Source organism: Struthio camelus, chromosome 28 (genome assembly GCF_040807025.1).
Source record: "Struthio camelus isolate bStrCam1 chromosome 28, bStrCam1.hap1, whole genome shotgun sequence".
In the NCBI taxonomy this organism is placed as follows: domain Eukaryota; kingdom Metazoa; phylum Chordata; class Aves; order Struthioniformes; family Struthionidae; genus Struthio; species Struthio camelus.
The window spans coordinates 5,040,796-5,108,490 of NC_090969.1; the positions used below are offsets into that span (position 1 = coordinate 5,040,796).

A 67,695-nucleotide genomic window follows, 5' to 3' on the forward strand; every position below is an offset into this window, starting at 1 on the left:
ATGTTCTCACCCATTAAGGTATATAAGAGAGGATGGACTATAAAATATACAATCTTGCTTCACTACACACAAGGTTCGTGTCTTCAATCCCCACATCAGAGCATAAAACAACGGTACGTAAGCCTTTCTGCAGCAACCGAGCAAAACTAGTTGGTGAGCCAGTGGATCCTTGTGCAAGTCGCGTCCAGGTCGGTTGTTGTCCTTTCCAGGGAAATGCAAACAAAAGTTGACTCTCTTCTCCTGCAGGTATACTAAAGAAAGTGGAACTTAAATCTATTACTGTAAACCCCTTAGCCCATACAGGAATTGGAGTTAAAACTGACAACATAGTGATTAATAGCACGTACAGCCTGTACAAATCGATACTCAGGATCTCCCTCACTGTCCAGGCGATGTTTACGTGTACTGGTAAAATGGGTGTATTAAAAGGAGAAATGCAGGGCTTCAAAATCCCCTGTTCTAAATAGGTATCCCTCTGTTTTGGAATATTTTACTCTACCTCATGCAGGACAGCATATTGTTTTACAGCTGGAGGGGGACCTTTTATCTGTATAATTCAAAAGAGACAAAGTAGCCCCTGCAGCCACTAGAAAGGTTACTTGCTTTCCAGCAACTTTCCTGGTTATGCAGCCCTGACTAGCCAAAGGGATTGCATCCAAAAACATACATGCACATTTAATACAATTGTACTCCTCCTCAACGAGTCATTGATCAGTTCGGCCGACATCTTGATTTTCTCCCGAAGGAGGATTCACCCCCGACTGTGGCTGAATTCGTGCACAGCTTGGGCACTCACGCTGCAGATGTCCTCACTTCCCACAATAATAACACTCCCAAGAACCTAACCCGGGTGCAGAAGTTAATGGAATTCCCCTTCCTCCCTTCATGACTCCTCATCCTGCTGCCATCCCACCCATCCACCATCCAGAAAAAGAGCCACAACCTTGTTCAATCACAACTTCATGGGCAGAGAGGAACCTCCTGAGGTTCAACAAAGGCAAGTGCGGGGTCCTGCACCTAGGGAGGAAGAACTCTAATGGGCCAGGACAGGCTGCGGGTTGACCTGCTGGAAAGAGAGTACAAGAGAGACATGGCCCTACTGGAGAGAGTCCGGCGGAGGGCTACAAAGAGGTTGAGGGGCCACCCGGAACATCTCTCCTGTGAAGAAAGGCTGAGAGAGCTGGGCCTGTAGAGCCTGGAGAAGAGAAGACTGAGAAGGGATCTCATCAACGTGTACAAGTGTGTGAAGGGAGGGTGTCAAGAGGATGAGACCAGACTCTCCTCTGGGATGCCAGCAGCTTCTGAGGAAGGCTTGGCCCAGCCTGGGCCATCTCTGGCCCGCTGGAGCCCCCAGCATTTGCGCCCCTTCTCCTGGCAGCCCCTCCCGCAGCAGTGGCCCTTCCTCAGTGCCATCCCCGTGGTGAGGGCTGTGCCTGGCTGGAGGGCGCTCACAGCCCCTCAGGACCCCTCCACAGAGACAGTCGAGTGTCTCCAGGTGACGTCTCCCGAGGGGAGCGTTGGCTCCCAGCCCCCACCGCAGCCCCCCCATGCACTCGCCTCTGCCCCACGGACACCCCCCGGCAGTGGGGCAGTGTCAGAGGCCACCTGCATGTTGGCAGGTGCTGTGGAGCAGCTGGGACAGGGCCGGATGGGGCCAGCAGAGGTGCTGCTGGTGCTGTGCGTGGGCAGAGAGTGCGGGAAGGCACTTCCTGAGCTTCCTCGCTGACCTGCTGGTCTCTGCATGGCCTTGGGAGTCTCTGGCTCTTGCCCAGGCTTGGCAGCTCCTTTTCCCTTGCCCCCAGCCCAACAGCAGGGAGCTGAAAGCGGAGACTCAGGGAAGCTCCTTGCCTTTGGTGTTGTCCCTGCCTTGAGCATCCTCCTGAGAAGCCCCCGGGGAAGCGTTCTGGGGGTGAGCGGGAGCTGTGAGCAGCCCTGCCCCACGCAGCCCCTCTCTCCCTGGGGGAATGACCCTGCCCTGCCGGGGCCGCTCCTTCTCCCAGAGCTTCCCCAGCCAGTGTTCAACCAGTTATGCCTGGATGTGGCCTGGAGAAGGCTGCGTTGTGCTTTGTGCCTGCTGGGAGAGCGATGCTGGCGAGGTGTGACTGAAGGACCAGAATGAAAAGTGTCTCTGGCTGAAAGCTGAACTGGAGGGCACAGGCATTTCTTGCCGCCTTGAGTTTTACCTTCTGAAAGGTACAGGCCACTTGGGAGGAATACAGGGACGTTGTCAGAGCGTGCAGGGATGCGACAAGGAAGGCTAAGGCCCAGTTGGAATTAAATCTGGCAAGGGATGTCAAGGACAACAAGAAGGCCTTCTTCAAATACATCAATAGCAAAAGGAAGACTAGGGAAAACGTGGGCCCGCTGCTGAATGGGGCAGGTGCCCTGGTGACGAAGGATACAGAGAAGGCAGAGTTATTGAATGCCTTCTTTGCTTCCGTCTTCACTGCTAAGGCCAGTCCTGAGGAATTCCAGACCTTGGAGACAAGAGAGAAAGGCTGGAGAAAGGAAGACTCTCCCTTGGTGGAGGAGGATCAGGTTAGAGGTCTTTTGTCCAAACTTGACACCCATAAATCCATGGGCCCCGATGGGATGCACCCACGAGTGCTGAGGGAGCTGGCGGATGTTATCGCTAGGCCACTCTCCATCATCTTGCAAAGGTCCTGGAGATCAGGAGAGGTGCCTGAGGACTGGAAGAAAGCCAAGGTCACCGCAGTCTCCAAAAAGGGCAAGAAGGAGGAGGCAGGAAACTCCAGGCCTGTCAGCCTCACCTCCGTCCCTGGAAAGCTGATGGAACAGCTCCTCCTGAAGGTCATCACTAAGCATCTGGAGGACAAGAAGGTGATCAGGAGTAGTCAGCATGGATTCACCCAAGGGAAATCATGCTTGACCAATCTGATAGCCTTCTATGACGGAATGACTGGCTGGGTAGATGAGGGCAGAGCAGTGGATGTTGTCTCCCTGGACTTCAGCAAGGCTTTTGACACTGTCTCCCATCACATCCTCCTAGGTAAGCTCAGGAAGTGTGGGCTAGATGAGTGGACGGTGAGGTGGCTTGAGAACTGGCTGGATGGCCGAGCTCAGAGGGTTGTGGTGAATGGCGCAGAGTCAAGTTGGAGGCCTGTGGCTAGTGGTGTCCCCCAGGGCTCAGTCCTGGGTCCAGTCTTGTTCAATATATTCATCAACGACCTGGAGGAAGGGACAGAGTGCACCCTCAGCAAGTTTGCTGATGATTCTAAACTGGGGGGAGAGGCTAACACACCAGAAGACTGTGCTGCCATTCAGAGGGACCTGGCCAGGCTGGAGAGGTGGGCGGAGAGGAACCTCCTGAAGTTCAACAAAGGCAAGTGCAAGGTCCTGCACCTAGGCAGGAAGAATCCCATGCACCAGGACAGGCTGGGGGTTGACCTGCTGGAAAGTAGCTCTGCCGAGAAGGACCTGGGAGTGCTGGGGGACAACAAGTTAAACATGAGGCAGCAGTGTGCCCTTGTGGCCAAGAAGGCCAATGGTCTCCTGGGGTGCATTAGGCAGAGTGTTGCCAGCAGGTGGAGGGAGGTGATCCTGCCCCTCTCCTCAGCCCTGGGGAGGCCTCACCTGGAGTACTGTGTCCAGTCCTGGGCTCCCCACTACAAGAGAGACATGGCACTCCTGGAGAGAGTCCAGCGGAGGGCTACCAAGATGATTAGAGGGCTGGAGCATCTCTCCTAGGAAGAAAGACTGCAAGAGCTGGGCCTGTTCAGCCTGGAGAAGAGAAGATTGAGAGGGGATCTCATCAATGTGTACAAGTATCTGAAGGGGGAGTGTCAAGAGGATGAGGCCAGCCTCTTCTCCGTGGTGCCCAGCAACAGGACAAGAGGCAATGGGCAGAAACTGAACCACAGGAAGTTCCATCTGAACCTGAGAAAAAACTTCTTGACTGTGAGGGTGACAGAGCATTGGAACAGGTTGCCCAGAGAGGTGGTGGAGTCTCCTTCCCTGGAGATATTCAAAAGCCGTCTGGATGTGATCCTGGGCAAGATGCTCTAGGTGAGCCTGCTTGAACAGGGAGGTTGGACGAGATGATCTCCAGAGGTCCCTTCCAACCTAAACGATTCTGTGATTCTGTGAAATCCCAGCAGGTGCTGACTGAGAATGTATTTGTGTAGGAATGGATTGGCATGGAAAGTCAAAGCCACCCTCCCCTGTTTTTCTGCTCAGGTCGTCCTGTAGTGATGGTGGTGCCGGCTGGGATTGGGAGCATAACAGTGGAACAGAAATGATGTTGTTGAGGAAAGAGCAAAGTATCCTTGCAGTGTCTGCTGTTCTTTTTGGAAGGCAAGAGAAAGGAAAGCTTAGAAATTGCTTTCCTTCTCTGTTCCTGAAGTGGAAGTTTTCACAAGACTTCCTCTTTGTCTGAGCTGATCTGATGCTTTGACTCGTGCCTTCTGCTCTAGTGGGGAAGTGTGCAGCCGAGACTTTGTGAAAGACCTGGTTCCTGAGCACTGCTTTAACAGTAGGTAATTAAAGTGTGTGTAGGAGTTGTTTTTCCATCTTCCTCACTTGCTTAGACATTTCTACCACAGCTTGTGGTGTGTTGAAGGCAGAGATGTGTGGAGCACCTTTGGGTGTCTCTTGTTACTTAGAGATGGGTCTTCCGGCTTCTCTTGGAGATCTTCAGAAGTCGTGTTTAACCTGATGCCGTGTGCCTGCAGCTGCTCCCTCCCTCTGCGAGGGTCAGCCACAAATGTGGCTTCAGGGTCCGGGCGCTCCTTCAGTCCTGCTGGGGTGATTGTTTGTGGGAGTGGTGTGATGAGGCCGATGAGTGGTGCAGGCGTGAGAGCAGTCCAGCCAGAGCAGTCTGTGATAGCCCTGTGTTTAGCGCGCTGGTCCCTGCGCTGCCTCTTGCCCTGTTCAGTTCCCTTCCATCCCAGGCATGGAGGTGCTGCAGGCACTAGGTCTCAAGCACGTCTCCAGGTTAACAGCGCTGAACAGTGCTTCCCTGCAACTTTTCGGAACAAGCTGACGGGCCAGGGGAGGGACCGTTTGTTCAAGTGCCAAGAAGGAGCTGTTGCTCCCTGCCAAGTAATTGCTGGACATTTCCCTGCAGTCAGTTGTCAGCGCTTCCTTGCCCCGGTGGCAGCAGCCACCTCCACTGTGTCCTGGTGGGGCGAGCATGGGGCAGTGCCCACTGCCCTCCCTCCCAGCCAGGTTTCCTGTGTGCGAGCCATGGCTGGGGTGAGCGCAGCCGCAGTGCCCAGCCCGGCCAGGACCCCCGTCTGGGTTATCCCTGCCCCTGGGTGGGGGCAGGGGCAGCCCTGCAACCACCCTGTGCAGCCCCTGCCTGCTGCAGGGCCAGCCCTGGCCCCCCAGGGGCCCTGGCGCCAGGGGGGAGGCGGGTGTACCCCCTCTGTGACACGAGCAGTGGTCACAGGGGACATCCTGGGTCACAGTGACAGCTCCCCTCTCCCGTGCCACCCTGGCCTCTCCCCACACGTCCCGGTGAGCCCGAGGGAGCCCAGATGCTGGGACTGCTCTCGGCACCACTCTGCTGCCAGGAGCCACGGAGCCTCAGTGGCGGGGAGGCCAAGGCAGCGTGGGGCTGTGGTGAAGTGTGGAGGAGGAGGAGGAGGAGAGGAGCTGTTTCCTCGTCACCTCCTACTGTGGGGTTGACCCAGGGCGAGGAGGACCAAGATGGAGCTCTGGGAGGCTGGCCACGGGACACGGCGTGGGCAGAGGGTGCCAACACTCCCCGCCCAGGGTAAAGACTTCAGGAGCTCGTTCCCAGGAGCTGTCGCAGAGATCCTTAACTCTGAACATGGCTGTGGAAACCCGGGGGCCGGGGGGAGGCTGGATGGTCTGATGGTCTGACTGATGGTGCCTTTTGGCTCAGATGCCAGTGTGGCCACCAGGACTCCTGGCTCCTGGCCCTGATGCTGCCCCTGCTGTCCTGGGGCACCCCAGGCAGAAGTCCCTGCCCCGAGGGTCGCTGCTGGCCTCACAGTGGGGATCACCCACCTGAGATCCTGGTGTGGGAAGGAGGTGGAGCTGCTTGGGTGGCCACGCAGAGCCTGCGTGTGCAGGGATGCCGTGTGGGGAAGCTGGCCCCACAGGGGAGCCTCCAGGGGATGCCCTGAGCCCCCGGACTCCCACGGGCACAGCAGCATCCTCTCGCTGGGGTGGAAATCCATTGCCAATATCCCTAGGGAGGGGCTCACCGTGTGAGAGCTGCATTTGTCAGGAAAGGAGAGCTGTGTGAAGAAGGCTGAGGGGTCCTGCAGCTCCTGCTGGGCTCTGGAGAGGCTGCAGGAAACTGCTGTGCTAGAAATGAACCCTTGCACTTTTCCTCAGCTCAGTGGGGCTTTCTGTCCAGGAGCCCAGCCACTGCCTCGAGTCCTTCCCACTGGCTCTCCTTGTACCTCCAGCCTGGCAGAGCAGGCTTTGATCTAGGAGACACACTGTGGATGTCCGGTAGCATGATCTCCATGCCTAATGGCTCTGTTTCAGGTCCCGACCTCGGCTGGGGTCAGTTGACAGGTTCTAGCCTGACGGCCCCTGTGAGGAATGGGGTTAGTTTGGGGAGGGGGTGCTGTTTGATGATGCCTGCCCTCCGCCTCTCCTTGGTTAGGCACGTGCTGAATGGTTGTGAGCCGGCTCACCCAGAGCATGGCGTGTCTTTCCCTTCTTTTCCAGAGACCCTTGCTGTCTGGGAAGGTGTGTGTGACTACATTGTACGGCAGCTGATGCTGAACCAGGTGGGTCTGCCCTCCTGGGCCTCGCCAGGAAGCCCTTCTTCTGGCTCTTATGTATCAAAGGGACGGCTTCTCTGCTTTTACTTGTATTTTTGAGAGGGTGAAGAGGAGAGGGGTGAAAACCTCGGGAAAGGTCTTCACAAGACCTTCTGCAAGGCTTCTCCAAAGCTTTCCAGGAGTAGGGAAAGGCACCGAGCACCATCCCCATGCCCTGACAAGTCACCAGCCTGTCCACCGAAGAGCCTCCTCATTCTTCTCTTCCTTCTTGTTTTCAGGGAGTCCGAATTATTCGCCTTGGGACCTTCGATGTTGTTACGGAACAGATTGTTGGTGGTGGGAAGCGTGGTCTTCTGACTGTGCGCAGACCCCTGTTCCGCCTGTCAAAGAATATCGCGGAGGTCCAGGGCCTCTCCGATGATAACGCCTATGCTCCTGGTAAGAAGACAGGCTGAAACTTTGGCTTCCCCTTGGGGCATCTTTGGGGTGTGCATAAGTGCTGTTCAGCAGTGACTGTTAGAAATCTGGAATTCCTTCACCAGGCCCTGAGAACAGCTTCAGATTGTTTTTTGACTACTCCGGACATCCTAATGCACAGTACAATTACACTCGCTCTCTGCATGACTTGCTTTCACAGCTGGCTACATGCCACATGTATTGGGGCTGCTGCTTCTCATCAGATTTAGTTAACACCGTTGGTTCGTGTTTGTGCCACGCTGGAGCTTGTAAAGGCAAATGCTGGCATCCATTCTCCTGCTCCTTAGAATTAGGTCACAGGCAGCTGTAGAGAGCCCTGAAGCAGAGATGGGAACAGTAGTGTGTATGCAAAGCCATGAGAGGGCAGCTGTTCTGTGATTGCTGGTCAGTGGTAGCAGCACTGCCGCTGTAGTGCACATTGGGGATGCCTGTGGGGCAGCAGGAGCCCTCTGACCCCAAAAGCAGGGATGTTTGCTGTGCACTGCTGAGGGTGCTGCGGGTGACTGGAAGGATCTAAAGAGGAGCGAGGCAGTGCTTGGGTTTTCCTTCTTCCTTGAATCCCTGTGACATGGCACAGCCAAATCTCTCCCAACCTGGAAGGCACTGAGTGCGGGCACAAGTGCCGTGGTGGCACCCACTCCCCCATCATGGGAAGTGGCCTCCTTTCTCCTCTCCTTCTTCTGCCATCGTGTCTCTTGTTCATAGGAGATGGCTAGGGCCCTTTCTTTCTCCCTGTGTAGGGAAGGAAGCATTGCTGTGCTCTTGGCACATCCAGTTGCAGAGTGCTTTGACCTTCTCCTCGGGAGGCATGGCATCAGCTTCCCACGTGAGCTTTACCAGCAGGGTTAAAGACGACAGCTCTGTAGCAGTGTCTTGCGGGAAGACCTCAAAGCTGCCAATGCTCCGTTGTAGCCTGCTGAACTGCTTTGTTAGGCACTGTGTTCTTGCTGTGTTGCTTCCTAGGTCATAAGCAAGCCGAGCCCCTGAAGTATGCTCGCATAGCCTCGCACATCTCTGTTCCTCGGAAAACAGTGGAGTCTTGCATAGAAGAGAGCACGTGTCTTTTCTCTCGCTGCCTCAAGAGCGGGAAGAATGTTGCCTTTGTGTGGAAGGACATTGGCCTGCTTGTCATTCAAGGAAAAGACGTGAAAATGAGGTTTTACAGAGACTTTCTGCAAAGGCTAAATGGGACTGGGCAGCTGACAGCAGCTCTTCTCCGGGTAAGGTTTCCCTTTCTCCACTGCTGCTTCTAATCTTTTGGGAATCCTAGCAAAGGGCGAGTGAGTGGATTTCGGTTGGCCTGCCATGACCTTTCTGGGCGCGTGGTTAGTCGTGGCCTCGAGTAATGCCAGCTCCCTGCACTGCTCTTCTCTGGCATTCAGAGGACTTGGTGACATAGAAGACCTTGGGGATTTCTGTCCTGGGTCAAAGCAAAGCTCCCTCCTGCCCAGGATCCCATTCCAGTGTGGTGAGGGACAAATTCAAAGAAAAGGGCAGGTCTGCGGTCTGTTTTCCCCTTAGATTTGTCTCCTCCCAGAAAGCCATGGTTTCGTGCTGCAGCCGAGCCGTGCCCTGCTTCCCAGCTCTGTCTCTTCCTTCTGTCTTAGTCCGTGGTGTCTTTTGAGGCTGTTCTCTGGGCCAAGGCTGTTCTCCAGCCTTTGTTCCAGTGGGTCCCAGAGCAGGGCCCTCAGCTGCTCCTTGAACACCCACCAGAGGCTTGGCCCTCACAGTTGTCACCCGCTGTGCAAAGGGGAAGGAAGGGCTGAGTGCCTCTATTCCTCCAGGGTGCAGAGGCAGCCATTTGAATGCTAGGAGAGACTGTGGGGTTAAGGGCACGTGTGACGCCTTTGTTCTCAGCTCAGGAGGCGTCAGCTGAAGCCAGCAGGGAAACCACAGCAGCCAGGAAGCCTGGCTAGTGAAATGCCTTCCGCTGTGCTTGCCTCCGTGGCCTTCGGCATGAGGCAAGACCTGGTCCCTGGGCTGAGTCTCTGGATTGTCAGCCTTGCAAAAAGCCTGACAGTGTGCTTGCCCTTTCTCGTTTATTTCCCTCCAGTTGCTTTGCTGTAGCACTGAGGGGCTGCTGTAAGGAAGCGAGTGCTTTGTTTCAGCATTTCTGAGAGGCAGGTTCTTCTCTGAGCCATGGGAAAGTGTGCTGCCCTTGTGAGCACGGACCTCGTTTTCTTGGCATCATCTCCCCTGTGTCTCTCACCTTGCAGATGCCAGAGATGAGGGATTCAGTCCTGTCGGGCACCAAAACTGCTGCTTCTCTCACCCTTTGTGGCCGTGTCATAGTCTTTCCAGAGTGAGTATGTTTGCCTGTGAGCCCCTGGCTGCCACAGGAGATGGCAGATGGTCTGCCATGGCAGCACAGGGGAGGGAGGTGAAAATGAGCTTTCTGCCAGGGAGGATGGGGAAGCTGATGCCCCTGCAGGCACTGGAGGACTTCCTGATGTTACTCAGCTTGCTAATGGAGTCCTCCAGGATGTGGCATATTCTGCATCTTCTGCTTTGGAAAAGGGTGGACTTCACAGTAGCTCCGCAGTGCCACTGCGTCCCCATTCTTTGCCCAAGGTGCAAAGGAAGCGGGCTGCCCTCCCTTCACACTGCTGTGTTTTGCCTGTGTCCAGGTACAAGCTTGAGAGGGTAGTTAGAAAACCCCGCGTGAAGCCCGCGGCACCTGTGAAGCCCACATGGGAAGAGGAGAGGAGAAAAGCTGACTCCAGGGGCAAGCAAGGTAGTGGAAGAGCTGATTCGTGGCAGGGCTTTGTGCCTTCTCCTCCTCCTGTGCTCCTTGGTAGGGCATAGGAGCCCAGGTGGCAGTGCCCAGGTGGCCTCAGGTAGCATGAGGCACTAGGCTTCCGCAATATGGGCAATCTCCGGAGGGAACAAGACCTTGGGGCAGCCCAGCACCCCTACCTGCAGTGGCTACCTCCGAGTTAAACTTGCCCCCATTTCCATGGGGGTCCTGAGAACAGCTGGCCCATCTCAGGGAACCAATGTGTTTTCATCTGATGGGAAAAGTCACCCCGAGTAGATGGTAACAAGTCTAGGAGCCTGTGCCAAGGCTTCCTTTCATTTTCAAAGCAAGGAGTAACCTTTCTTTCTTCATTTCTCATCATCATCCCCAAAACAACGCCTTTGGGTTGACTCTGTCAACAGAGGACTTGTAGGCAATATGAGACGAGTGGGCAGATGCAAAGTTCTGTTCCCTCGTGTGCAATGATTACCTCTCAAGGGACTCTGGTCACTGGCACATCCCAGCAAGTCCCCTTTTGCATCATGTGACTGGGACAGAGCATGAGAAAATGAATAGCCCAAGAAATGCTGTGGCACAGTACAAGCGGAAAGTTGGACAGGCGGCAGTGCCCAGAAGGGCCTAAGACCCCCCCAGAAAACAAAGCTTCAAAGGAATCAGCTTGAGGCCTCACAGTTTTACCACAGGCTTGCTTGAGCAGATTTGCATCTCATTCCTGCTCAGAAGGAGTCCACAGTGCTGTCCTGAAGTGTTTTCTTGTCTCCTGCTTGCAGGAAATCTCCCTGCCAACCACCTGCTCTTCAGAGAGCAGCCTCCTCCACCCAGAATGCCTGCTCTCCACGTGGACAAAGGAAAGGGAGACACAGGCAAGGGCAAAGCTCCTCCTGGCAGGTGAGGCACTTGGAGAAAGGGCTGAGGGTGACCCTGTACTCTTGTTGTTTGAGTGAGACAGTGTCTCCTTTGGAGACAGTGTTGATGGTAACTCTGAAGGCCTTTGACCACACGCCACAATGACCTCTGCTCCCTTGCTGGATGGCCAGCACACAGCAAGTTCTTGGGAGACCCCCGGGTTCGCTTCATGGTTCTCCTGACTCTGCCTCCAGAGTACAGGCTTTTTGGCAAGTCAGTGCAAACGTAGCTTCTGGGAGACCAGGACCCTTTTCTCATGCCCTCTAGAGGTAAGTAAGCAGCAGCCTTTCTTTCTTGGTGACAAGAAGGTTGGGGATGCACAGCCATTTTCCAAGGATGACGGAAAGACTGAATGCTCTTGGAATGGCTTTCAGACAGAGGAGGTGTTTGTCTGAGCTCTGTGCCACTCTCTGGGCTCTTTGCAATGGCCACTGAGTACTAAGTCAGAAAGGATTAAACAGGGAGGAGCTCTTTCTTTGAATGGAAAGGACATTGCTTTGCAAGGCAAAGTGAAGTTGCAGTTCTCCTGCCAGCCAGGATACAGAGCAGGAGGGTCTGCTAATGATTTGGTTCCCTTTAAGCCTTTTCATTCATCTGAAGAGCTGTCTTGTGCCTGGCACGAGAGAGTGCCAGGGATGGGTAAATGGCAGGCGTGCTTTCCTCCCCTGATCACTTGCTCCATTCTTGACACTGAGTCCCCAGTGAAAAAACATTTCCCATCCCCAACCACAGAGTATTTTGGACCACCGAGCAGTGATAAACGTAACTGCCAGGAAGGGGCCTGGATGTGGGCGTCCGGAGCATTTCTGTGGGCATGTTGTGCAGCCCGGGGTGTTTCAGCCAGGGGTGATCTCTGTCTCTGTGGCACAGAGAACACATGTATTGGAACGCACGTCATTCCCCTGCACAACTGTCTTGTGCTGCAGAGGCAGGTGGCCAGCTCGTGAGTGCGGGCTGGGGAGCAAACTGCCCCTGTGCTCACACCACCTCCCCGTGATGTGTGTTTTCAGCGTGCTGCCAGCCATCCGAGGGAGCTCCTCAAGGAAGGTGGAGAAAGGCAGGAGGAAGCCAAGTGCTGAAGCCAGACTCCCAGAATCATCGGGAAAGCAAAAGGAAAAGAAAGCAAAGGCGGCACTGAAGGCAGAGAGAGAAATGGAAGAGCCAGAGAGAAGCCAGGTACCGGAAGCCTTTGTAAACCTTCAGGCAGAAAAAGCCTTTCCTCTACTCCAGGGAAGCTGAACCCGGAAGATAGCTCAGGAACCTGTCACAGGTGCCTGCTGATGCATCTGTAAGAGGCCAAGGAGCCCCAGGAATGGGCTCCGTGGTCCAAGAGAAGTGCCAGTGGTATGAAAGGCCCATTGCTGGGCTGTTGGGTGTTGGGGAAGCAGCAGGCGAGGCCATGAGCACTGATGCTGATGGTGCAACCAGGGGTCACTCTTGATGTGCTGAACGCCACAGCAGGGCTGCATTCATAGTTCCTGCTCAGCCTACAGCAGTTTCCTCCCCTCCTTAGCTGGGCCATGAGAGATGTGTGACTGAGCTAGAAAGCTTGTCTGGCATCACTGTGGAGCCTTGGTGAGGCTGGGCCGTGCCCTGAGGGCTGTGTGGAGTTGGTTGTCCAGCTTCTGGCTGTCCAGCTACGGCTGGAGCGTCCCTGCCTGAGCAAGGGCTTTCTCCTGCCTTGGGGTACCTGCGGCCCCACCAGGGGGGCTCCTGCAGGTGCCGGCTGCTCTAGTGTGGCATGTTCAGAGCATCCAAGTGAGGGGAGACCCAGCATACAAAGCCTGCTCTGATGCCAATGCAGGTTCGGCGGATGTCGCAAACACTGACAAACCTGCGGCCTGACCTCCGCCTACCCGAGAGGGCTGGTGATCGTCCTGCAGAGAGAAAGCCCACCATTAAGGAAGTGTACATCTACCACCTGGGGCCAGAAGAAGAGATGACAGTGTTCCTCTACTTCTCCCACATAGATGAGGAGGAGAAGAAAAAGCAGCAGCCATCGGAAGAGATGGGATATGACGTGAGTGTGTGTGATTCTGAGGGTGAAGGCTGAGCTCAGTAGGGCTTGTGAGGACTGTGGGCTGTGAGCCGCTGAGCCCGGAAGGAGGGTTTCATTTTGGAGTTGTGCTCTGGCAGTGGCAATGTTCTCTGCTTGTTGCTGAGGTGAGGAGTGCGACCCTGGTGGGATAGTGGGGGCCAATGGGGAAATTGCAGTGATGCCCTGGTCATGCTCTAGCATGCCCCTGAGAGCGTGTGGAGGTCACTTCATGGGCTGTAGCGCTGCTGCGGAGCACTCCTAGGGGAAGTTGCCTGTGGATCTGTGGGCTGGGCAGCAGCACTGCACAGTCTCAAGGTTGTATGAGAGTCTCTGCGCATGTGCAGGATTCCTTCACTTGCTGGATGATGGAGGAGTGGGAGGAGTATAAAGGCGAGTCATCTCCAGAGGACAAGGCCAGCGGCAGCTCCCTGCAAAGGTACGTGTGCCCCAGCTGCAGCAAGGCCTTGTGGCATTTGGATGGCAGTGACCCCCCTGCAGGGTGAGGAAGCCACATTGCTGGGTGGTGGAGCTGAAGTGCCCCAGGAGCCTCGGATTTCTCTGGGCAGATGAGAAATGCCTGGGGTAGAGCCTGCTGGCAAGTGCCTCTCAGCATCCTCAACCAAGTAGCAACAACTTGTCCGGCGCTGGGGGCTCTCAGTCCAATTGGGAGTGTGTGTGTACAGGGCCTTTGAGAGACAGGAGGGCTCCGCTCCTTCCAGAGCGTGAGAGAGACTCTGTCCCTGCTCTCGCAGGATGGTTTCCAAACAAAGGCTGCAGGCGCTTCGAGCAGCAGCGAGCAGTCTCGACAAGGAGGCAGAGAAGAGTCAGGTGGAAGAGATGGGAGCAAGGAACGCTGCTGAAGAAGGGGAGTGCCTCAGGTGAATATCTCCAAAAACAAGTGTTGCTTCCCCTTGGGCAGTGCCCTTCCTTCTGCCCCCAGCAGCATGAGGGAAAGAGGGTCTTTTCCGGAGAGCTGTCACGGGACAGAGAGCAGCAGGCTTGCACGTCTGTGCCCTTGGATCGGCTCAGATAGCCCTTCCACCCACCAGGCAGTTTTTGGACACTCACAGGAGGCTTTCCATGTGGGACAGGAGTGATGGAGGACTGCAGAGACAAAGGGAGAGAGCAGGGTGCGTTGCTAGTGTTTTAGGTTGACTCAGTTCCTGGGAAAGCTCTTCTTTTGTATTACAGCCTGCTTTTATGCCTGGCATGAGAGAGTGGCAGGGATGGGTAAATGGCAAGTGTGCTTTCCTCCCCTGATCACTTGCTCCATTCTTGACACTGAGTCCCCAGTGAAAAAACATTTCCCATCCCCAACCACAGAGTATTTTGGACCACTGAGCAGTGATAAACGTAACTGCCAGGAAGGGGTGTACTGGTGTCTCTCGGAGCCTGTCCTTGCACATGACGTGGCGCCACAAGTCCTGGCTGCATCAAGAGAGAGCCTGGATGTGGGGGCATCCGGAGCATTTCTGTGGGCATGTTGTGCAGCCCGGGGTGTTTCAGCCAGGGGTGATCTCTGTCTCTGTGGCACAGAGAACACATGTATTGGAACGCACGTCATTCCCCTGCACAACTGTCTTGTGCTGCAGAGGCAGGTGGCCAGCTCGTGAGTGCGGGCTGGGGAGCAAACTGCCCCTGTGCTCACACCACCTCCCCGTGATGTGTGTTTTCAGCGTGCTGCCAGCCATCCGAGGGAGCTCCTCAAGGAAGGTGGAGAAAGGCAGGAGGAAGCCAAGTGCTGAAGCCAGACTCCCCGCTGTGAGCCCTCTCAGTAAAAGCGGGGAGAGGGCAGGACAGGTAGGTGATAGTGACTGAGGTCCTCCTTGTGCCACATGGGCTTGTAGAAAAGTGCAGTTCTATGGGCCGCGGGTATGGAAGCCTCCTTCCTAAGTGTTCATTAGACCTTGGATTGGCCTCTTCAGGGGCTTGCTTTAAAAGGCGCAGGCTAGGCTCTATTTTCTCTAGGCGTTGGTCACTACTGCCTTCTCCGGAATCACATCAAAAGCCCCTCTTTGGCCCTGTTCCTCGTGGAAGTGTACCTGCTGGGCCTTTCAGGGATGGAAGGAGGGCACCTTCTGTTTCTCTGAGTGGTTATTTAGCTCCCTGGTCAGAAGAAAGCAGGGATTTTCTGTCTGGCCAGAACTAGCTTTAGGGCCTAAGAGCGCCCAGAGAAAGGCTCAAGACAAAGGGCTGCAGAGAGAGAGAAATTACCTTCTGGCCCTGGAAAGAAACAGATGCCAGTAGTGCTCCTTGCTGTGTCTTTTCTGTGGCCCTGCAGCACGCAGCCTTTCTGTCTGTTGTGCAGGGGCAAAGAGATCTTTGGGACTCCTCAGCTAAGCCAAAAGAGAAGAAAGAAAGGGCAGGCCTGAAAGGCAAGGGAGAAAAGGAAGAGCCAGAAAGGAGCCAGGTACTTTGTAAACCTTCCGACAGAAAAAGCCTTTCCTCTGCTCCAGGGCAGCGGAGCCTTGCAGGTTCCTCAGGGAGCCAGGTTGGAGGTGCCTTGTTGCTGCCAAAGAGCGAGGCAGGGGAGTCCTGTCTTTCCTAAAATCTGAACGCCCAGGAAGATTTTCCTTTCCTGTGGGTTTGGCTGAAAAGGCAAGCAAGGCAACTGAAGACAGAGGAGCATGTTTGAAGAAGACCCCCGTATTCCCTCTGGAGCTCTTTTGCAGAAGCATCCATAAGAGGCCAAGGACGCCCAGGAATGGGCTCCGTGGTCCAAGAGAAGTGCCAGTGGTATGAAAGGCCCATTGCTGGGCTGTTGGGGGTTAGGGAAGCAGCAGGCGAGGCCATGAGCACTGATGCTGATGGTGCAACCTGAGGTCAGCAGGGGCGCTCAGGGTTGTTTGGTGTGACGTGCTGAACGCCACAGCAGGGCTGCCTTCCCAGCTCCTGCTCAGCCAACAGCAATTCCTTCCCCTCCTTTGTGACGACTGTGTGCTCTGAGCCACTGAGCCCGGTGGGAGGATTTCATTTTGGAGTTCTGCTCTAGCACTGGCAATGCCTTCCACTCATCCATGATGTGAGGAGTGAGCTCCTGGTGGGAGAGGGGGGGCCAATGGGGAATTGCAGTGATGCCCTGGTGATGCATCAGTTTCCCCTTGAGAGCATGTTGAGGTTGCTTTCTAGGTAGAAAAGAGCCCCTGTGCAAAGTTGTGGGCTGTGTTTGCTTAAGGGAGTTGAGGCTTAGTATTGCAAATATTAGCTTAAGATTGCTGACTGGATGGCTCAAGTCAAGCGGCAGAGGAGACAGTTGTGAGACAATTGTGCCCTGTAGGAAGAACGAGCCCTGCTAAACCCCATCCCCACTCTTTGCCTGCGATGAAGGCAGGGCAGGTGTCCTGCTCTGCAAGTCACAATTCCCTTCCCTCGTTTGTGTTGCCTCGGGAGATCCCAGCTTGAGAGAGAAGTGCCCGTGGGAAGCAGCAGTGACACCTGGTCAGGCTGTGACATAGCTAGGGTATGTTGCAGTGACCCTGCCAGTTCTGTAGCTACAGTGGCAACGTGCCTTCAGGGGTGCCTGAGGCCAGGCCAGAGCAAGGGGTCTGGTGACAGCAGAGATCCTGCAGGCACTGGCTGCTCTCTTGGTGCCTGTAGAGAGCCTCTGAGCGTGCTCGGAAGTGGGGCTAAAACCTTCCTTGACTTGTCTTGCAGGTTCAGCAGAGAAGTGAAACCCAGTCAAGGGTCCAGTCGAGCTCATCCCTAGCCCCAGCTGGGAAAGAGGAGGAGAGTGCTGGGAAGCTGCGTGAAGAAAAGCCGCCTTCTCAGGATGTCCTCCAGTACCGCCTGGCACCAGATGAGGATGTGACCATCAATGTTTTATTCTCCCGCATAGACGAGGAGCAGAAAAGAGCAGCCGAGAGGCTGGGGGCACAGCAGACGGAGTAAGTGTGTGCCAGCTCCAGGCAAAGCCTGGGAGCGTGCAGGGGTAGTGACCCACCGAGGTGTCAGAATCCCAATCCCAGAGCCACTGGTTTGAATAGGAGTTGTTGTGACTTGGGATTGACCTGGCTTAGACCTTGATCCCATGCCCCTCTCTGCAGCCCCAAGCAAATGCCCAGCACTGCCTTGGAGGTGGATGCCTCAGACATGCCTTCCCTCCAAGGGGCAGCTGTTGGGCACTCCAAATAGGATTACAGTGTGGGACATGGAAGTCTTGAGCAACTGAACACAAAGGCATGTTTGTCTGCCCCTTTTCAAACCTCCTCCGGAATGCTGAATGCTGAATGCTGAATGCTGAATGCTCAAGCCAAGGAATGGGTTTCCCGCCCAGTCTTGGCCCCACCAGGCTCAGCCTCAGCCTGACCAACTGCTCCAAGGACTTTGGGTAGAGCCAGGGGCCTGTATCACAGCCCAGTGAGTATGGAAATGCCATCAGACGCACACCCACAAATATATGGCCTGCAATCGCCTGCAGTGTTTCTCTGCCTTTCTGCCTGTGCATCCCACTGAGCCTCTTCCTTTCTTGCTCCTTAGCTCTGGAGAGAAGAGCCGCCTGCCGAGCCAACAGCAGAGGTACCAGTGAGTGCCAGCCATCCCGGCCCTCACAGAATTGTCTTCCTGTGCATTAAACCAGAGCTCCAAGGGGCTGTGGCTATTTCCTTGGCCTGGTGTGAACTCTGCCTTTTGCAGCATGTGAATGTCCAGAGGGGCCCCAAAACAAGAGCTCAGCAGTCAGGGGTTGAGTGTCAGTGCCTGCTGCCAGGGCAGCTCTCTCCCAAGGTCATGCCATAACTATTTGTCGGCAGCTGTGGTCCCGATGGCTCAGGGACCTCCTACTCTTTGCAGGAGCCAGTCAGAGGAGTGGAGTCAGCCCCTGCCTGGCAGCACATCCCCTGGTGACAAGGGGACACTCCAGGGAGGTGGGAAGAGCTGGTGTAGCCCTCCTGAGGCAGAAGCGGGTGGAGCCAGGGCCTCCCTCTCCTGCTGCCAGGCCTGGCTGCAAGAAGGGACCTCAACTCTCGTGTGCAGGTTTGTTGCACTGAGTACTTGGCTTTTGGGAGTGTGAAGGGAATACTGTGGATCGCAAGGACTAGCAATGGAAGCTGAAGACCAGTAGGGAGTGGCCATGACAGTGCGTGGCTGCCTTGGTTGTAGCCCCCATGAAATAATGGAGTTCAAGAGCCGGAGGGGAGCAAGGAAGGAGAGCAGCAGAGTGCAGAGCGTGGGCTTGATGCGAGCAGACTTCACCCTTGTCAGGGAACTGATTGGGGTGTCCCATAGAAGCAGGCCTGAGGGGCAAAGGAGCTTAAGAAACCTGGCAGGTGTGTAAGGGCGGCACCCTCCAAGCACAAGAAGGCTGCACCTTGATAGGCAGGCAAACAAACAGAGGTATCAGGCGACTGACTTGGCTGAGCCGGGAACTCATGATGGAACTGCAGTGCAAAAAAGGGAGCAGAGAGGAGGTGGAAGCAAGGAGCAGAGGAATACAGAAACAAGCCCCGGGTGTGTAGGGATGGTGTCAAGAAGGCCAAAGCTCAGCTGGAGTTGAGGCTTGCGAGGGACGTCGACGACAAGAGCTTCCTCTGCTAAATGTGCAGGCTGAACTGGAAAATACTGGTACCTTGCTGAATAGAGTGGCTGAATTAAGGAGAGCAAAGCAATGAGGCGGAGCTACTGTGTGCCACCTTTGCCTCAGTCTTCCCCAAAAGGTCTCTGGGCCTCTGTGCTTAGGGAAAGGGTTCAAGGAGGAGAAGAACCGGCAGCAGTGATGGAGGATGGGGTCAGGGCTCTTTGATCCAACCAGGCCAGCTCTCGGATGCCTTGGGTGACCTCCCAACAGCTGCCCTGCTGCCTGCCCGCTGCTGCCTTATCACATGGCTGAGACAGGAGTGACCTCACCGTCAAGGCACCAGCCATGTCCTCTCTCCTGTCCTCCCTCTCCTCTGCCCCAAATCTGTCACCTTGGCTGGGGCAATGTTCTGATGCCCTTGAGGACATCACAATGCCTGCCCAGCTGCCTGGTTGCTGATGACCTATGGAGTTGCTGTGATCCAGATGACCGCAGAGTTTGTCAGGGCCCTGAGGGCACTAACAGGCCTTTATGTCCCTGGCCAGCCCCACCTGGGGCCTCCTCTAGTAGCGTCCCCTAAAGCTTGCAGCCCAGCACCCCACCCAGACGGCTTTTGAATCTCTCCAAGGGGGGAGACTCCACAGCCTCTCTGGGCAACCTCTGCCAGTGCTCGGTCACCCTCACAGTCCAGAACTTTTGCCTTCTCTTCAGATGGAACTTCCTGTGTCTCAGTGTGTGCTGAACATCATGCTGAAGACTGCAAACAGACTTTGCTTTTGTGTTCCCTAGTCCCTCGGTACCAGCTCACAGCACAAATGTCTCAGTCCTCCCCACTTCCCTTACCAAACCTACTCGCTCACCAGACTGTCCCGGCCAGCCCAGCTGCAGCACCTTGCAGCCCTCCGCCCCTGCACAGAAGGGGAAGGCCTGCTCCTGCAACCCCACGAGTGGTTTCGGGCCTCTTGCCCCTCTTGCCAGCTCTTGCTGCTGCCGAACCCTGCTCTCCCGTCAGCAGCTCAGCTGCGACTGTGACCCAGGACATCCCACTCTGTCTCTAGTCTCAGCCTGTCTCCAGCCAACAAGTCAGGCCAAGGCTCGAGCACAGCCTGGACTGAGAGCACTGTCCTCTCCCCCGAGGTTGCGCTCAGGGTGGATGAAGGACTGACCTTACCATGGCGGGGGGGTCTCTGGCAGAGCTGTCTGAGCATCAGGCAGATGTCTGAATAGCTCTCATGTCGCCACCCAGGTGCTGGAGCAGGGGGCTCAGCCAGCCTCTTTCACTGCCCCATGCCACTGCACCCTCCCTTCTCCCCGTTCAGTAACGAGATGTACGGACACGCCCACCCAGCGCTGACACACACTCTTCCCTCTTCTGTCCTTCCCATCAGGGAAGGAGATGGCACAACTCAGCTCAGCTCAGTGGCAACAGGACACGCGCGCATCCCCCATGCTGGTCTCCAGCTTCTGTCGCCATCCCACATGCTCCAGAAAGGACATCCCACAGCGACATGCATGTCCCAGCCACCAGCAGATCTGCTGTGCCAGAGCTCACTCCCCAGAGATGTGCCTCCAGGGAAGTTGGGCTTTTGTTGTGACTGACTCGGAGAGGAAGCTGCTGCCAGCTTTGAGAAGGAGCTTGAAAAGGCTTGCCTGTAGGGACAGGAACTGCAGGACTCTCACTGCCCCAACACACTCCTTCCAGGTGGGTCTTGAGCCAGAAACAGGAGTGTCTTTGAGGAGGATGGGGTTGGAGGCGGAATAGATTAGCACTGAATCCTCTTGGCCACCTCACCACCATCTTGCTGTTGTCAGTTTGTAGTTTCAACTTTTGACAAAACAAATTGAGCTACGGCACGTTCCTCTTGACTTTTGGTTTTGTTTTGGAACATCAGGGCTGACCAGCAGGGAGAAGCCTGAACGACATGTCCTGTGCTCTTGTAGGTCGTGCTGAGCATTCCTGAAGAGCCTATATCCCATTATTGCAGGGTTCCGGTGCTGTGAGCTATCCCATCACATGCCATTTTTCAAGACAAGCAGCCAGCCTCCACAATTTTATACACAGTCCCAAGGAGAGCGCAAAGCACACAATGATCACACAGAACAGAATCCCTACAGCATGCAGCAAACAATCATACAAGCCAGAAGTGGTGGGAGACCACCCAAACAAAGTTTCCCACCATTTATGCTCCGCGTCTCTTTTTGGTTCTTTCAAGTATCGCTTGACTCTGTTGTGTATCATGCTCTGCAGTCATCAGGGTACTTTTCCCTGTTTCTTTGACCTTTTGGAGTAATGTCCGCAACGGCTCATGGTGTAATCATTCTTTCACTGACCTGAGATGCATTCCAGTAGGTACTGGTGATAATTCTTGAATCCATGAATAATCTCCCTGGAGTAACTGGTGAGTTGTTACGGGGCTTGTAAAATTGTAGCCACATCCCTTCATCATTGTACAGTTACACATGCACAAATTTAAACTATTATTGTGACACAACATTGCACCATCAAGTATAACAGTGCTGCCCTGACTGCGCAAACATAGACAACCCTTTCCAGGAGAGACCAAAGTTGCCTTCTCATTTGCACTTTGGGTCTGCACCCCAACATGACAAACACTGTGTTCCGTGGCTAAACAAATGTCTTGAGTTTGTAGGCCATTACCTTCACGTACAAATCCTAATTGATCCCAACCCATCCAGGTGGCTAAATCTATAGTGTTCCATTTATCACGAATGTGCTGTGCCCATCCCCTGTGTTCCAAAGGACGTAATGTAACATCCCCATGGACCCGGCCTAGAGGCACATTAGGAGAGATTGTAGAGACCTGTGCTTCTTGAATAGTGAGAACGAGAGCAGTTATCACTTTTTGCTCCTTATTGAATGGGAAAATTAAGCATTTGCCACCAAGCTGGATATTTCCCTTCAAATACAGTACTCTTTTCCCATATCAAGTTTCAGATTTCTGCAGGAAGCATACCATTCTCTCCTTCCCTTGTGAGGGATGCAGCTACTGTTTGTAGCCAAAGTTGGGCTTGAATGCAACTAAGGGCATGTATTCCTTCACATACCCCTAAAGGGTCTACTATTAATCGGTGGTCTTGCTCATTCATCTCCTCCCACCGAGGAAACACGTCTGATATTAGCCATTGTCTTTTCCCTAATGCCGTCACAGAGGACCGCAATGGATGTTGCAACTTATACAAATCTGCTGTGGATGCACCCAATTTATCTGCTATAGTCCCAGAACTATGGTTCGGCATTTCCCAACAATGATTCCTGCAGCAGCCACCGCACGCATACATCCAGGAGTCCCCAGAAGGACAGCATCCAACTGTACTGAAGAATACGTGACTGGTCTGGGTTGAGGACCTAGCATTTGAGCCAGCACTCCACTGGCAAGCCCTTGTTGTTCATGAATGTACAGCTGGGAAGGTTTTTTATAATGGGGGAGCCCTAAAGCCAGGGATTCACCGAATGCCTCCTTAATTTTGTTAAATGCCAAATCTCTCTGGCTGTCCACTTTATAGCTTCTACTGCTTCCTCTTCAGCTGCTTCCACTAATGGGTTAACTAAGTCCCCAGCCCAGCAATCCATGGCCTACAGAAGCCTACTGCCCCTAAAAAACCCCTAATCTGCTTTTTCATCAGAGGTCGAGGTAAATCTTCAATTGCTTTCATGTGTTCAGGATCAATAGATCTTTTTCCTTCCGTTAGAATGAATCCTAAATATTTTCCTCTTTCTTGACAGAACTGGCACGTAGGTGGGGATGCACGATGTCCCTTTTCAGCTAAGGCTGTACACAAAATTATTGCATGTGAGGTACAAGCAGTTTTTGTTCTCCTAGCAAGCAATAAATCGTCTACATCCTGTATTAGCATGGAATCCGAGTGTCGGGGGCGATGTGTACCAGAAGACGACTGGGAGCAGCAGCAAAGTATTTTCTCAGTGCCACAAGCCCTGGGAAAGTGCACCGAAGACTTGAGGCAGTGCCAAGACGGACGGGGGCACCTGAGCTGGGCAAGGACGGCAGAGAGAGAAGAGACTCTCGATGCAGAGCGCCGCTTGTAGCAATGCAGCAAAATAACAAGTAACTTTAATCTGGAAACACAACGGTATTCTCACATGATAAGGTGTATGTTCTCACCCATTAAGGTATATAAGAGAGGATGGACTATAAAATATACAATCTTGCTTCACTACACACAAGGTTCGTGTCTTCAATCCCCACATCAGAGCATAAAACAACGGTACGTAAGCCTTTCTGCAGCAACCGAGCAAAACTAGTTGGTGAGCCAGTGGATCCTTGTGCAAGTCGCGTCCAGGTCGGTTGTTGTCCTTTCCAGGGAAATGCAAACAAAAGTTGACTCTCTTCTCCTGCAGGTATACTAAAGAAAGCGGAACTTAAATCTATTACTGTAAACCCCTTAGCCCATACAGGAATTGGAGTTAAAACTGACAACATAGTGATTAATAGCACGTACAGCCTGTACAAATCGATACTCAGGATCTCCCTCACTGTCCAGGCGATGTTTACGTGTACTGGTAAAATGGGTGTATTAAAAGGAGAAATGCAGGGCTTCAAAATCCCCTGTTCTAAATAGGTATCCCTCTGTTTTGGAATATTTTACTCTACCTCATGCAGGACAGCATATTGTTTTACAGCTGGAGGGGGACCTTTTATCTGTATAATTCAAAAGAGACAAAGTAGCCCCTGCAGCCACTAGAAAGGTTACTTGCTTTCCAGCAACTTTCCTGGTTATGCAGCCCTGACTAGCCAAAGGGATTGCATCCAAAAACATACATACACATTTAATACAATTATACTCCTCCTCAACGAGTCATTGATCAGTTCGGCCGACATCTTGATTTTCTCCCGAAGGAGGATTCACCCCCGACTGTGGCTGCATTCGTGCACAGCTTGGGCACTCACGCTGCAGATGTCCTCACTTCCCACAATAATAACACTCCCAAGAACCTAACCCAGGTGCAGAAGTTAACGGAATTCCCCTTCCTCCCTTCATGACTCCTCATCCTGCTGCCATCCCACCCATCCACCATCCAGAAAAAGAGCCACAACCTTGTTCAATCACAACTTCATGGGCAGAGAGGAACCTCCTGAGGTTCAACAAAGGCAAGTGCAGGGTCCTGCACCTAGGGAGGAAGAACTCCATGCACCAGGACAGGCTGCGGGTTGACCTGCTGGAAAGAGAGTACAAGAGAGACATGGCCCTACTGGAGAGAGTCCAGCGGAGGGCTACAAAGAGGTTGAGGGGCCACCTGGAGCATCTCTCCTGTGAAGAAAGGCTGAGAGAGCTGGGCCTGTAGAGCCTGGAGAAGAGAAGACTGAGAGGGGATCTCATCAGTGTGTACAAGTCTCTGAAGGGAGGGTGTCGAGGGGATGGGGCCAGACTCTTCTTAGTGGTGCCCAGCGACAGGACAAGAGGCAACGGGCACAAACTGAACCACAGGAAGTTCCATGTGCACAGGAGGAAAAACTTCTGGACTGAGCACTGGCACAGCTTGCCCAGAGAGGCAGTGGAGTCTCCTTCCCTGGAGATTTTCAAAAGCCATCTGGACGCGATCCTGGGCAATGGGCTCTAGAGGACCCTGCTTGAGCAGGGGGGTTGGACTAGATGATCTCCAGAGGTCCATTCCAACCTCAACCGTCCTGTCATTCTGTGGGTCTCCAGGACTTTGACAGGGTTTTCAAAGGAATTCGTGCAGCTACTGACACAAACCCCTCATCTAGGGGACTTCCTCTTGTAGTAATGGCCCCACCCGAGGTTTCCGAGGGGCAGAGTCTCACGTACATAAAGCAGCAAAATTAATTATTTCTTTGAATGGCAGTACAGCAAAACAACAGCTCCAGCTGGCTGCCTCCACAGAGAGACCCTGGACAAAGACATTCTGGGGTAATTTGACCCTTTACAGTCTTATTTCCCTGCCTGCCACTGAAGGTCTCCTCCAGTTGTCTTTACTGAGTCGGTGGTCACTCCCCTTCTGATTGGTGGCTCTCTCCTCCTGACAGCTCCTGGCCTACATCCCACGCTGGTTGCCGTGTCCTTCTCTTGCATAGTCCCTTATTGCCTCCAAGGTCAACCACAACGCACGTGCATCCCTTCTTGTCTCCTGCATCCTATTTTATATCCTCATTAGCTGGGTTTGCAGCCTTAGTAGCTGGGCTTAACTGGTTTTGCAGTGACATTGCCAGCAATGTTTCTCGAGTTCATAGAGGTCGGCCTTGAGGCCCGCAGCCTTCATCTACTTTAGGCACTGAGACTAAGCTGAAGCTCAGTCAGATACAATGTCCTTCTCTAACACTTCCCAATGAGCCAAGAAGGTTGCCTGTCCTTATTTAGCCAACTTCAGACTTCCCACCAATGCAATCCCCACTTAGAAGTACTCGAAGAGAGAAGAGTCACTCTTGCATTGCTGTTCTTTCTCTCATCCATGCCATCTTTCTCCTCCCCCATTGCATTGAGCTCGACACGGTAGGTGGAAAGGCCACTGGACTCCATGGGAAGAACTCCACCTTTGCAGTTCTTTGGTCTTACAAATGTCATCCATTATCAGATTGCATTTCTGTGGGAAAGGGCAAAGGAGCAAGCCACCGCTTCAAACCAGCAGTGCTTGCTGCACCAGCTGCAGCTCACCTGCGCAGCACATTCCCTCTACTGCTCATCGTTTCTGCTCCTGGAAGGATGGATTTCCAGCCTTCAGCGGTTTGCAGGAGTCCAGAGGATGCCTTAAAACAAAGGCCAGCCTGTGGCTCCCTTTGTGCTGAGATTCATCCAGCTTTCTTGGCAACACCTGTGGTCAGTCACAGCCAGGCTTCTGCCCTCCACCTTCTTCCATTGTGGGGATGTATTGCTTGGCCACAACGCAATAAGCAGAGAGAGTTCCACTTCTTGGGATAGGTGCTAGCATGCCACACTAGAAAGCACATCGGTGCCTTTGTCAACATCAACACCTACAGGTGTGAAAAGAGCCTGCTAGGCTGAAATAGACTCACATATGAAGGTCAAAGAACACAGACTCAAGGGTTTGGAAAAGAAAGAGTGCTTTTTCTCCTAAAAAAGAAAAAAACCCTCAGTTTTCATGCAGTCATCCCAGAGAAATTGCTCCTTGAGTTCACACGAGGTTAGCTGTCTGGCTTTCGTGAAACACAGGGAAAAGGTTTTAGGTTTTACAACAAGTTCTTTTAGGCAACGGGCAGGCATCATTCTCCAGCTCCAACCGTGCCAGCTGAACGGGCCAACATCCTCCTACTTGTAGGAGTGGAGGGCGTAATTTCTACGCTGTATGACGTGCTCCAGCCTGAACCAGTGCAGGCTGCTCACCAGCTCTTTGACCGACGTCCCTGTGGTTTTCCGCCCACTTGGGAGCCCTGCCATGGCCCCGGGTGCCAGCAGAACTGGCAAGGCCAATAATCTGTGCCGTGCAGAGAAGGGGCCAGGTGCCGGGCGGGATGACGCTGCGCGGAGGCGGTGGGGCTGCGGGCAGAGCGAGCGGCTCTCTGCAGCCTCCTTTTCTCCACAGAGCCGAGCTGCAGCTTCTGCTTGGCGCCAGCAGCTGCCGCGGGCGGCCGGCTGGAGAGCCCGCCCCCTGCCCGGCCAATCGGGGAGCGAGGGGAGGCAGCGAGCGAATGGGTGCCCGGGAGGGGCGGGGTGAGCCCTGAGCGACACGCAGGCCGCCCAATGGCCGCCCGGCGGGCTGTCCCTGCGCCACGGCCGCGCCCCAGCAGCCTGCTGCGCTGCCTGTCCCGCCGCGGGGGGCCCGGCTGGCGCCCCGTCCCTGCCATGGCCCCGCCCCTCCGCCCCCGGCCCCGGCCCAGGAGTTTGGTGCTGCCCTGGCCCAAAATGGCGAGGCAGGAAATTCCCCCTGAGCGCAGGAAATGGTCCTGCTGGCCTTCCCTGTCCCCTCTCGCACCCCCCACGTCTCTCTTCCCCGTCTGTCAGCAAGAGGCGCAGAAGCTGAAGTTTCTAGCGTCCATCGGCAGCCTCTGCGGAGGCAGCAGCGCCAAGACCTTGTCCTGGGCCTGGAGGTGTTCTGCTGCCGACACGAGCTGGCCGAGCAAATCGAGGTGAGGGGAGAGGCAGCAGGTGTGAGGACAGGGGCGAGGCCAGCTGGGCCCTGGGTCTGCTGGTGCTGGGTGGTGGCAGTTGCCGCGCTGAATGCGGGTTGTGCTCTGCAGGTGCTGCTGGAAGAGGAGCCCTTGGAGCGCCTGGGCACAGCCGTGCGTCAGCAAGCCAGGCTTGCTATCACGGCAATGAGGTACCTAGCAGAGCCCCTGGTTTGGCCAGGACCTGCGCACAGCATGTGCCTGATGGCACCGTCCCTGGCCGGGAGGTGTGCACCATGGTGGGAGGAGGCTGGCGGTGCCGTCTGCTGCACTTCTGCTCTCCCCTGGCCCAGGCTTGTCAGCAGGGCAGAGGGCCCCAGGTAATCCAGGCACCGCTCCCAGCACCAGTGTCCAAGAGGCATTGCTGTCTCTCTCTCTTTCTCTTTGCAGTGCAGTGGAGCCGGTTGGGGAGGGCAAAAAGAGCAGCCTCCTCCATGCCTGCTTCAAGAGTGTCTTCTTGCTTCCTCCAAGAGAAGACATGGAGACCGTGGACATGTCCCTCTACTCCAAGGTAGGCGCTGGGTGAGCTACAGGGAGCCCGCCAGCCCCTCTGGGCTTGCCCCTGGCTCCGCTGTGCTGAGAGGCGACTGCCAGATAGATCCAAGGCTGGGCAGGATCTCAGACTTGTTTTCCCACCCTCCTGCCTTCATGCCCTTCCGCGGGGCTGGGCCATGGGCAGTGCCCAGGGGCTGGTCCGTGCACAGCAGGTCTCCTGCCCTGAGGCCTCTGCTTGGCCCGTGCAGGGCAGCGGGTGTCCTCCCTGGGCAGCAGGGGTCCAACTGAGTCTGCTGTGGGTCAGAGGCAGTGGGGAAGGAATGCCACAACCCCCTGTCCTCCTTGCCATGGACCCTCGATGCCATGGATAGCATGTTGGAGGTGCTGGTGCTCAAGTCGGCCACTTCCAGCCTCCTGGAGCTGCAGAAGATCTTGCAGGTGTGGCATTTGCAAAGAGTGGGCTGCATTGGGCCTGTTCCTCAGCAGAGGGAAGTGACACCCTCGAGTGGACATTCCCCACCCGAGTGCCATGTACAGGCAGCACGCTGCAGGCTCTTTCCTCCATGAACACTCCTGGGCCACCTCTGCCCCCAAAGCTCTCCTTGCACCAGAGCAGTGCGAGGACTGTCACCCTTCTTCTCTAGGCACCGCACAGATGGCAGCTGGTGCTGCTGCCCCCCTGCCTCCCCGTGCCTTGTGCTTTCCTTGCCAGATCGGAATGGGGCAGAGACCCACTGGGAGCTGCGTGTCCTGCAAGGGGAGTCGAGCCTGGAAGCTTGGTTCTTCTGCCATGCCAAGAGGTCGGAGGCCAGGCAGCCCACTGCAGACCCCTAGGGAAGGTGTGGCCTGAAAGCCCTGCCATCCTGAAGAGGGCACCCGGGGCCATGTGCAGGCACAGGAGCAGAGGCTGGGAGGGGGTTTAGGTGTGGCTGGCTGCCTGAGGGCAAGGTGGGCCTTGCAGGCTGGGGCCTGTAGGGGCAGGAAGGCCATTCCAGGCTTGGCTGTAGCTCCGAGGAAGCCTTGGTGCACTGTATCACTGCAGGCAGGCGCTTAGCAGAGCTGCTTCTGCTGGAGTGGACGTCAGCTCCCCGGGCAGAGCAGTAGCCTTTCTCCTTGCAGATGCTGCTGCCCTTCAGCAAGACGGAGAGAGCAGCTGTGCGTGAGAGGGCCGTGGGGAGGATTGGGAGGCTGAGCAAGTTGCTGGCCAACTCTTCCTCGCTGGAGGTAAGGAGCCAAGCACCGTGCAGCCCCCGCTTTGGCCCTTTGCAGCAGCCCAGAGCACCGTGCAGCTCAGGGGTCCCTCGGAGGGAAGCGTGGGCACAGGTTAAGGCAGTGAGCAAGGCTCTGCCCTGAAGCAAAGCTCTTTGGCGCTCTCTCCATGGGCTTTTCTCTGCAGTCCCTTTGTCGCAGGAGCCAGCTGTGCCCCCAGCCCTGTGCAGGGGAGCAGTGCGCGCGGAGCATGATGTGAGCCGCAGCCTGGCAGTGCTGCCTGTGCTGGGCTGCTGCTTTGGCAGGCAAGGCCTGCAGGGCCGTCGAGAGCTTTGGCTCCCCTGGGATCCATGCCTGGGCAGAGTCTTGGCTTCAGGGCTTTGGTGGTGACTGCCTCCCGTCAGCCCTTCTACCTGTCCCACCCGCCTTCCGCCGATGTGGCACCCCTTTGGAGGAGTGGATGAGAGCCCTGCCTGCTATGGGAAGGCACTGCTGTCCCATGCCAATGCTGGGACAGCTGGTGGGCTGCCTCATCCTTTGCTGTGCGTACGAGGACGCGGAGACCAAGTGTGGGGCCTTGGATGCTCTCCATTGCCTCTTCAGATTCATTGTGCAGCGAAGACGTAAGAGAAGCAGTGCTGGGCTGTGTGCTTCTGCACGCGGCCATGCTGGCAAGGCCGGGGAAGGCATCGCACTGCCTTGGCCCCTCTGCTCAGTGAGGCAAAGGAGCAGGAGGCACGGCTGATGTAGGAGCAGGGGAGCAGGCTGTTAGTACCTGTCCTGGATACCACTGGCCTGGAAAATGCTCAGCAGCCCCTGCTCAGGGGCTACGGCTTGTGTCGGGCTTCCCACTGGAAAGTCCAATCAAATCCGTGGGGCTTTTAGTACCCTTTGAAGCAACTGCCCTTCTCTGCCCTGGAATAGGCCCCGACCCTCCCTGGGAATCTTGCTCCCCATACATTCCTGGCATGCCCTTTGTCTCTGCCAGGCTGGTTGCTCTCTGACGCCATGAGTCTGCCACCTGCAGCTCTCCATGACTCCTCCTGACCACTGTGTCTTTCTGCTGCTGTTCAGGCCGGGCGATGTTGCAGGATGATCCAGAGTATGTGGAGCCCCAGAAGGAGAGGGAAGCCGACAATGAGCTCTGCCTTTTGTGGACGAGCAACATCAGCGTGATCGTGAGGGTGAGGAGCACTTCCCTTGCTGGGACTGTTGGCCATGGGGTCCTGAGGAGACGTGGATGAGCAAAGGGATGCCTAATGAGTGGGGCTGAGGGGGCCTTGGGGTTGGTACGGAGGTGGTGATGGAGAGGGAAGCAGCTCTGAGTGGCACCTAGAGTACTGGTTGCTGCCTGGTAGCAGCCCCGCTCTCACTGCTGTGTCTCCCACTGTCGCTGAGCGGGGACTAGCCAGAGGCTTGGCTCCAAGAGTCCCAGCAGCAGCTGCAGCCTGCTGGCCACCAGCAAGCTAGGGTTGCCTGCAGAGCCAGTGCACTGTGAGCCTGCTCCCAAGCATCCTGCCTTGCCCTGGTGGCCCTCTGGCCACATGCCCCATGATGCTGCTACCCAGCACAGCACCTGCTCCTGGCTCTCCTGGGCCATGGTGCAAGGGGCTTCAGCTTGGTCACGTCGTGCCTGCCTGGGCAGGACCCTCTTGGGGCTCTCAGCGAGGAGGGGGTGGGCAGGGGCAGGGCTGGCACACAGCTGGGGACCTCCAGGGCTGGCCCAGGCTACGGTGCTGCGGCCAAGGAGGCACCACTGACAGAGCGCTCTTGGCCTGCAGCACTGCCGTGAGCATGTGGAAGGTGCTGATGGATAAGCCGATGCTTGCGCTGGACATGCTGCGGGAGCTGCTGAGCTTGCTGGAGGAGTGGCCACTGCACAAGCAGTCCAGCTCCAACAGGGACAACAACTGCATCCTTCCGCTGGCCATGAGTCAGGGGACGAGGCCTCCCGTGCCCCCAGGCTGGTGCCTGCCTCTCTAGGCCCCCTCTCGCCCTCTCCCCTGCCGGAGTGTCCCCAAGCAGGGACCTCTCCTGGGCCCATGGATACAACATGCCCAGTGCCAGGCCTCTGACTGCGCCAGCGCACAGGGCTGCCAAGTGCTGCCTGGCCTCTCTGCACACAAACAGCCAGGCTGGCCATGCCCAGGAAATGTCCATCCTGCATACCCTGTCCCTGCATCCGCCGACCTTGCTCAGCAGGCTGGAAAGCCAGGGTAAGGTTCGGGGCAAGGTGAGGGGCAGGAGTAGGGCTCCTGCAAAACCTGGGCAGGCAGCACGGCCTGGGACAGGGAGCCTGGCAGAGCGTGCACGCTACACGAAGCCTGCCGAGGTGATGGTCATGCTGAGGCAGGAAGGCTCACTGTGTACAACCAGGAGCTGAGGCCAAAGAGCCTGCGGGTGCTGGCCCTGGTCAGGCAGCCAGGCTGAGGCCTCCATCTGCATTTCCCATGCTCCAAGGCTGTGCCCGAGCCTCCCACCTCGAGGGCTGTGGAAGCATGCCAGGGGCTGCTCGGGAGTGCGAGGTGTGTCTGGGTGTTTTCTGCAGGCAACGAGGGCACTGTGTGAGATCGTCCGGGAGCCCGTCTGCCCAGAGGCGGTGAAGGCGTTTTTCCCCCAGCTCTTCCTGGCGCTGCTCTTGCAGATGGTCTTCACAGCAGAGTTCAGCCACCAGGAAGCAAATATGTTTTTGAGGGAATGCCAAGGGGATGAGTCCCGTCCCACCAGCCACGTCAGGTGCTCGATCCCGGTGGCCCTGTCTCTGCGCTGCACCTGGAGGCAGGGCCAGGCTGCCAGTATGACCTGGGCTTTGCTGTGCATGCAGGTGCGCCGTGCAGGCCATGAAAAGTCTGCTGCGCTGTGCTCACTATGAGACCATAGCCGTGGCTGTTGAGAGGAAGGGTGGCTGGGACCTATTTCTGCATGCGGACACCTCCCAGAAGGGAGTGGTGGTGCTGGCCAGGTTGAGCCCTTTCCGGCCTGCTGTGGCCCAGCACCTCTTCCCTGGATGTGGGGTGTGCCACCCCTTGTGCTTCTTGTTGGGGGAGGGGGAGCGCCAGTTCTCCAAGAAAGGGGCTGCAGCCTCAGCCCTTGTGGCAAGGGCTCGCCCAGCAGAAGGGCCCTGGGAGCTGCCATGCTGCCCAGCTTGGAGAGCTGCTGGGGGAGCAGGTGGTGTTAGGAGCTGTGGGAGAGGGTCGCGTGCAGGAGTGGTCCCCTCCCAAAGGCCTGGAGTGCCGTCCTGTGGGGCCTGGGCTCACATGACCGAGAGCACTGGGGACGGTGTGCCTGCAGTGCCCCCGAGGGCAGAGCCCCAGGAAAGGTGCAAGAGGCACAGGAGAACATGGGGAGGGCCCAGGGGCACAGGAATCCAAAGCGGGCAGGAGCGGGGATGTGTGGGCAGGCCATGCCGCCTGGGCAGGAAGGCTGTTTCTCCGGTCTCCCACCAAAAGGAACGTAATGATGACTGACGCTGGCTTTCTAATGGCAAGGTGTGGTAGGGCAAGAGCAGTGCTCCATGAGCAAATGCCGCTGGCTGCAGGAGCTGCGTGCCAAGCACTGCCTTGGCCTGCCTTGCCCTGTGCTGGAGGGACATGGCTCGAGAGGGCAGAGAGATGCCAGAGGAGGTTTGCCTGCTCACCTGAGGCCCAGCACTGCCTTCTTGCCTCTGACAGAGCGATGAGGGGGGCTCCCAGTCACCTGCGTTGCTGGATCTTCCACCAGCTGGCAAGGCTTCTGAGGAGGGAGGACCAGTTTCATCAGCTGCCTGTCATGGCTTTCTTTGTCGAGGTGGGCCTCATGGCAAGCGGTGCCTCTCTGGAGGGGCCTCTAAATGCTGTAGCTCGCTTGTGCACATGCGTGTGGGGTGATGCTGGTGAATGGAGCCGGGGCAATGCATACGCTCCTGTTAGTAGCCCCGGCCTTGGCTCGTTTCTGCTGGGCGACCACTCGTAAGCACTTGTATTTTGTGCCTCCTTTGTGGCAGTTCTCTGTGTGTTCAATTGCTCCTCCAAGGGATGAGAACAAGAGGCTGCAGAGGGTTCAGGGGACGGGAGGAGGAGGCGAGCGGTGTGTGCAGCGTGCCATGAGGTGCAGGGCTGGGAGCAGGGCCCAGGGGTGTCTGCACAATGCCTGCTGTGTTTGGGCTGAGCTTTGTGAGGGCCTGGTGCCCTTGCCCTGGATGGTGGGTGGGATGGAGAGCTGCACGCTGCAGGCAGTCCTGCCGGCTCTGCCAGTCTTTCAGTGCTGAGTGCATTTCAGCTGCTGGAATGCCCTGACCTTGCTGACATGGATGAGGAGGTCCTGCCACTCGTCCAGAGTTATGTGCAGAGTGAGAGCCTGGAGATGTGCAGACTGGCGTTCAGAGGCCTCGTGACTCTGTTGAAGAGACCCAAGATGGTGAGGAGGGGGGCAGGCGGGTGAAGCCGTGCTGGCAGCCTGGGGCTTGACAGGAGACACTGGGTCAGAGAGTGGCTTGGACTTTGCTGGCAATCCGGAGGTGCGGTAGCTGCTCCCAAGTCTCCGCTGCCCCATTCATCTGCCCCAAGTGTCATGCCAGGCCCTTGGCCGTGCTGCACAAGGAGAAAGGCACCAATGCCCACTGGGAAGATCTGGGAGAGGGACAATGAGCTGGAGCACAGGGCCGGGCAAATGCAGCCAGGTGCTCCTGGGCCTTGAGGCAGCAGCTTTTGTCCTTACAGAGGCCAGTGCCTGCTGAGGGCCCCCTTGGAGATCTGTGCCCTGCACTGCAGCCTCTGTGCCCAAGGCCTGTGTGTGTGCAGAGCCCTGGCCCTGGCCACTGAGCCCTGATGGGAAAAGAGCACACAGAGCACTTTTGGGTGGGGGGGGGGTCTGTCCTTGCTTCCCACAAAGAAAGTTGTGTGTTTCCCACAGAAAAGGAAAATGCAGAGCCTGCTCCCAGACAGCATGGAGTGGCTGCAGCATGCTTGCAGGGAAGTGTGTGTGGGAAGCCTGATGCTGCTGAGAAACATCCTCAGCTACCTGGAACAGAAGGGCTCCAACCCGATTGTTCTGCAGCTGGCCAAGAAGCTTCTGCCTCGCTTTGATGACGTAAGGCTGGTGGGAGAGCCGGGGCTCTGCTGGTGTGTCCGGGGGTCCGTATGCGTGGTCTGGGTGCTGTGTGCCCCTCTGCATATGTGCCTGTTGGCGCGTCCCCGCACAGGCCCTGCTGTGTGTCAGGAAACCTTTTGCCCTGTGGTTCTCAGCCCATGGCCTGTGCTGGCCTTGGTGTCCTGGGCTGTGGGAGTAGAGCAAACCAGCCCCCTGTCTGCTCTCGGCCGTGGCCTGGGGCAGTGATGAGCAGAGAAGCAGGAGCAGGCTAGAGAGTGAGGGAGAGGCTGTGCCCCGGGGCTGTCCCTTTCTGTCCTTTTCTGTGCGGGGGCCCTGATGGAGCCCTCGGGAAATCCAAGAAGCTCCCTCCAGAGGGAGAGGGAGACAGAGCCCAGGGAAGCTTGTCGTGCTGCTGCCGCCGACAACCCTCATTGTCCAGGCTGCCTCAGCAGAGGCTTGTCCTCAGCTCCGACCTCTGGCCGGGCTGGGGGACAGTTGTGCCCAGAGAGGACGAGGCCTTACAACAGCAAACGCTCTTGTCGGGCCCCGTTCCTGGAGTCGTTGCTGAGGCCTCCCCTCCTCTCCTCCCTGCCCGCAGGAAGACAGCAGAGTGCGAGAGCTCTCCATCCTCCTCTTCAAAGACCTGCTGGAGATTGTGGTGGGGAAGAACAAACGGAACCTGAAGCAGCATGCACAGAGGAGCCTGGTGCCGCTCTTCCTCCACGTGAGTGACAAGGTGCAGAGAGTGGCCCAGGTAGGGAGCAGTGTTTTGGGGAAGCAATGCTGACATGCCGTGGGTGGAGGTGAGCAGCAAGGCAAGGGCTGCTGCCAAGTGTGCCTTGGAACGCATGGCAGCATGAGGTGCAGCTTCCTGTGTGCTGTGGCTGCGGTGGCATCTCTTGGTCTCTGTTACTCTGCAGGCCTCTCAGGAAGCCCTGGTCAGTGCTGCACAGTTCCTGAAGTGGGAGGAGCTCAAGCAGCTGGCCAGAAGAGCGGAGACGTGGAAGATCGGGGAGTACGTGGTAAGGACGTGGCCAAAGCCCCCGGGGCCCCGGCGGGACGAGGCCTGCCACCATGGCCAGTGTGCAGGGTGCACAACTGTGCCCCTCACGCACTGCTGCAGCCCAGAGCCCCCGCTGTGCTGGGCTGTGCTGCAGGGCCCTCTGCTCTAAGTGCCCGCTGGGGTGCTGAAGGGGCCCCTGGCCTGGCTGGGCCTTGGCAGAAGCATGGCGGGGATCTCAGCACCCACAGGCCCCGCTCTGCCCTCTGCTCCCTCTGAACCTGGCTACCAGCCAGCTTCTAGCTGGGAGGCGTGAACAGGAAGGAAGAGGAGGCCGGAGCAGGGAGGAGGGACAGGCCTGGCCTTCTGGGGAGGCTCGGTGCCAACCCCCTGTCCTTGTGCTGTCTGCAGCTGCTGAGGGACAGGAGCAGAGCAGAGCAACACCTGTGCCTGAGCCTGCCATACCTGGAGAACCCGGACGCATCCTTGCGGGAGGCAGCTGTGAGGTTCATTGGTGAGCCACAAGCCCAGGGCCATGCCTGCCCACCCAGACGGGCACACAGGAGGGTCTTCAGTCCCTCCCACCGTCCCTGGGTCCTGCACCCTGGGGACCCTGGGGACGGGGCTGGGGCCAGCCTTGCTCAAGGGGAGGAGGCTTCATGGCCAAGCTGGCAAGGCCAGATGGGAGCTGTGCTGCTCGGGGCTTGGTGAGGAGTATGAGGGGTGAGCGGAGGTGTTTGCCTAGGGCTCATCGGGCAGCAAGTGAAGAAGCGGAGAAAGGAGAAGGTGCAGGAGATGTGCACTGGTGAGTGAGAGCAGCGCTGTGTCAGGCAGCCCTGGCAGGGAGGAGGGAGGAGGCTGGGAAGTGAGCTCCAGTTCACTGGCCTGCCCCAGGCGAGGAAGGCTCTGTGTCCGTATGTGGGGGAGAGCAGGGGGTATTTGGGGGGCATCTGGGGCTTGGCCAACCGGCAAGTGCCAGCTGATCCATTTGTCCTACCTGCTGCCTCCTCCCCATGGGAAGAGCTGAGTGGGGCTGGCCCTGCCTGGCGGGGGATTCCTGGGATCTCTGCAAAGGTGGGAGTCTGTTCTCAGCTCGGTGCCTTTCTCTCGCAGCCCTCCAGCCCCTGGAAAATGATGCTGAACCTTTAGTCCGTTGCCTGGTGTCACAGACCATCATGAACCTGAGGGTGCCAAGGAGAGCATCAAGATTCCACCTCGGAGCACTGTGTCCCTGGCTCCAGAGAGCATGGGTGAGGTGGCACCCTCCCGCCAGGAGGTGACTCCGTTTGAGCAGAGCTGACGCAGCTGTGCCAATGCCATGGTGCTGCACAGCACGGACACACGCAAGTGTGCTGGAAGGTCTGGCTCATTGCTGGCATCTCCCGCCACCACAGGACAGCTCGACTCCTCAAGCACAGCCCCTGTTGTGCTACCACTTCATGGCTTTGTTGTACTTCCCGCAAAGATACAGCCCCGTTTCCTCAGCCAGAGTGAGTGTTCTTTTTTTAGGGAGCCAAAGGCAAGGGGCAAAAGTTGCTGCCTGCAAGAATCTGGCTTGTCCTGGGTGGGACGGGGTGTCCACTCGTTCCAATATCCCAGGCCAGCATAGAGCAGCCTGACACACTTTGGTTTTGCTGCAAAGCGTCAACTGCTCTACTGGCCTACAATAGCCAAGGGAAAGTGGGAGAAAAGCTTTGGCCTCCCCTGCCCTCTCCAGTCACCCCAGGGCAAGAGCAGGCCCCTGCTGTCTTCAGGGCTTGCATCTCAGGTGGAAGGGCAGAGCTGGGGTATGACATGCAGCTCTGTTTCTATCACCACTGCCTACCCTGCGCATGCTGGCCTCAAGGCCGAACCGTCCATGAACTCCAGAATCATTGCTGAGGATGTAACTGCCAAACCCATTAAAAGCAGCTAATAAAGATATACACCTAGCTCATGAGGCTACGAAGTAGACTGCAGGAGACAAGATGGGATGCACGTGGGTTGGGGTTGACCTCTGAGGAGATAAGGGACTGTGGGGAACAAGGACATGGCAACGAGCCTGGGCTGAAGGCCAAGACCAAGCAGAACGAGAGCGACACCAACCAGAAGGAGAGTAAAGAAGACTCAGTAAAGAGGATTGGGGGAGACCTTCCCTGGCAGGTGGGAAATAAAACTGTAAGGGGTCTAATTACGCCAGGATTTCTTTGTTCAGGGTCCCTCCCTGGAGGCACCCAGCTCCAGCAGTTACTATGCTGCAGCATCAGTTACATAAATCAAATTTTGCTGCTAGATGTGCGTGAGGCTCTGCTCCTCGGACACCTAGGGTCAAAGTGTTTCCACAGCACTTTGGCACCCCAGATGGGAGTGTAGCCAATCACCATTGGACCCTCTTGGCTCCAAACGTCCAAAATTAGAAAAGGAAAAGGAAAAAAGAAGACAAAAGGCAGTACAGTAAAGTTATGCAAAAAGCTAGCTGTCACTTGATGTCAGGATGATTGTCCATCTGACAATTAATGTGGGGGTTAACCCAAAGAAGGAGCCTTCGACTCTACAAAATTCGCTATGCTATGACGTATATTGGAAGATGAAAATCCTCACTGAATGGATTATTGGTATGTGTGGAATAACTGAGCACGGGACCGGCGATATCCAAGGAGGACAAATGGCACCCTGTGTAAAACTACTCTTGCTGCAGCAGATATAGGTGTCCCAAATAACTCCCCAGGAGCTACTGCTCCGCCTTACACTCCTCCGGTGGTGCCTCCTGAAGATCTGTCTATCTGTCCCTCTCCTTGCCTTACTCAGACTTCCCCTCCTCCCGTGGCAGGACTCCATCCTATGGTTTCTAATGTTTTACCTACTGCAGCAGCATTACAACCGAGTGCTGCGGGGGGAGCTAACCCCCCTCACGTGGTACTGCATGTATTCACTAGCCAGCCCTGGAGTCCGAGTGATTGAGCATTGTGGGCAAGCAAAATGGCCAGGTTGAGGGAGGATGCGGAGAGGAGCGCTCAGCTGTTTTCTAATATATATGCACTGGGTATAATCCAAACTGGCGGGACACCCAAGTACTCTTGAGAGAGTTGTTCTGACCAAACGAGCGAGATAAAATAGTTAATAAAGAGGCAAAGTTTGTACAACAGACTGGGGGAAACAGAAATTGTTAGCCAGCAAACGATCCAAATTGGGATTACAGTAACGCAGGGGACAGAGTCACTTGCCAGACAGGACTCCGGAACTTGGTAGAAGCTATTAGAGCATGTAGGAAATTAGGAGTGGATTGGACTAAAGTGCAGGAGCGTAGACAGAGCTTGGACAAAGAGGCCAGGGATTTTTGGGGACGACTAGGGCAAGCCTTGTTGAACTATGGGGGAATGACTTTCCAGAACTGGAATGATGCACTAGCCATTAGTGTCTTTGTCCATCAGGCCACTCCGGAGAGCCCGAAATAGTTGAAGGAGCACATGCCAGGGTGGCAAGGCAAACTTCACAAAGGATTTCAAGTGTAGCAGTATTGGTCTATGACGGGAGAGAGGAGAAACAGAAAGTGAAGCAAGCAAAGGAACGGAAAAAGGAAAAACAAGAAGAGGCTAATCTCTTAGCAGCAGCTTCAGCACGGAACTTGCAAATTAGAGGAAGGGGTAGAAGAAGAGACAGAGGAGGCCGAGGAAGGCTAGGACAATGCCAAGGGCAAGGACAAGAAGGAGACAGGAGAAGATGGGGAGACAGTGAGGGACCGGAATGTTATTTCTGTGGAAATGTAGGACGTAGGCAGAGAGAAGGTCCCCTCTGTCCAAGAAGGTCCCCAGGAGTAAGGAGCCCCCAGGGAAGCGGATCAGCTCGGGAGGGTGGACAGTATTCACAATGACTAGAGACAGGGGAATCCAAAAACTCTGAGGAGAGAGAAATGTTTAGCATATTGTGTACATCTTCGAGATGCTGTCTCTTAGGGAGATACCTGCTTTTTCAAGAGGTGCAGACAAACTTCCAAAAGAGCAGTACCATCTTCATGTTTGCTTAACAGAAGGATTATGCTAGTTAAGGCTGGCTTATCTCCTTCAGTGTTCTGCCTTCAATAACTAAAAATGCTAACATAACTTCTTGTTTGTCTTAATGCACTATTGGGAACGGGATTACAATAGAAAAAAAGTAATGCCTATACTTTGCGCTTAATGAATTAGTGCCTGGCTGCAAAAGCACAGCTGCATCTCAGTTCTTGAGTCTCCAAATCAAATCAGTGAAGAAAGGCTTTCTTAACAACCCAGCAACACCTTGGCGCCTTTTCAAGTGACTTGTGATTTGTGGCATAATGATAAAGCTTTTGCTTCTCTCTGTTTGGTTTTCTGAAACATTGATTTGTAATTTAACTCGATTGCCTTGTCTGATGTGTTTGTATGAGAACCCTTTGTCATTTTATAATCATAAATACTATTGCTGTAGATGCAAGCAATCACCCAAAGATTTGTATCCGTAACTTTCCTGGGATCCTGGGATGCAACTGGAATTACTCAGCTCCTATTACATCTCAACAGCAGCTGCAGTCCAATTCTACACTAAACCAGTACAAAAGAAAAATCAAAAGAACATCATTAGTGAGGAACTCTTTCTGAATGGTCACTAACAGCAACAGGAATTTTTAACCTTATGCTTCACCCGGTAGTGATATTGCTAGCATCAACATTGTTCTCTTTACTGCTCATAATCCTCTTACACCTCTGTGTGTGGTAGTTATTGCGAAAGACACAAGCCCTGCTGTTACATACTGAATTAATATATGCTGATCAGTAGACACTGAGGTCTATTTATACCACGAAGGCAAGAGGCAGCTGTACGGCCACTTTGTGAGGTGGATGGTTTGACTCTAGTTGGGGGGGAGGTGGGGGGGAAGGTGGCAGGACCTTCGCCCTCCGCTTTCCCAAGTGATCGACTATGACCTCGGCACGTACAAACGACTAGTGGTAAAGTCACTAGCAAAAAGCCCGGGTGAGAAGTCCTCGCTGGGGAGCAAAGGAGAAACTTCCTCCTGAAATTTAAAAGGTACGTGACTTCCAATATGACACACCGTGGCTAGATGACACCTGATTTGGCTAATGGTACAAATCATGGACGTAGTATAAATAGATGTCGCTCAGGACAGCCATTTGAACTCTCCTGAGGATGAAGCCTGCAGGCCTCAAGGCTGAACTGTCCAGGAACTCCAGAAACATTGCTAAGGATGTGACATTGCCAATGTTGTAACTGCAAAACCTGTTAAAAACAGCTGACAAAGATACAAAACTAGCTAATGAGGCTACAAAGTAGACTGCAGGAGACAAGATGGGATGCACGTGGGTTGGGGTTGACCTTGGAGAAGATAAGGGCCTGGGAGAAACAAGGACATGGCATCCAGCCTGGGCTGTAGGCCAGGAGCTGTCAGAAGGAGAGAGACACCAATGAGAAGGGGAGAGACCACCATCTCAGTAAAGAAGATTGGAGGAGACCTTCACTGGCAGGTGGGAAAATAAAACTGTAAGGGGTCTAATTACCCCAGAATTTCTTTGTTCGGCGTCCTTCTCCAGAGGCAGCCAGCTCAAGCTGTTACTATGCTGTACAGTCATTTAAATAAATCATTATTTTTCCTGTTCTCCCTGCATGAGACTCTGCTCCTCAGAAACCTAGGGTCACACTGTTTCCATAACAAGATACAATTATGGAGGCTGGCTGCTCGTCTTGAAAAAGGGATACATTACTAAGAAACAGCCAGAAAAACAAATGGGGGATTTGTAAGAAAACTCCTGTTCTTTCCCTTGGCATAACCTTGATTAAAGTTAGCCTCAGTGCTTGGAGTAGCGAAGCCTGCAGGCCTAAGCTTGAACTTTAACCAAACCTGTGGGCTACTGTTGGCACAACAACTGCAGAACCAGCCAGAATCAGCCCTCCAACATACAGCACACAATGGACAGAGGTCACGGTTAACCTCCAGATAAGATACGGCACTGTGAAGCAGGAACACAGCAACCGTCCTGGGATGTAGACACGAACCATTCACAAGGAAAGAGACCAGCAACTCAGGAAAGAAGACTGGAAGAGACTGTCACTGGCAGGCAGGGAAATAAGACTGGAAGGAGTATAATTAGCCCAGAATGTCTTTGTTCTGGGTCCCTCTTTGGAGGCACCCAGCTCGAGCTGAAACAAACGATCGTATGAGAGTCTGACTCTGACTCAGTGGTGAATGCCCGGGGTCCTTTATAACACACGCATCTCGGAAGGACTGCCATTGAGCTGCAAGGCTTGAGCTCCAGTTTGTGCCAGCTGAGTTTGCCAGGAGGAGATAGACATCCTCAGCATTGCTCCTGCACTCAGAGCGAACAGCTGGGACTCCTGAGAGGCAAAAGGATTCACTCTGGCTTTAGTGCAGGGTGAGGAGAGCTGGCCTGTCCATCTGTCTTGTTCCCAGCTGCCCTGTGCTCACACCTCTGAGGTGGAGGACAATTGCACCCAAGTTGCCCTAAAGAGGAATGACACTGCTGAGAGCAGAGGAATCCCCTTCCAAAGTGCAGATCAACACACTCACCAGCCTTTCTCCGAGCATCTGAGGTGGGTCTCAACGTTCCCCTTCTAGCCAGGAAGACATCGGGCTCATTTCAGCTGCCCACAACCTGCTGCCCAGCAGCATTTTCATGGCCTTAATACCTAGGTGGCTTCTCCATGACGTTCCTAGATGATGCAGAGATGCAATGGGAGACCTGTGGCCTTCTGGAGAGCAGCTTGCAGCCCAGCTTGGCTCATTCCAAGCCCTGACACTGCATTGCCCAGAGCCCCAGAAGTTAGAGAGAGGGACTTGGGCACCTCAGGGTCATGGACAAAGCTGCATGGCAGGACCTGCAGTGGGTCTCAGTCACCCGCACACAAGCACCTAGTGACGTGAGAAGAGACAGAGGTGGTCCAAGGCATGTGCCAGTGCCTGCTTGCTCTGATGGAGCAACTGTGAGACCACATCCTTCTAGAGCATCAAGTGGGGGCCAGGTGCTCATCTGAAATGACCCTCAATGCCTACTACTACGAGAGCTCTCGCCACTTACTATGAAGCTGAGGCACATGCAGATCCCTACAGTGCAAACAGCTAATGGAATTCAGTGCAGACTCTTGCCTTAAGACCTAAAAAGAGGCTGGAAGGGGCCATGTTGAATGTCTAGGGTGTCCAGCACAACCACACGTTTCGAGCAGATACAGCGTGGGACCTACAGAAAAACCATGCCCTTTTGGAGTGGCTGCTGGGGAAGTGCCCAGGGCATCTCAGATTTCCTACCTGGGCCCAAACAACTTAATCCCACCTCTGCCTTTAGGCCAAGTCCACCCCATCTACAGCCAAGTGTGCTTCATCAATGCGAAGCACAGCACACCAAGCTCTCCACTCATGTCCCTGCACTCGTAAATAAATCTTCCAGCTTTCCTTCCCCTGAACCTCTTCTCAGCCCCAGATGATATCATCAGGGACTGTGCAGGGCATCCCTGATATCATCAGGGACATCCACAGGGCAGCTGGCTTGCAGGCTGTCCAGGCCCAGGGACTTCCTCAGGCACACCTTGGCCTTCCCAGAGACCACTTCAAGTCTGTCACAGGCACCAAGGTGCTGCAGAGGTCATTTGCTCAGCAAAGCCCTCTCCTGCCATTCCTGCACAGCCCACCTCTGGTTCCTGCTGGCCCTGGGCTCTGCAGGGTTTGCTCTGTGGGTGGGAACCCCATTTCACCATTGCACTGCCCCCTGCTATCTATGCCAGCATGTCTCTAGTCTGAAGTGCACACATGGTGTCCTTGCCTCTTGGTAACAGGGTTCACCATGACCAAGCTGCTCCCCCTCTCCTCAGCCCTGGGGAGGCCTCACCTGGAGCTCTGTGTCCAATTCTGGGCTCCCCAGGACAAGAGAGACATGGCGCTACTGGAGAGAGTCCAGCGGAGGGCCACAAAGATGATGAGGGGCCACCCGGAGCATCTGTCCTCTGAAGAAAGGCTGAGAGAGCTGGGCCTGTGGAGCCTGGAGAAGAGAAGACTGAGAAGGGATCTCATCAATGTGTACAAGTCTCTGAAGGGAGGGTGTCGAGGGGATGGGGCCAGACTCTTCACCGTGGTGCCCAGCGACAGGACAAGAGGCAACAGGCACAAACTGAACCACAGGCAGTTCCATGTGCACAAGAGGAAAAACTTCTGGACTGGGAGGGTGACGGAGCACTGGCACAGGTTGCCCAGAGAGGCTGTGCAGTCTCCTTCCCTGGAGATACTCAAAAGCCATCTGGACACAATCCTGGGCAACGGGCTCGAGATGGCCTTGCTTGAGCAGGGGGGTTGGACTAGATGATCTCCAGAGGTCCCCTCCAACCTCCACAGTTCTGTGATTCAGTGATTCTGTGACTGCGTGGGAGCAGTGATCATGAAACTGAAGGCAGCAGGGCCCCCTGTCCCACCAAAACCAAAACTGCTTACACCTACAGAGCTGTTCTGGAAACACCCTGCAGGCTGCTTCCAGGGTCCCAGCTCTCAGGGCAAAGCAAGAGGCATGGAGCAAGAACAATGGCTGGGGCACGGCGTGACGTATGGGGACAGCCTCTCTCAGAGCCATGCCAAAATGCAATTTTCCAAACAAAAGAGAACATGGGGAAGGGCACCTCGCGAGCACACCAGCCACCTGGTCAGCCTTTGCCCAGGAGCTCCCAAACGCAGCTCTGGGCAGCACCTGGGGGCTGCGGGGGCAGCAGCAGCTCAGGGAAACGCTTTCCAATGGGTCTCAGAGCTGCCACAGGGGCAAAGTTTCTTGCACCCAACACCCCAGTGAGCCGCCCCGGCGGACGGGGCCGGGGCAGGGTGGCCCGTCGCACTGGCGGCCAGCTCCCCTCTGGCCCAGGCCGCTCTGTCCCGTGGTCACAGCCCCACCAGCCCCGTCGGCAGCTCCTGGGCCAAAGCAGCCCCGCCGCCAGCCCCGCTGCCCCCGCCCCAGCGCCAGGGCACCCGCCGGCATTTCCACGCACCCGCCGCCCCCCCGACCCGCTCGCACCCGCTCTCCCTCCCGCTCCCTCTCTCCTGCTGCTCTCCCTCACCTCTTCCCCTTCTCTCTTGCACCCTTTTCCCCTCTCGCCCCCCTCGCTCCCTCTCTCTCCTCCCTCTTCTCTCCCCCACACCAGGCCCCACCGCTCCCTCCCCTCCCCCGTGCTGGACTCGGATTGGCTGGCAGAGCCATCCATCACACCCAGCCCCGCCCTCCTGCTCTCCTCAGCCACCAGGAGGGCAGCACTGGGGCGTTGCTGTGGCAACCCTTGGGCCATGTGAGGCCTGGGCAGTTCCCCGCTGGGGCACCATGTTGTGGCGGGAGGGCGGGTCGTGGCGGGGCCTGGGGGCAGCCCGGGGGCCCCTAGTGCCCGGGCAGTGCGGGGCCGCGGGGCCGGGCGGCTGCCGGCAGGGGCTGGGCTCTGCCGCAGGGGCCGGGGCTCCTGGGTGCCCTGCGCCCGGGGGCCGGGCCGGGTGCCGGGGAGCAGCCCCGGGGCCTGTGCTGGCGCCGGCCCTGGCGCCGGCCTGGGGGCCCTGGGGATGGCCGGGGTGCCGGAGCCGGCGGCAGCGTCCTGCTGCGCCCAGGGCAGGGCAGCGTCCTCTCGCGCCCTCTGCCCCGGCCCCGTGGCCGTCCCGGGGCTCGGCAGCCCTCCCGCTGCGGCCGGCAGGGCCGGGCCTTGGCTGTGGCCGTGCTGGCCCAGGGCCCTGCCTGCCGGCCGGGAGGCACCGACCAGCTCTGGCCGCGGGCTGGCTCCAGCAGCCGGGGCCTGGCCCGCGGCAGGGGGTCCCCAGCCCCTGCAGGAGCCTGAGGGGCAGCACTGTGCTGCTGCACAGCCGAGGGCCAGGGCTGAGGAGAGGGGCCAGCAGAGACCAGCTGTGGCCAGGCTCAGCGCTGGGGCTCTGCCTTGTTTTGCCGCCTCTGGGCTTGAGCGCAGAGCTGCTGCCCAGGAGGCCCCGTGGGAGCAGCGCAGAGGGGCCTGCCTGCACGGGCAGCACCAAGCGTCCAGCTGCCTTGCACGGTGCCCCTAAAGCTCTGGCTCCAGTGCACAGTATCAGTAACCCAGGCTGGTTGGGGAGCGCCAACACGTGCCCAGGTGAGGTCCCAGCCCGGGGGCTTTGGTGGGGAAAGGGAAAGATGGGCCCCGTTGTAGCCCAGCCTCCTGCTGTCTGAGCATGAGGGCAGCACTGGGGGCACCCCTGTCCTCCTGCAAATCTCAGGGCCAAACTGCTGCACCCAAAAGAAAACATGTTTGGGAGAGCAGCGGGGAAACAAGGGGGAGATGTGAACGCCCTCCCAGCAAGTGCTGGCTGCCGCCAGGGTTGGTGCCTGCAGGCGGGGCGGGCAGTGCTGGGGTGAGTCCAGCAGGGCCATCTCCCCCAGCCCCCGGGGCGGCCCCCTTCTGCTCCCCCTTCCGCTTCCATCCCGAGGGACCGTTATCGCCATGGGAACACAGATGCACCCGGGGCTCCGGCCGTTGGATCTCTGTGCCAGAGCGGTTCTCCCCACGGTCGGTGGCTATCGGTGTGCGCTGCTCAGGATGCCCAGGCGTGGAGGAGGGAAGGCGGAGGCCCATCGCCTCCCCGGCGTTGGCCAGGGGAGAAGGGGCCGGGTGCGCAGCAGGGCCGGCCAGCTCGGGCAGGTAGGCCTGGGGCTGGTGTGGGGGAGGCCTGCAGGGTGGGTGGGAGGGGAGGCAGGCCTGCAAGAGGGGGCTGTTGGGGCAGGGGATGATGGAGGTGAGGTGGGGAGAGCTGAGGTTGGGCTGCTCGTTTCCCTGTGAACCTTTCCACTTTCCCCACGGCCTTGGGGAGCAGCTCCCAGGGTGGATGTGGTGGAGGCGAAGGAGGAGCTGGCCTGGCCTGGGCAGTCTGCACTGGACCGTGGGGGATGGGACTAGGGAGGGGCTGTGGCTGCTGGGGAGCTGGTCCCGGCCCCCGGGGAGCCTGCAGCCTGGAGGGGAATGTGTGGGTGAGAGCCTGGAGTCTTTTGTGGGTTAAAATCCTGAAGGTGAACCGTTGCCTGATGTTCTGGGGGTGTTGGAGAGAGGCTGCACTGCAGATGGTCAGCTGGTGTGGGGGAGTTTTGGGAGAAGGTACTTAGGGCAGGGGCTCTTGGAGATGCAGAGGAAAAAGACCTTGTCATTAGATCCTGAACTGCTTGCAACTGCCCTGGCCAAGGGAGACAAAGCCTGTGGGCTGCTAGCCATGCCTGACCTGCAGGTGAAGGGAGAGCCACAGGGGCGTATGGGCGCATTGCTCAGTGGTGACGCAGTTGTAGGTGCTGGGTGAAGCAGAGGCAGGCGTGCCTCTCTGCCCTTTGCCAGCAGACAGGGCAGGCGGCAGGCTTTTGTGCGCTGGCCTTCGTCCTGGGCTGAGGAGGAGGGGGAGAGCCTGACCAGGGCCTGGCAGGGCTGGCTGAGGTCCCAGGTGGGCCGCCTAATGCAAAGGGCTTGTGCAGGCCGGAGGGGAGGAGGCCCGGAGGCAGCACTGACGTCCTGTGATGCTTGGCTAGTAGGCGAGAGGCCCTGTCAGGAGCCGATGCCTTCAGAGGTGGTGTGTGTCCTGCTTGTAAAGGGCTACTTCCTCCACCAGGTGGTCGGGGAAGCAGTGAGAAAATACAGTGGTGGCCTTGGTCTGGATGGTTGCACAGGCTCTAGTTGGAGAGGTAGTGGGGAGAGTCACTCTGGGGTGGTGAGCGCAGCTGGGCTTAACATGAGACTAGCAGAGTGGGAAGCAACCAGAGCTTGGCTGTACCTAGCTCATTTCAAGACAGGGAGCGCTGTAAAGAAGAGTCAATTAGTAAAACCCTAGAGAGGACTGCCTAGGAGGAACCCCCCAGAGCCAGGAGTGTGCAGGCTGCAAAACTGAGCATGAGCAGAACAAGCAGCCTGTTTCTTACGCTCAAGAGGAAAAGATGAAGGGGCCCAGTAAACCCCCTGTCTGGTTCCCTACCAAAGCAAGGAGAGAGTCTAGAGCAGGGAAAGGCTGTCCTGGGAGTCCTGGCGAGTTAGTCAAGGTGAGGAGAGCAGGGCAGCATGTAAGACCAGCTAGGCTCAGGCCTTCAAGAGAGCTTGGGCTGAGCTTTGGGGAAGGGGCTCAGGCTCCTAGTACACAAGTTACTGCAATGCAGCCAAAGGAAGAGGGGAGTGAGGGAAGGGGGAAGGACTGCCTGAGGACACAGGTCATAAGTGACCATGTGGGGAGAGGAACTTGGTGACCTCTCTCTTCTCTCCATTGTCCTTCATGGCCAACTCTGCAGAGGAGATTTCCCCATAAAGACCAATTCCAAGAGCAGGTATTTCAGAGGACGCCATTACACTGTGTGAGGGCAAGCTGTGGGCTAGATGAAATGCTGGTGTCTACGAGAAATAGCTAGTGGCATTGCGAGAAGTGAGAATCAATAACTGCTTTTCTGTTGGGCTATTGAAGCTTGCAGCTATGCACTAAAAATGAGCTTGTGGGGAAAAGGAGGGATGTGGGCTGTGGCTACTAAAATTTCTGACTTGCAACCTGCTGGAGTAGATTGCAAAGGAGAGAGAAGGGATGGTGGCAGAGAGGTGATGTATCTAGAGGGATGTGATAAAAGTGTGTAGTCCTGAGGAGGAGTGAACTTTGGAAGAGAAAGGTGGACTATGTGTCATGTGTCCATCCTTATCTGTGGGAAGTAAAAGAAAATGGGATGAGAGTTGATGAGTCCATGACGGGATCAGAGTGGGAATGTTTGTTGGCGTTGTGGTGTGGCAGGAGATGGGAGGGAAGAGGCAGTGTGTGTTGGAGGGGCTTTGTGTGTGGCTTTGTGTGGAAATGGGTGGTTGTGTTGTGCAGGCGGCGAAGAGCACTGGGGTGTCATCAGGCAGCACAGCCCAGCCCATGGAGTGGACAAGCGCAGGCAGCAGCTCGCAGGTGGGTGGTGGCAAGGTTTGGTTTAGGGAGGTCTGGGGAGAGTGTGTTAGGTGTTGTGGTGGGTGCGTTGGGTGTTGCAGGGGGAGGTTGTATGTGGAGGGGAGAGGAAGGGTGTGTTGGTGGTGGTGCAGAGGAGGTGTTTGAGTAGGGGTGCGTGTTGTGTGTGTGTGGCAAGGTGAGGAGGTGGGAAGCGGGTGGGAGGTTGATAGGTGAGTGTGTGCGTGGGTCAGGGGAGAGTAGAGCTTGGGAAGGGTGTGTGAGTGGAGGAAGGGGAGGAGGAGGTGTAGGAAAGAGTGTGGGTGTGTGGGGCAAGGTGTGAATGGAGGGTGAGAGGTCTGGAGGGGTTGTTGTGGAGTGGGGCTGTGTGTGTAGTGGGGTGTGTTTTGTTGTTGTGGCTGTGGGGGTTGTTGTTGGGTGTTGTGGTGGTGTGTGGGGTGGGTTGTGAGGGGTGTGGGGCGGAGGGTTTGTGGGGGGAAGGTGTTGGAGGGTGTGGAGGGTGAGTGGGAAGGAGAGCGTCTGTGTGCGGAGGTGGTGGAGGGCAGGTGAGGATGGGGGAAGGTGGGTGCGTCCTGGTTGTTGGAGGAGGAGGAGGAGGGAGAGGAGAGGTGAGGAGGTGTGTGTAGGCTAGGTAGTGTAGGAGGCATGAAGGGCAAAGGGGTGAGAGGTGGGTGGAGTGAGGTGGGGTCCCCGTGGGCAGGCGTGGTGGAGGTGGGAGGAGGCCTGTGTGTTGGGCAGGACACGGGGAAGGGTGGCTGGTGCAGGGTGTGTGAGGGTGAGGAAAGAGGGGGCGCTGGGAGGTGGTCTTGGAAGAGCGAGCTTGGAAGGAGGTAGTGTGTGCAGGCTTGTGTGCCTTTGGTTGTGTGGAGTGGAGGAGAGGAGGAGAGGGTTTGTTGCGGGCAGGCGTGGGAATGTGTTTGTTGGCGTTGTGGTGTGGCAGGAGATGGGAGGGAAGAGGCAGTGTGTGTTGGAGGGGCTTTGTGTGTGGCTTTGTGTGGAAATGGGTGGTTGTGTTGTGCAGGCGGCGAAGAGCGCTGGGGTGTCGTCAGGCAGCACAGCCCAGCCGATGGAGTGGACAAGCGCAGGCAGCAGTTCGCAGGTGGGTGGTGGCAGGTTTTTGTTTAGGGAGGTCTGGGGAGAGTGTGTTAGGTGTTGTGGTGGGTGCGTTGGGTGTTGCAGGGGGAGGTTGTATGTGGAGGGGAGAGGAAGGGTGTGTTGGTGGTGGTGCAGAGGATTTGTTTGAGTAGGGGTGCGTGTTGTGTGTGTGTGGCAAGGTGAGGAGGTGGGAAGCGGGTGGGAGGTTGATAGGTGAGTGTGTGCGTGGGTCAGGGGAGAGTAGAGCTTGGGAAGGGTGTGTGAGTGGAGGAAGGGGAGGAGGAGGTGTAGGAAAGAGTGTGGGTGTGTGGGGCAAGGTGTGAATGGAGGGTGAGAGGTCTGGAGGGGTTGTTGTGGAGTGGGGCTGTGTGTGTAGTGGGGTGTGTTTTGTTGTTGTGGCTGTGGGGGTTGTTGTTGGGTGTTGTGGTGGTGTGTGGGGTGGGTTGTGAGGGGTGTGGGGCGGAGGGTTTGTGGGGGGAAGGTGTTGGAGGGTGTGGAGGGTGAGTGGGAAGGAGAGCGTCTGTGTGCGGAGGTGGTGGAGGGCAGGTGAGGATGGGGGAAGGTGGGTGCGTCCTGGTTGTTGGAGGAGGAGGAGGAGGGAGAGGAGAGGTGAGGAGGTGTGTGTAGGCTAGGTAGTGTAGGAGGCATGAAGGGCAAAGGGGTGAGAGGTGGGTGGAGTGAGGCGGGGTCCCCGTGGGCAGGCGTGGTGGAGGTGGGAGGAGGCCTGTGTGTTGGGCAGGACACGGGGAAGGGTGGCTGGTGCAGGGTGTGTGAGGGTGAGGAAAGAGGGGGCGCTGGGAGGTGGTCTTGGAAGAGTGAGCTTGGAAGGAGGTAGTGTGTGCAGGCTTGTGTGCCTTTGGTTGTGTGGAGAGGAGGAGAGGGTTTGTTGCGGGCAGGCGTGGGAATGTGTTTGTTGGCGTTGTGGTGTGGCAGGAGATGGGAGGGAAGAGGCAGTGTGTGTTGGAGGGGCTTTGTGTGTGGCTTTGTGTGGAAATGGGTGGTTGTGTTGTGCAGGCGGCGAAGAGCGCTGGGGTGTCGTCAGGCAGCACAGCCCAGCCGATGGAGTGGACAAGCGCAGGCAGCAGCTCGCAGGTGGGTGGTGGCAGGTTTTTGTTTAGGGAGGTCTGGGGAGAGTGTGTTAGGTGTTGTGGTGGGTGCGTTGGGTGTTGCAGGGGGAGGTTGTATGTGGAGGGGAGAGGAAGGGTGTGTTGGTGGTGGTGCAGAGGAGGTGGTTGAGTAGGGGTGCGTGTTGTGTGTGTGTGGCAAGGTGAGGAGGTGGGAAGCGGGTGGGAGGTTGATAGGTGAGTGTGTGCGTGGGTCAGGGGAGAGTAGAGCTTGGGAAGGGTGTGTGAGTGGAGGAAGGGGAGGAGGAGGTGTAGGAAAGAGTGTGGGTGTGTGGGGCAAGGTGTGAATGGAGGGTGAGAGGTCTGGAGGGGTTGTTGTGGAGTGGGGCTGTGTGTGTAGTGGGGTGTGTTTTGTTGTTGTGGCTGTGGGGGTTGTTGTTGGGTGTTGTGGTGGTGTGTGGGGTGGGTTGTGAGGGGTGTGGGGCGGAGGGTTTGTGGGGGAAGGGTGTTGGAGGGTGTGGAGGGTGAGTGGGAAGGGGAGTGTCTGTGTGCGGAGGTGGTGGAGGGCAGGTGAGGATGCGGGAAGGTGGGTGCGTCCTGGTTGTTGGAGGAGGAGGAGGAGGGAGAGGCGAGGTGAGGAGGTGTGTGTAGGCTAGGTAGTGTAGGAGGCATGAAGGGCAAAGGGGTGAGAGGTGGGTGGAGTGAGGCGGGGTCCCCGTGGGCAGGCGTGGTGGAGGTGGGAGGAGGCCTGTGTGTTGGGCAGGACACGGGGAAGGGTGGCTGGTGCAGGGTGTGTGAGGGTGAGGAAAGAGGGGGCGCTGGGAGGTGGTCTTGGAAGAGCGAGCTTGGAAGGAGGTAGTGTGTGCAGGCTTGTGTGCCTTTGGTTGTGTGGAGTGGAGGAGAGGAGGAGAGGGTTTGTTGCGGGCAGGCGTGGGAATGTGTTTGTTGGCGTTGTGGTGTGGCAGGAGATGGGAGGGAAGAGGCAGTGTGTGTTGGAGGGGCTTTGTGTGTGGCTTTGTGTGGAAATGGGTGGTTGTGTTGTGCAGGCGGCGAAGAGCGCTGGGGTGTCATCAGGCAGCACAGCCCAGCCGATGGAGTGGACAAGCGCAGGCAGCAGCTCGCAGGTGGGTGGTGGCAGGTTTTTGTTTAGGGAGGTCTGGGGAGAGTGTGTTAGGTGTTGGGGTGGGTGCGTTGGGTGTTGCAGGGGGAGGTTGTATGTGGAGGGGAGAGGAAGGGTGTGTTGGTGGTGGTGCAGAGGAGTTGGTTGAGTAGGGGTGCGTGTTGTGTGTGTGTGGCAAGGTGAGGAGGTGGGAAGCGTGTGGGAGGTTGATAGGTGAGTGTGTGCGTGGGTCAGGGGAGAGCAGAGCTTGGGAAGGGTGTGTGAGTGGAGGAAATGGAGGAGGAGGTGTAGGAAAGAGTGTGGGTGTGTGGGGCAAGGTGTGAATGGAGGGTGAGAGGTCTGGAGGGGTTGTTGTGGAGTGGGGCTGTGTGTGTAGTGGGGTGTGTTTTGTTGTTGTGGCTGTGGGGGTTGTTGTTGGGTGTTGTGGTGGTGTGTGGGGTGGGTTGTGAGGGGTGTGGGGCGGAGGGTTTGTGGGGGGAAGGTGTTGGAGGGTGTGGAGGGTGAGTGGGAAGGGGAGTGTCTGTGTGCGGAGGTGGTGGAGGGCAGGTGAGGATGGGGGAAGGTGGGTGCGTCCTGGTTGTTGGAGGAGGAGGAGGAGGGAGAGGAGAGGTGAGGAGGTGTGTGTAGGCTAGGTAGTGTAGGAGGCATGAAGGGCAAAGGGGTGAGAGGTGGGTGGAGTGAGGCGGGGTCCCCGTGGGCAGGCGTGGTGGAGGTGGGAGGAGGCCTGTGTGTTGGGCAGGACACGGGGAAGGGTGGCTGGTGCAGGGTGTGTGAGGGTGAGGAAAGAGGGGGCGCTGGGAGGTGGTCTTGGAAGAGTGAGCTTGGAAGGAGGTAGTGTGTGCAGGCTTGTGTGCCTTTGGTTGTGTGGAGAGGAGGAGAGGGTTTGTTGCGGGCAGGCGTGGGAATGTGTTTGTTGGCGTTGTGGTGTGGCAGGAGATGGGAGGGAAGAGGCAGTGTGTGTTGGAGGGGCTTTGTGTGTGGCTTTGTGTGGAAATGGGTGGTTGTGTTGTGCAGGCGGCGAAGAGCGCTGGGGTGTCGTCAGGCAGCACAGCCCAGCCGATGGAGTGGACAAGCGCAGGCAGCAGCTCGCAGGTGGGTGGTGGCAGGTTTTTGTTTAGGGAGGTCTGGGGAGAGTGTGTTAGGTGTTGTGGTGGGTGCGTTGGGTGTTGCAGGGGGAGGTTGTATGTGGAGGGGAGAGGAAGGGTGTGTTGGTGGTGGTGCAGAGGAGGTGGTTGAGTAGGGGTGCGTGTTGTGTGTGTGTGGCAAGGTGAGGAGGTGGGAAGCGGGTGGGAGGTTGATAGGTGAGTGTGTGCGTGGGTCAGGGGAGAGTAGAGCTTGGGAAGGGTGTGTGAGTGGAGGAAGGGGAGGAGGAGGTGTAGGAAAGAGTGTGGGTGTGTGGGGCAAGGTGTGAATGGAGGGTGAGAGGTCTGGAGGGGTTGTTGTGGAGTGGGGCTGTGTGTGTAGTGGGGTGTGTTTTGTTGTTGTGGCTGTGGGGGTTGTTGTTGGGTGTTGTGGTGGTGTGTGGGGTGGGTTGTGAGGGGTGTGGGGCGGAGGGTTTGTGGGGGAAGGGTGTTGGAGGGTGTGGAGGGTGAGTGGGAAGGGGAGTGTCTGTGTGCGGAGGTGGTGGAGGGCAGGTGAGGATGCGGGAAGGTGGGTGCGTCCTGGTTGTTGGAGGAGGAGGAGGAGGGAGAGGCGAGGTGAGGAGGTGTGTGTAGGCTAGGTAGTGTAGGAGGCATGAAGGGCAAAGGGGTGAGAGGTGGGTGGAGTGAGGCGGGGTCCCCGTGGGCAGGCGTGGTGGAGGTGGGAGGAGGCCTGTGTGTTGGGCAGGACACGGGGAAGGGTGGCTGGTGCAGGGTGTGTGAGGGTGAGGAAAGAGGGGGCGCTGGGAGGTGGTCTTGGAAGAGCGAGCTTGGAAGGAGGTAGTGTGTGCAGGCTTGTGTGCCTTTGGTTGTGTGGAGTGGAGGAGAGGAGGAGAGGGTTTGTTGCGGGCAGGCGTGGGAATGTGTTTGTTGGCGTTGTGGTGTGGCAGGAGATGGGAGGGAAGAGGCAGTGTGTGTTGGAGGGGCTTTGTGTGTGGCTTTGTGTGGAAATGGGTGGTTGTGTTGTGCAGGCGGCGAAGAGCGCTGGGGTGTCATCAGGCAGCACAGCCCAGCCGATGGAGTGGACAAGCGCAGGCAGCAGCTCGCAGGTGGGTGGTGGCAGGTTTTTGTTTAGGGAGGTCTGGGGAGAGTGTGTTAGGTGTTGGGGTGGGTGCGTTGGGTGTTGCAGGGGGAGGTTGTATGTGGAGGGGAGAGGAAGGGTGTGTTGGTGGTGGTGCAGAGGAGTTGGTTGAGTAGGGGTGCGTGTTGTGTGTGTGTGGCAAGGTGAGGAGGTGGGAAGCGTGTGGGAGGTTGATAGGTGAGTGTGTGCGTGGGTCAGGGGAGAGTAGAGCTTGGGAAGGGTGTGTGAGTGGAGGAAGGGGAGGAGGAGGTGTAGGAAAGAGTGTGGGTGTGTGGGGCAAGGTGTGAATGGAGGGTGAGAGGTCTGGAGGGGTTGTTGTGGAGTGGGGCTGTGTGTGTAGTGGGGTGTGTTTTGTTGTTGTGGCTGTGGGGGTTGTTGTTGGGTGTTGTGGTGGTGGTTTGTGGGGTGGGTTGTGAGGGGTGTGGGGCGGAGGGTTTGTGGGGGGAAGGTGTTGGAGGGTGTGGAGGGTGAGTGGGAAGGAGAGCGTCTGTGTGCGGAGGTGGTGGAGGGCAGGTGAGGATGGGGGAAGGTGGGTGCGTCCTGGTTGTTGGAGGAGGAGGAGGAGGGAGAGGAGAGGTGAGGAGGTGTGTGTAGGCTAGGTAGTGTAGGAGGCATGAAGGGCAAAGGGGTGAGAGGTGGGTGGAGTGAGGCGGGGTCCCCGTGGGCAGGCGTGGTGGAGGTGGGAGGAGGCCTGTGTGTTGGGCAGGACACGGGGAAGGGTGGCTGGTGCAGGGTGTGTGAGGGTGAGGAAAGAGGGGGCGCTGGGAGGTGGTCTTGGAAGAGTGAGCTTGGAAGGAGGTAGTGTGTGCAGGCTTGTGTGCCTTTGGTTGTGTGGAGAGGAGGAGAGGGTTTGTTGCGGGCAGGCGTGGGAATGTGTTTGTTGGCGTTGTGGTGTGGCAGGAGATGGGAGGGAAGAGGCAGTGTGTGTTGGAGGGGCTTTGTGTGTGGCTTTGTGTGGAAATGGGTGGTTGTGTTGTGCAGGCGGCGAAGAGCGCTGGGGTGTCGTCAGGCAGCACAGGCCAGCCCATGGAGTGGACAAGCGCAGGCAGCAGCTCGCAGGTGGGTGGTGGCAGGTTTTTGTTTAGGGAGGTCTGGGGAGAGTGTGTTAGGTGTTGTGGTGGGTGCGTTGGGTGTTGCAGGGGGAGGCTGTATGTGGAGGGGAGAGGAAGGGTGTGTTGGTGGTGGTGCAGAGGATTTGTTTGAGTAGGGGTGCGTGTTGTGTGTGTGTGGCAAGGTGAGGAGGTGGGAAGCGGGTGGGAGGTTGATAGGTGAGTGTGTGCGTGGGTCAGGGGAGAGTAGAGCTTGGGAAGGGTGTGTGAGTGGAGGAAGGGGAGGAGGAGGTGTAGGAAAGAGTGTGGGTGTGTGGGGCAAGGTGTGAATGGAGGGTGAGAGGTCTGGAGGGGTTGTTGTGGAGTGGGGCTGTGTGTGTAGTGGGGTGTGTTTTGTTGTTGTGGCTGTGGGGGTTGTTGTTGGGTGTTGTGGTGGTGTGTGGGGTGGGTTGTGAGGGGTGTGGGGCGGAGGGTTTGTGGGGGGAAGGTGTTGGAGGGTGTGGAGGGTGAGTGGGAAGGGGAGTGTCTGTGTGCGGAGGTGGTGGAGGGCAGGTGAGGATGGGGGAAGGTGGGTGCGTCCTGGTTGTTGGAGGAGGAGGAGGAGGGAGAGGAGAGGTGAGGAGGTGTGTGTAGGCTAGGTAGTGTAGGAGGCATGAAGGGCAAAGGGGTGAGAGGTGGGTGGAGTGAGGCGGGGTCCCCGTGGGCAGGCGTGGTGGAGGTGGGAGGAGGCCTGTGTGTTGGGCAGGACACGGGGAAGGGTGGCTGGTGCAGGGTGTGTGAGGGTGAGGAAAGAGGGGGCGCTGGGAGGTGGTCTTGGAAGAGCGAGCTTGGAAGGAGGTAGTGTGTGCAGGCTTGTGTGCCTTTGGTTGTGTGGAGTGGAGGAGAGGAGGAGAGGGTTTGTTGCGGGCAGGCGTGGGAATGTGTTTGTTGGCGTTGTGGTGTGGCAGGAGATGGGAGGGAAGAGGCAGTGTGTGTTGGAGGGGCTTTGTGTGTGGCTTTGTGTGGAAATGGGTGGTTGTGTTGTGCAGGCGGCGAAGAGCGCTGGGGTGTCGTCAGGCAGCACAGCCCAGCCGATGGAGTGGACAAGCGCAGGCAGCAGCTCGCAGGTGGGTGGTGGCAAGGTTTTGTTTAGGGAGGTCTGGGGAGAGTGTGTTAGGTGTTGTGGTGGGTGCGTTGGGTGTTGCAGGGGGAGGTTGTATGTGGAGGGGAGAGGAAGGGTGTGTTGGTGGTGGTGCAGAGGAGGTGGTTGAGTAGGAGTGCGTGTTGTGTGTGTGTGGCAAGGTGAGGAGGTGGGAAGCGGGTGGGAGGTTGATAGGTGAGTGTGTGCGTGGGTCAGGGGAGAGTAGAGCTTGGGAAGGGTGTGTGAGTGGAGGAAGTGGAGGAGGAGGTGTAGGAAAGAGTGTGGGTGTGTGGGGCAAGGTGTGAATGGAGGGTGAGAGGTCTGGAGGGGTTGTTATTGAGTGGGGCTGTGTGTGTAGTGGGGTGTGTTTTGTTGTTGTGGCTGTGGGGGTTGTTGTTGGGTGTTGTGGTGGTGGTGTGTGGGGTGGGTTGTGAGGGGTGTGGGGCGGAGGGTTTGTGGGGGGAAGGTGTTGGAGGGTGTGCAGGGTGAGTGAGAAGGGGAGTGTCTGTGTGCGGAGGTGGTGGAGGGCAGGTGAGGATGGGGGAAGGTGGGTGCGTCCTGGTTGTTGGAGGAGGAGGAGGCAGAGGAGAGGTGAGGAGGTGTGTGTAGGCTAGGTAGTGTAGGAGGCATGAAGGGCAAAGGGGTGAGAGGTGGGTGGAGTGAGGCGGGGTCCCCGTGGGCAGGCGTGGTGGAGGTGGGAGGAGGCCTGTGTGTTGGGCAGGACACAGGGAAGGGTGGCTGGTGCAGGGTGTGTGAGGGTGAGGAAAGAGGGGGCGCTGGGAGGTGGTCTTGGAAGAGCGAGCTTGGAAGGAGGTAGTGTGTGCAGGCTTGTGTGCCTTTGGTTGTGTGGAGTGGAGGAGAGGAGGAGAGGGTTTGTTGCGGGCAGGCGTGGGAATGTGTTTGTTGGCGTTGTGGTGTGGCAGGAGATGGGAGGGAAGAGGCAGTGTGTGTTGGAGGGGCTTTGTGTGTGGCTTTGTGTGGAAATGGGTGGTTGTGTTGTGCAGGCGGCGAAGAGCGCTGGGGTGTCATCAGGCAGCACAGCCCAGCCGATGGAGTGGACAAGCGCAGGCAGCAGCTCGCAGGTGGGTGGTGGCAGGTTTTTGTTTAGGGAGGTCTGGGGAGAGTGTGTTAGGTGTTGTGGTGGGTGCGTTGGGTGTTGCAGGGGGAGGTTGTATGTGGAGGGGAGAGGAAGGGTGTGTTGGTGGTGGTGCAGAGGAGGTGTTTGAGTAGGGGTGCGTGTTGTGTGTGTGTGGCAAGGTGAGGAGGTGGGAAGCGGGTGGGAGGTTGATAGGTGAGTGTGTGCGTGGGTCAGGGGAGAGAAGAGCTTGGGAAGGGTGTGTGAGTGGAGGAAGGGGAGGAGGAGGTGTAGGAAAGAGTGTGGGTGTGTGGGGCAAGGTGTGAATGGAGGGTGAGAGGTCTGGAGGGGTTGTTGTGGAGTGGGGCTGTGTGTGTAGTGGGGTGTGTTTTGTTGTTGTGGCTGTGGGGGTTGTTGTTGGGTGTTGTGGTGGTGTGTGGGGTGGGTTGTGAGGGGTGTGGGGCGGAGGGTTTGTGGGGGGAGTGTGTTGGAGGGTGTGGAGGGTGAGTGGGAAGGGGAGTGTCTGTGTGCGGAGGTGGTGGAGGGCAGGTGAGGATGCGGGAAGGTGGGTGCATCCTGGTTGTTGGAGGAGGAGGAGGAGGGAGAGGCGAGGTGAGGAGGTGTGTGTAGGCTAGGTAGTGTAGGAGGCATGAAGGGCAAAGGGGTGAGAGGTGGGTGGAGTGAGGCGGGGTCCCCGTGGGCAGGCGTGGTGGAGGTGGGAGGAGGCCTGTGTGTTGGGCAGGACACGGGGAAGGGTGGCTGGTGCAGGGTGTGTGAGGGTGAGGAAAGAGGGGGCGCTGGGAGGTGGTCTTGGAAGAGCGAGCTTGGAAGGAGGTAGTGTGTGCAGGCTTGTGTGCCTTTGGTTGTGTGGAGTGGAGGAGAGGAGGAGAGGGTTTGTTGCGGGCAGGCGTGGGAATGTGTTTGTTGGCGTTGTGGTGTGGCAGGAGATGGGAGGGAAGAGGCAGTGTGTGTTGGAGGGGCTTTGTGTGTGGCTTTGTGTGGAAATGGGTGGTTGTGTTGTGCAGGCGGCGAAGAGCGCTGGGGTGTCATCAGGCAGCACAGCCCAGCCGATGGAGTGGACAAGCGCAGGCAGCAGCTCGCAGGTGGGTGGTGGCAGGTTTTTGTTTAGGGAGGTCTGGGGAGAGTGTGTTAGGTGTTGTGGTGGGTGCGTTGGGTGTTGCAGGGGGAGGTTGTATGTGGAGGGGAGAGGAAGGGTGTGTTGGTGGTGGTGCAGAGGAGGTGTTTGAGTAGGGGTGCGTGTTGTGTGTGTGTGGCAAGGTGAGGAGGTGGGAAGCGGGTGGGAGGTTGATAGGTGAGTGTGTGCGTGGGTCAGGGGAGAGTAGAGCTTGGGAAGGGTGTGTGAGTGGAGGAAGGGGAGGAGGAGGTGTAGGAAAGAGTGTGGGTGTGTGGGGCAAGGTGTGAATGGAGGGTGAGAGGTCTGGAGGGGTTGTTGTGGAGTGGGGCTGTGTGTGTAGTGGGGTGTGTTTTGTTGTTGTGGCTGTGGGGGTTGTTGTTGGGTGTTGTGGTGGTGTGTGGGGTGGGTTGTGAGGGGTGTGGGGCGGAGGGTTTGTGGGGGGAAGGTGTTGGAGGGTGTGGTGGGTGAGTGGGAAGGGGAGTGTCTGTGTGCGGAGGTGGTGGAGGGCAGGTGAGGATGGGGGAAGGTGGGTGCGTCCTGGTTGTTGGAGGAGGAGGAGGAGGGAGAGGAGAGGTGAGGAGGTGTGTGTAGGCTAGGTAGTGTAGGAGGCATGAAGGGCAAAGGGGTGAGAGGTGGGTGGAGTGAGGTGGGGTCCCCGTGGGCAGGCGTGGTGGAGGTGGGAGGAGGCCTGTGTGTTGGGCAGGACACGGGGAAGGGTGGCTGGTGCAGGGTGTGTGAGGGTGAGGAAAGAGGGGGCGCTGGGAGGTGGTCTTGGAAGAGCGAGCTTGGAAGGAGGTAGTGTGTGCAGGCTTGTGTGCCTTTGGTTGTGTGGAGTGGAGGAGAGGAGGAGAGGGTTTGTTGCGGGCAGGCGTGGGAATGTGTTTGTTGGCGTTGTGGTGTGGCAGGAGATGGGAGGGAAGAGGCAGTGTGTGTTGGAGGGGCTTTGTGTGTGGCTTTGTGTGGAAATGGGTGGTTGTGTTGTGCAGGCGGCGAAGAGCGCTGGGGTGTCGTCAGGCAGCACAGCCCAGCCCATGGAGTGGACAAGCGCAGGCAGCAGCTCGCAGGTGGGTGGTGGCAAGGTTTTGTTTAGGGAGGTCTGGGGAGAGTGTGTTAGGTGTTGTGGTGGGTGCGTTGGGTGTTGCAGGGGGAGGCTGTATGTGGAGGGGAGAGGAAGGGTGTGTTGGTGGTGGTGCAGAGGAGGTGGTTGAGTAGGAGTGCGTGTTGTGTGTGTGTGGCAAGGTGAGGAGGTGGGAAGCGGGTGGGAGGTTGATAGGTGAGTGTGTGCGTGGGTCAGGGGAGAGCAGAGCTTGGGAAGGGTGTGTGAGTGGAGGAAGTGGAGGAGGAGGTGTAGGAAAGAGTGTGGGTGTGTGGGGCAAGGTGTGAATGGAGGGTGAGAGGTCTGGAGGGGTTGTTGTGGAGTGGGGCTGTGTGTGTAGTGGGGTGTGTTTTGTTGTTGTGGCTGTGGGGGTTGTTGTTGGGTGTTGTGGTGGTGGTTTGTGGGGTGGGTTGTGAGGGGTGTGGGGCGGAGGGTTTGTGGGGGGAAGGTGTTGGAGGGTGTGGAGGGTGAGTGAGAAGGGGAGCGTCTGTGTGCGGAGGTGGTGGAGGGCAGGTGAGGATGGGGGAAGGTGGGTGCGTCCTGGTTGTTGGAGGAGGAGGAGGAGGGAGAGGAGAGGTGAGGAGGTGTGTGTAGGCTAGGTAGTGTAGGAGGCATGAAGGGCAAAGGGGTGAGAGGTGGGTGGAGTGAGGCGTGGTCCCCGTGGGCAGGCGTGGTGGAGGTGGGAGGAGGCCTGTGTTTTGGGCAGGACACGGGGAAGGGTGGCTGGTGCAGGGTGTGTGAGGGTGAGGAAAGAGGGGGCGCTGGGAGGTGGTCTTGGAAGAGCGAGCTTGGAAGGAGGTAGTGTGTGCAGGCTTGTGTGCCTTTGGTTGTGTGGAGTGGAGGAGAGGAGGAGAGGGTTTGTTGCGGGCAGGCGTGGGAATGTGTTTGTTGGCGTTGTGGTGTGGCAGGAGATGGGAGGGAAGAGGCAGTGTGTGTTGGAGGGGCTTTGTGTGTGGCTTTGTGTGGAAATGGGTGGTTGTGTTGTGCAGGCGGCGAAGAGCGCTGGGGTGTCGTCAGGCAGCACAGCCCAGCCGATGGAGTGGACAAGCGCAGGCAGCAGCTCGCAGGTGGGTGGTGGCAGGTTTTTGTTTAGGGAGGTCTGGGGAGAGTGTGTTAGGTGTTGGGGTGGGTGCGTTGGGTGTTGCAGGGGGAGGTTGTATGTGGAGGGGAGAGGAAGGGTGTGTTGGTGGTGGTGCAGAGGAGGTGTTTGAGTAGGGGTGCGTGTTGTGTGTGTGTGGCAAGGTGAGGAGGTGGGAAGCGGGTGGGAGGTTGATAGGTGAGTGTGTGCGTGGGTCAGGGGAGAGTAGAGCTTGGGAAGGGTGTGTGAGTGGAGGAAGGGGAGGAGGAGGTGTAGGAAAGAGTGTGGGTGTGTGGGGCAAGGTGTGAATGGAGGGTGAGAGGTCTGGAGGGGTTGTTGTGGAGTGGGGCTGTGTGTGTAGTGGGGTGTGTTTTGTTGTTGTGGCTGTGGGGGTTGTTGTTGGGTGTTGTGGTGGTGGTGTGTGGGGTGGGTTGTGAGGGGTGTGGGGCGGAGGGTTTGTGGGGGGAAGGTGTTGGAGGGTGTGGTGGGTGAGTGGGAAGGGGAGTGTCTGTGTGCGGAGGTGGTGGAGGGCAGGTGAGGATGGGGGAAGGTGGGTGCGTCCTGGTTGTTGGAGGTGGAGGAGGGAGAGGAGAGGTGAGGAGGTGTGTGTAGGCTAGGTAGTGTAGGGGGCATGAAGGGCAAAGGGGTGAGAGGTGGGTGGAGTGAGGTGGGGTCCCCGTGGGCAGGCGTGGTGGAGGTGGGAGGAGGCCTGTGTGTTGGGCAGGACACGGGGAAGGGTGGCTGGTGCAGGGTGTGTGAGGGTGAGGAAAGAGGGGGCGCTGGGAGGTGGTCTTGGAAGAGCGAGCTTGGAAGGAGGTAGTGTGTGCAGGCTTGTGTGCCTTTGGTTGTGTGGAGTGGAGGAGAGGAGGAGAGGGTTTGTTGCGGGCAGGCGTGGCAATGTGTTTGTTGGTGTTGTGGTGTGGCAGGAGATGGGAGGGAAGAGGCAGTGTGTGTTGGAGGGGCTTTGTGTGTGGCTTTGTGTGGAAATGGGTGGTTGTGTTGTGCAGGCGGTGAAGAGCGCTGGGGTGTCATCAGGCAGCACAGCCCAGCCCATGGAGTGGACAAGCGCAGGCAGCAGCTCGCAGGTGGGTGGTGGCAAGGTTTTGTTTAGGGAGGTCTGGGGAGAGTGTGTTAGGTGTTGTGGTGGATGCGTTGGGTGTTGCAGGGGGAGGTTGTATGTGGAGGGGAGAGGAAGGGTGTGTTGGTGGTGGTGCAGAGGAGGTGTTTGAGTAGGGGTGCGTGTTGTGTGTGTGTGGCAAGGTGAGGAGGTGGGAAGCGGGTGGGAGGTTGATAGGTGAGTGTGTGCGTGGGTCAGGGGAGAGCAGAGCTTGGGAAGGGTGTGTGAGTGGAGGAAGGGGAGGAGGAGGTGTAGGAAAGAGTGTGGGTGTGTGGGGCAAGGTGTGAATGGAGGGTGAGAGGTCTGGAGGGGTTGTTGTGGAGTGGGGCTGTGTGTGTAGTGGGGTGTGTTTTGTTGTTGTGGCTGTGGGGGTTGTTGTTGGGTGTTGTGGTGGTGTGTGGGGTGGGTTGTGAGGGGTGTGGGGCGGAGGGTTTGTGGGGGGAAGGTGTTGGAGGGTGTGGAGGGTGAGTGGGAAGGGGAGTGTCTGTGTGCGGAGGTGGTGGAGGGCAGGTGAGGATGCGGGAAGGTGGGTGCATCCTGGTTGTTGGAGGAGGAGGAGGAGGGAGAGGCGAGGTGAGGAGGTGTGTGTAGGCTAGGTAGTGTAGGAGGCATGAAGGGCAAAGGGGTGAGAGGTGGGTGGAGTGAGGCGGGGTCCCCGTGGGCAGGCGTGGTGGAGGTGGGAGGAGGCCTGTGTGTTGGGCAGGACACGGGGAAGGGTGGCTGGTGCAGGGTGTGTGAGGGTGAGGAAAGAGGGGGCGCTGGGAGGTGGTCTTGGAAGAGCGAGCTTGGAAGGAGGTAGTGTGTGCAGGCTTGTGTGCCTTTGGTTGTGTGGAGTGGAGGAGAGGAGGAGAGGGTTTGTTGCGGGCAGGCGTGGGAATGTGTTTGTTGGCGTTGTGGTGTGGCAGGAGATGGGAGGGAAGAGGCAGTGTGTGTTGGAGGGGCTTTGTGTGTGGCTTTGTGTGGAAATGGGTGGTTGTGTTGTGCAGGCGGCGAAGAGCGCTGGGGTGTCATCAGGCAGCACAGCCCAGCCCATGGAGTGGACAAGCGCAGGCAGCAGCTCGCAGGTGGGTGGTGGCAGGTTTTTGTTTAGGGAGGTCTGGGGAGAGTGTGTTAGGTGTTGGGGTGGGTGCGTTGGGTGTTGCAGGGGGAGGTTGTATGTGGAGGGGAGAGGAAGGGTGTGTTGGTGGTGGTGCAGAGGAGTTGGTTGAGTAGGGGTGCGTGTTGTGTGTGTGTGGCAAGGTGAGGAGGTGGGAAGCGGGTGGGAGGTTGATAGGTGAGTGTGTGCGTGGGTCAGGGGAGAGTAGAGCTTGGGAAGGGTGTGTGAGTGGAGGAAGGGGAGGAGGAGGTGTAGGAAAGAGTGTGGGTGTGTGGGGCAAGGTGTGAATGGAGGGTGAGAGGTCTGGAGGGGTTGTTGTGGAGTGGGGCTGTGTGTGTAGTGGGGTGTGTTTTGTTGTTGTGGCTGTGGGGGTTGTTGTTGGGTGTTGTGGTGGTGTGTGGGGTGGGTTGTGAGGGGTGTGGGGCGGAGGGTTTGTGGGGGGAAGGTGTTGGAGGGTGTGGTGGGTGAGTGCGAAGGGGAGTGTCTGTGTGCGGAGGTGGTGGAGGGCAGGTGAGGATGGGGGAAGGTGGGTGCGTCCTGGTTGTTGGAGGTGGAGGAGGGAGAGGAGAGGTGAGGAGGTGTGTGTAGGCTAGGTAGTGTAGGAGGCATGAAGGGCAAAGGGGTGAGAGGTGGGTGGAGTGAGGTGGGGTCCCCGTGGGCAGGCGTGGTGGAGGTGGGAGGAGGCCTGTGTGTTGGGCAGGACACGGGGAAGGGTGGCTGGTGCAGGGTGTGTGAGGGTGAGGAAAGAGGGGGCGCTGGGAGGTGGTCTTGGAAGAGCGAGCTTGGAAGGAGGTAGTGTGTGCAGGCTTGTGTGCCTTTGGTTGTGTGGAGTGGAGGAGAGGAGGAGAGGGTTTGTTGCGGGCAGGCGTGGGAATGTGTTTGTTGGCGTTGTGGTGTGGCAGGAGATGGGAGGGAAGAGGCAGTGTGTGTTGGAGGGGCTTTGTGTGTGGCTTTGTGTGGAAATGGGTGGTTGTGTTGTGCAGGCGGTGAAGAGCGCTGGGGTGTCATCAGGCAGCACAGCCCAGCCCATGGAGTGGACAAGCGCAGGCAGCAGCTCGCAGGTGGGTGGTGGCAAGGTTTGGTTTAGGGAGGTCTGGGGAGAGTGTGTTAGGTGTTGTGGTGGATGCGTTGGGTGTTGCAGGGGGAGGTTGTATGTGGAGGGGAGAGGAAGGGTGTGTTGGTGGTGGTGCAGAGGAGGTGTTTGAGTAGGGGTGCGTGTTGTGTGTGTGTGGCAAGGTGAGGAGGTGGGAAGCGGGTGGGAGGTTGATAGGTGAGTGTGTGCGTGGGTCAGGGGAGAGTAGAGCTTGGGAAGGGTGTGTGAGTGGAGGAAGGGGAGGAGGAGGTGTAGGAAAGAGTGTGGGTGTGTGGGGCAAGGTGTGAATGGAGGGTGAGAGGTCTGGAGGGGTTGTTGTGGAGTGGGGCTGTGTGTGTAGTGGGGTGTGTTTTGTTGTTGTGGCTGTGGGGGTTGTTGTTGGGTGTTGTGGTGGTGGTGTGTGGGGTGGGTTGTGAGGGGTGTGGAGCGGAGGGTTTGTGGGGGGAAGGTGTTGGAGGGTGTGGAGGGTGAGTGGGAAGGGGAGTGTCTGTGTGCGGAGGTGGTGGAGGGCAGGTGAGGATGCGGGAAGGTGGGTGCGTCCTGGTAGTTGGAGGAGGAGGAGGGAGAGGAGAGGTGAGGAGGTGTGTGTAGGCTAGGTAGTGTAGGAGGCATGAAGGGCAAAGGGGTGAGAGGTGGGTGGAGTGAGGTGGGGTCCCCGTGGGCAGGCGTGGTGGAGGTGGGAGGAGGCCTGTGTGTTGGGCAGGACACGGGGAAGGGTGGCTGGTGCAGGGTGTGTGAGGGTGAGGAAAGAGGGGGCGCTGGGAGGTGGTCTTGGAAGAGCGAGCTTGGAAGGAGGTAGTGTGTGCAGGCTTGTGTGCCTTTGGTTGTGTGGAGTGGAGGAGAGGAGGAGAGGGTTTGTTGCGGGCAGGCGTGGCAATGTGTTTGTTGGTGTTGTGGTGTGGCAGGAGATGGGAGGGAAGAGGCAGTGTGTGTTGGAGGGGCTTTGTGTGTGGCTTTGTGTGGAAATGGGTGGTTGTGTTGTGCAGGCGGTGAAGAGCGCTGGGGTGTCATCAGGCAGCACAGCCCAGCCCATGGAGTGGACAAGCGCAGGCAGCAGCTCGCAGGTGGGTGGTGGCAAGGTTTTGTTTAGGGAGGTCTGGGGAGAGTGTGTTAGGTGTTGTGGTGGATGCGTTGGGTGTTGCAGGGGGAGGTTGTATGTGGAGGGGAGAGGAAGGGTGTGTTGGTGGTGGTGCAGAGGAGGTGTTTGAGTAGGGGTGCGTGTTGTGTGTGTGTGGCAAGGTGAGGAGGTGGGAAGCGGGTGGGAGGTTGATAGGTGAGTGTGTGCGTGGGTCAGGGGAGAGCAGAGCTTGGGAAGGGTGTGTGAGTGGAGGAAGGGGAGGAGGAGGTGTAGGAAAGAGTGTGGGTGTGTGGGGCAAGGTGTGAATGGAGGGTGAGAGTGTAACAGCCCATGTCGTGGTTTGGAAGTGTTTTTTTGCTTAAGGTTTCGTTTGTTGTATAGTGGGAACTGGCTGGAATTTTCTTGTTTGGTAACAGATGTGGGTGGACTATGTGTGTGTAGAATTATTGTTAATAGCACAGAATAAGTAGGGGATGTACATTAAGTATGCTTTCTTAAATAGTGTCGCATCACATTTGCTGTACACTGCTATTTCTCACTGCCACAGAGGAAACCTCATAACTGCTGGGGGCAGCTTCTGCAAGAGGGCCAGTACTTTGCCTAATGCAGCAGCTGGGAGTTGCTCCTATTAGCATTTCTACAAGCAGATGCTCTTATCAGCATTTGATTTAAGTGGAAAGAGGCTACGTGACCTTTTCGGAAGCACTTTCCAGCAGAATAGGGAGGGCTTTTGTAAGGGAACCTTATTTTGGAGTGTGGTAACATATAGCAATGAGAGAGCTTGAGAGAAAGTGGAAGAGAAGTCAGAGGCATGAGTTGAAGATCCCTTTCAAGAGGCTCCTGCTGCAACATGCTCTGGTTATGGTGTTCTTTCATGTGTTGGTGGCACCCGATGCCTATAGCTGAGGTTGACCATCAGCAGTTCCTGCATTCAAGGTGTAGTTGTGTTTATTTTGGGCCCCTCTTTTGTGGGAAGGAGGCAGCCTAAAGGATTCATCTGTCTTGGATGATAAGAGAGAGGAAGCATTTGGAGGGGGCAGGGGGAACTGTCCTTGCTTCTGCTAAGCAGAGGAGCTCTGATGCTTTCCTGCCTCAGAGCCAGCAGTAGGGAAGTAGGGAGAGGTAGAGCTGTTATTGTGGATGTGCCATCTCCTACTGTTCTAGTGAGTTCCTTTTGCTGCAAGAGCACTGAAAAGGCTGTGAGAGATGGGCGAGCGTTCACCACACACCAGACAGCCCGAGTTGAGCTGCCGCAGGGAAGAGGAGGGCTGAGGAGTCCAGCCACAGGGAGGGGAAGAGCCACCAGAGAGCACTCTGCAAACCTGGAGCCAGCTCCTTATTCTGCAGCTTCAGCTTCCCTCTGCTGCCTATCAGGTACTGGGAAATACTTTGGGAAAATACATGAGGTGGTTGCATTCTTCTTCCTTCCTGCCCTCTCTTCCCCCCATCCCCGTTGTTTCTGTGTTGTCCAGACCGGGAGGAAATACCCACCCACGTTTATAGCACCCATTCCCTATAGGAATATAACAGGCCCTGAGAGGTTTGTACAAGAGCCTTCTCTTGCTATTATGTGTCTCTCCTGCGGTGGCTAGAGGCTTGTCTCAAAGCGAGGAAGTGTGTTCTTCTTTTTGAACTGCTTTCCCTTCTGCTCGTCTTGGGATCCAGAGCCCAGTGTTATTCCTGTTCCCTCGGATCACTGACTGCAGTGCAGACTGTCTTTTTTTTCCTGAAAATACCACCAGTCTGGAAAGCCATCAGAGCACTCCTCAGGGGTGTGGGTGTTTTGTTTTGTTTTTGGTTTGTTTTGGGGTTTTTTTTTTGCTGCAGGAAAGCAGGTCTGCCCATGTTTGCTGTGAGACCCCTGGGTGGCAGCAAGCAATGAACAGCATGCAGTTGTGTCCTCTGGCCTATCTGGAGCACTAGCAGAAGTGATCCTGGAGGCGCCTAACCAGAGGGGGAAAACCAGGAAAAAAGCCACACTGATTACATTTCTGTCCCAGGTGGTTTGTCCTTCCCATGAGGTTGTTGGCCTGTTGTCAGTAATCCAGTGGCAATGCACCTAGCTTGCTGCTCTCTGTAAGGGAAGGAGTCTTTGTCTTTTCCTGCTGGGGTTGAGGATGACGCTACTCAGCGAAGCCACCTGTGCTCTCTCTCTGCCCTATGTAGGCAAGCTGCAACACGTTTGGTCACTGACTGCACAGTCGCATGTCGATGTTTGGGAGCATGGCGTGTTGGCGTCTCTGAAGGATGGCTGTGCTTCTCAGCAAGAGCCTGATCCTCTTGGTGGGCAGAACGTCAGCAGGTACTGTATTACCTTGTGGGGGAATTTCACTCCAGTTATGGCAAGGAAGCTTTGTCCGACGTGAGAAATTGCAGTGCCAGCAGTCAGTTTGAGAGCAGAGGCTGTGTGAAAGCCCTGGTGATGAGCTCCTTCCCTCAGTAAATGAAAGGCAGCTTTGATGGGGATTGGGTCCATGGCAGCTGCCCTCAAGGTTTCTCAGTGTACCTTGAAAGAGGCCTGAGAAGCAAGGCGCACCTGTGGGTGGGTTTAGTGCCCCTAACAAGGAAAGGAAATCAAAGCATTTGGCAGTTCACTGCAAGATCCCACAGGCAGGAGAGCAGAGGCAAAACGGTACCCTGCTCCTTCTCCTGCCGGTCCTCTCGAGTGCACACTGAGCAAGGTGATGGGAGCTGTGCTCCTGCCTTTCTCATGCTGTGGCTGGAGTTGCTGGAGAGCAGCACATCTGCTGTCAGTGCAGCCCAAATAAACAACAGGCCAGGCGTTTAGGGGAAATGCATGCTGGAACAGACTGTAGGACTTGTTGATGTTTGCCAGGAAATTGGTGCAGCTTGTCCACTGGCTGTGAAAATGTTTTTCCCGGGTGAATCAGGGGAGTTTCTTTCCGTCTTTCAGAGCGTCTTGTTCTTGAAAGCCCAACCCATTCTCACGGGAGGTATGGGCACTCCGTTTCTGTTTGCATCTTTCAGGCTGCCTCAGTAAAGGTGCTGCTGCAGCGATAGAAGCTGACCACAGTGCAAATCTCAGGGTAAGTACAAGGATAACATGTATTTTCCTCGGCAGGCTAGCTAGCCAGCAGCACCAGTTTACCTGGACTTCCCCAAACAGCATAATGCTGCTAGCGTTCATTGCACTTTGCCCTTAGTTATGGCAGTAGATGAGCGAGACCAACAGTAACTTCCTAAGTTGCTGCATTTACACTGATTCTTTTTTCCCCTCTTTCTTCTCTTCCCTTCTCTTGTTATTTCACCCATTCCGAGTTGCTCCTCTTCTGACCCACGGATGCGGTTCGCTGGACTCAGAAATCACGGAGCTGGTGCGAGTGCCTTTGTCCCCAAGATATCTCCTGTGGTTGGTCTGGAGCAAGAGGATTAAGCATTAAACGGGCACGTTGCAGAAGTATGCAGCATGCTGTGGCCAAAGATCCCCCTTAATTCCTGGGACTCCAAATGGGGAAAAGAGACCTGTCCGCACATTGTTGGCACTGCAAGGGGAAGGGCAGGGGTCTATGGAGTAGAGGAGGGGAGGAGCTGACTAGGAGCCTGGACACCTGGGTTCTCTCCCAGCTCCAGCGCACTGCTGGCAGACAAGTCTGGGGAATGTCACTTCTGCCCTCTGGGTCTCAGCCAGTCCCTGGGCTGTTCAGTGCTGGCCCTGGGACAGGGTTTACTTTGGTGGGGGGTCCCTGGGGGAGAGCCCCTGCAGCACCCAGAGACCTCGATTCCCCACTCCACGATCTGGCTTGCACTTGCTCCTGAGCTTCCTAGCTGAAAGGAGAGGTGATCCAGACAGAGCTGTGTATGCTGCAGTGGCCATACGGAGGCCTGTGGGATAGCCCGTGGCATTTAACAGCTCTTCCCCTTTCCTGCAGGGAAATCCAAGGCAAGCAAAAGGCTGGTTGCCCCTGCTCGGAAGAGGCACCAACCATCTTCCTTGGGCCTTTTTAGGAGGAGTTGAGCAGCTGGGATAATACCCCTCTAGGCAGATGCTTTTCAGCGCCAGTGCTACAGAGAGGCCAGCAGTGAGAGCAGCAGT

General features: G+C 57.0%; 1 protein-coding gene and 1 long non-coding RNA gene across 2 annotated transcripts; both read left to right on the forward strand.

Annotated features, from left to right (window-relative positions):
* The first annotated feature begins 28,145 nt into the window (after window positions 1-28,145).
* Window positions 28,146-30,287, forward strand: LOC138062658 (uncharacterized). Its single transcript, XR_011136568.1, has 3 exons — window positions 28,146-28,255; window positions 29,315-29,424; window positions 30,022-30,287. It is a non-coding gene; the product is annotated as an uncharacterized lncRNA (long non-coding RNA).
* A 1,940-nt stretch (window positions 30,288-32,227) lies between these two features.
* On the forward strand, window positions 32,228-36,170 carry LOC138062608 (maestro heat-like repeat-containing protein family member 7). Its single transcript, XM_068921441.1, has 6 exons — window positions 32,228-32,635; window positions 33,131-33,307; window positions 33,906-34,031; window positions 34,228-34,329; window positions 34,719-34,821; window positions 35,421-36,170. The coding sequence occupies exons 1-6, from the start codon at window positions 32,525-32,527 to the stop codon at window positions 35,585-35,587; spliced, it is 786 nt and encodes a 261-aa protein (XP_068777542.1). The 5' UTR covers window positions 32,228-32,524; the 3' UTR covers window positions 35,588-36,170.
* The last annotated feature ends 31,525 nt before the right edge of the window (window positions 36,171-67,695 follow it).

Excerpts from the sequence above, each read along its gene's own strand:
- LOC138062608 (XM_068921441.1), top strand. The coding sequence starts at position 32,525 with ATGGATGAGGAGGTCCTGCCACTCGTCCAGAGTTATGTGCAGAGTGAG. Across the intron at positions 34,032-34,227 it reads TGGTGCCGCTCTTCCTCCAC|GCCTCTCAGGAAGCCCTGGT; the intron begins GTGAGTGACAAG and ends GTTACTCTGCAG. Across the intron at positions 34,822-35,420 it reads GGCAGCTGTGAGGTTCATTG|CCCTCCAGCCCCTGGAAAAT; the intron begins GTGAGCCACAAG and ends TTTCTCTCGCAG.